This window comes from Haliotis rufescens, unplaced genomic scaffold (genome assembly GCF_023055435.1).
Source record: "Haliotis rufescens isolate VD_foot unplaced genomic scaffold, xgHalRufe1.0.p SCAF_12, whole genome shotgun sequence".
In the NCBI taxonomy this organism is placed as follows: Eukaryota; Metazoa; Mollusca; class Gastropoda; order Lepetellida; family Haliotidae; genus Haliotis; species Haliotis rufescens.
Window position 1 is genome coordinate 13,769,253 of NW_025963802.1, and position 64,006 is coordinate 13,833,258.

General features: G+C 40.2%; 1 protein-coding gene across 1 annotated transcript; it reads left to right on the forward strand.

The window, feature by feature from the left end:
- The first annotated feature begins 9,305 nt into the window (after positions 1–9,305).
- Positions 9,306–49,636, forward strand: LOC124142020 (glucans biosynthesis glucosyltransferase H-like). Its single transcript, XM_046510246.2, has 2 exons — positions 9,306–9,437; positions 46,241–49,636. Exon 2 carries the CDS (start codon positions 46,673–46,675, stop codon positions 48,725–48,727), a length of 2,055 nt encoding a protein of 684 aa, XP_046366202.1. The 5' UTR covers positions 9,306–9,437; positions 46,241–46,672; the 3' UTR covers positions 48,728–49,636.
- Positions 49,637–64,006: the final 14,370 nt, after the last annotated feature.

Sequence of the window (64,006 nt, forward strand, 5' to 3'; positions counted from 1 at the left end):
TAAAGGGACCATGTGGGTAAAAGAATCAAGATTTTATGCATGGTACGATATGAGCAAACCATTAAGCTATATTAGCTACGCGGAGTCGATTGTTGTAACTGATATGTAGGCGTGAAGAAAACAACATATGTATGTCTCCTAGACCGATAACATTTAAGTGTAATATATCATTTATTCAAGAATGATGATGATGACTTTATTTGTAACACAATGGCTCTTGTCCAATGAGAGATCATAATTTGATCGCCGAGGTAAAGTAAGAGCGTGCATTGTGTATATGATTGTGCAGCTGCACGTTTGGATGGCCTATATTGCTAATGGTGTGTGTGCTCGCTCGTCAGCAGTTGGTACGGGGTCTTTTCCTTACATGGATACAATGTGTGAAGCCCATCCCTGGAGCCACCACCGTGATATTGCTGGAATATGGCTAAAAGCGGCATAAAACCATTCTCAATCACCAGCATACCCAAAGAATATCGTCATTCGTCAAAAGTAGGAGAAGCAGTCGTAAAATCATATCTTTCAACTGAAAAGAACACTCTCTCTGTCATTATGAGTAACAGATCTTATTGTTTTGAAGAAATAAACGGACACAATATAGCTAAAATGAACGTTATTTTCCCGTGATATGTTACAATGGCTGTGGACACATAGTGGTGAGGTGGAGAAACTTTGTGGCTAAAGCCTTGGCTAGTCACACAAGGACACAAGATGTGACGCCCGTTGTTCATGTCTTCCCCGTCGTGAAGTGGATGGAATGTTGTGAAAAGATAAACACTCACTCACTCACTCACTCACTCACTATTTGTTTGTCCTTAATTGACATGATATATTTGATAATAGCATGGCTACATTCTTTGAATATGAGTTAAGTACTTTGAATGCATGTTGTGAAGCAACACAACAAGCACTTCTTCAAAGTCAGCGCCAGAGGACATTTTGAACATCTGCCCCAACATATTCCATTGGGTGTAAACGGTAAAATCGTGATGAAAATTATATGAATATCCAGATTTGTCACGTCAGATCTAATATATGTGTATTGTGATGTAGTGTTTCATAAACAGCCGGGCAAAAGGGAGTTTACACCCATGTCGGATGGTGGCTAAAAATGAAAAACAAAACAAGAAATGGTTATTAGATGGTTTCTTAATTGCGTTTTGGACCTTAAGTGTGCAGTGTTTCGGCGTTTCAGCCTAGGACCGTTTTGATATCGTTTGGAATATTTGGTTGAATTTATATTTTCAATTCTACACTTTCTACTGCCCAGCAGTTAATGTTGATAAAGATGATGGACCCCTTTAGTAAACATACCCTTCTGTATATGATCTTTAGTAGTGATATTTGGGAGAATTTAGTAGTGATATTTAGTAGAATTTAGTAGTGATATTTTGTAGAATTTAGTAGTGATATTTAGTAGAATTTAGTAGTGATATTTAGTAGAATTTAGTAGTTATATTTTATAGAATTTAGTAGTGATATTAAGTAGAATTTAGTAGTGATATTTAGTAGAGCTTAGTGGTGATATTTAGTAGAATTTAGCAGTGATATTGACACACAGATAATTGAGACCCTTACCAAAACCACGTGTTCTTTTTACGTCTCACAGCAATATGTCATTAATTTATGTGCCATTGGCAGCAAATCGGCCTAAGTTTGTTTCAGATTTGATCAACTTATGGAACCAGGGGGCAACCTGGTTTTGTCTGGTGTCTACGTTTTCATGTCAAGTACCACCTGGTGTAAGTCAAATCAGGTTCTAGAAATCAAGCCCTGGGATAGCTGTCTAGAAACAATCAGGCACACATTGACATTGGGATATGTTGTATAAGGTATATATGAACCACACCTTATAACAGCCTCAGTTTGATAAATGTGTGTCCCATTAACGCATCTGTCATTTGATTCTGACAGTCATGTAACACTATCACCATTACAAACCCTGACATAATTCAATTAATGGATTAATTTTTTTTTTCTTGAACAGACATGAGTCAGCGTAGACATATGTAAGTATAACCAGTCATTGTTAATAGGAACATGTCCCTTGTGCTGATAATTACCTTTGTACATTATTAATTATAAATCATTCTCTCATATTTATTTAATAAATTATCAGAAATAAGTATTGATTCTCATTAATATATTCTATAACTGTGGTGTATTTTGTGGCTTTTTCAAATTATTCAGTACCCATGGACATTTTATTCATTTTATTCATTTTACAAACGATATACACGTTGTACATGTATATGACACCCGTACCCCGCCCCTTTTTCGCCCTTAGATCAGATTGCATGGAAATGAGGTGTTAGGTATCCATGCACCATGTCATATATACACCTTTAGTCCTTGGGGGTAACACTAGATTCATATGCGACTATCGGAGACTCAACTATATCAACATACCACATTAATAACCATTACCACGCAGGACGGACGTATTGAAAACTGACACAATTGTAGGTAAACAAAGCAAGCAGTTATGATTCAGGTTTGTTGATTGAAGGAACTGCACACGCACTTTGAGTAGCGACATGAGGCAGACTTAATTGCAGTGCATGTAGTTTGGTATGGAACATTCTAGGACTGTTCTGGAGGAGATACAAATTGTAATATCTAAATTGGTCATACAAATATAATATTTTTCAGTATATGCAGGTTTTATACCTAACTAGCCATGTGGGCAAATATAAAAAAAACTATCTGTTAAAGCACAGAAGTATATATGGTAGCGGAAAAAGTACCATAAAGCTAAACAAAAGTAAATTTATTCTGAAATTAAATAATGCATGTTTCAATACATATTCATAAAGACATCTCTACTTCCCCGAGGTTATAATTAATCATCTGGTGTCTTCAATGGACCAGCTCTGCCTCGCCTGTATCAAAATGCAAATGGTAGTCACGCCCGTGTTGACATTGTTAATTGAGTTGTTACACCACCCCTCTTTTAGGGCAGGTCGCCCTGTATCCAGCGACCAGGTATGGGTTTTCGCAATGAATTTGTGCTGATAAAACCTTGATCAGACGAATGACCAAATATTATGTTGTTATATTCAAATAACATAACATTTACACAAGTTTATCTGAAACACATTTGTTTTTTTACCTGAGTATGTGTATATGTCTGAACTTTGACAGATAGCTTATAATGATTTTAGGATGAATGTTTTATGAAATTTGGCAGTTAATCTTTTCACACTCTTCAAAAAAAAGAAGAAACGCACAGGTAGATTTTTAGTAAATTTGTATCTAATAAAGTCAATATATTTAATTTAATATCATAGATACAAATTTTGGAGCTCGAAAGTCACATGTTGCCGTTGTTCAAAGGCATTGAAAACTGTTCATTGTCATGTCACATAAGGCCACAAGGTTGTGCTGAACTCGTGTGACCGCCCCAGGCAGCAATCACTGCTCCTCATCTTCTCGGCACTGACTGGATAAGTGTACGAATTCTGTCCTGCGAAATTCAGCGCCATTCTGCTTGTTACGCGTTGGCCTGTTGTGGGAGTGTCTGCGTCGTATTCTGACGTTGACGTACACGTTGATCGAGTTCATCCCAGAGGTGTTTGATTGGGTTGAGATCTGGAGATCTCGATGGGCAGGGCAAGGCGTTGATGTTGGCATTACGAAGGTAGTCTACCGCGACTCGAGCTGTGTGCGGTGGACCATTGTCGTGTTGAAACAGCTCCCTCTGGCGGTCAATGATTGGAAGAAGGTGAGATTGAAGAATTTGATTGATGTAGAGATTTGCTGTCAAATTTCCCTGAACCACAACCAAGTCAGATCTCCTGGTTTAGGATATGACCCCCTACACATGAGACTACCACCGACGAAATTGTCGAATTCACGTACACAATTTGGGGCAAAACGCTCATTTCGACGACACGTTCTCTTCCATCACAACGGTGAAGAAGAAATTGTGATTCATCACTAAACCACACTCGTCTCCAGTTTCTCAAATTCCAAGGCTGTGCACCAAAGCAAGCGTCTCTGTCAATGGATCTTTTGCAAAACAGGGACGATAACTTGTCTTCTGGGTCGGATTAAAGCCTCTCGAAGATGGATCCTGACAGTCTGGTCCGATATCCTCCTCAAACCAGGGATGCGTCCTGCTGTCTCCGTAGCTATGGCATTGCAATGACGTAGGTGGAACAGTCGAATGTAGCGATCCGGTGCAGGTGTGGTAACTTTTGGTCGGCCGGTTCTCGGACGATCTACAGTGGAATTGAACTGTGTGTATAGGTCACAAAGGCGGGAAATGGTGCTGTGGTGGACGTTGAAGTGGTCTGCAACAGAAGACTGCGATTCCCTACTTTGGATACGTCCTTTGTCGATGTTCCGATCGGCAGGGCTGAGTCTCGGCATTTTTGAAGCTGAAAAATGTTGACAATTGAATGACAAATTATTGGCTTATGCTTGACTTTCTATAATCACTACCACGAGTTACGATTGCCATAACGTGAATTTTGCTTTACTGTTCTCCATCAGTAGATTTTTGAGCAAGTGTGAAAACAAAGCCGTTTAATACATTGCAAATCGACAATGGCTGCGTTTGACGCATCGTTTGTCGAATACCAGGCCACCAACATTTTCGAATAACGTATATCCAATTTATACACCGGATTTTTTGTGTTGTCAGGTTCAATGAGGTGAGGTGAGGTGAAATGGGGTTTAACGTCGCGTCCAAGATTATTGCACTTATATAGCGACGTGCATGCATGCGTGTATGTGTGTGTGTGGCTGCTTGTACTAGTCCGGACTGATGCCGATTTATAGTGCTAGCTCACTGAGATACCATGCCGCAGTTTAACATGAATACCCCACTCAGACACAGTATACTGACTCCGAGCCGACCAGTCCTTGTTTTAGCCCCTTAATGCCGAGCGCCAGACAGGGTAACAACAAGTACAATCTTTTAACGTCTTTTTGTATGACGCGGCCCGGGATCGAACCCTGGACCTTCCGCTCTCCGGGCGGACGCTCTACCACAGGACCACGGAGGCGGTCGTCAGGTTCAATGAACTACATACTACTAGTTAATCTGTCCCGTCTGGTGGTATTGCCGTAACAGCCTTCCGATTGTGGGTATTATTTAACTTGTCTTGAGTAGTATAGTTAAAAAGTATAGTTATTTAAGACGGTATGTACATGTGTTAGATTACGGTTGTATGTAGTGTAACTGATTGCTCTGCGTGTACATATGTTTGGTGTTAGTGTTAGTGAGGGTATATTGACCGCCTCCGTGGTCTGGTGGTAGAGCGTCCGCCCGGAGAGCGGAAGGTCCGGGGTTCGATCCCCAGCCGCGTCATACCAAAAGACGTTAAAAGATGGTACATGTTGTTTTCCTGTCTGGCGCTCGGCATTAAGGGGCTAAAACAAGGAATAGTCGGCTCGGAGTCAGTATACTGTGACTGATTGGGGTATTCATATTAAACTGCGGCATGGTATCTCAGTGAGCTAGCACTATAAATCGGCATCAGTCCGGACTAGTACAAGCAGCCACACACACAAACACACTTGCATGCACGTCGCTATATAAGTGCAATAATCTTGGACACGACGTTAAACCCCATTTCACCTCACCACCTAGTGAGGGTATTAGTCTGACTCAGTATACTTGTTACTTGTTGATTGTTTGCTACTGTGTTGGTATACTAGACAGACTGAGTGAAATTTGGCTTCACAGGGCTTTGAACTGTAGTACAGTTATATCACAGCAGTCCGATGTGAGGAAAGCGAATTGTGAGATGTTCGATGTGAGAGGAAAGGAAATGTGATTAGAACATTCTATATGGCAGTGTAATTTATTGTTAAGCAATGATTGTAACTGTATTACACTGTCTATGTTGAGATTCACTTGAAGTTCATTGCATTGTGTTTGGACAATGATTAGTTGTCAGGAATGTGGTACTACTTAATGTCAGTAGTGGTGAGTAAGTAATTATATTTAGAAGCTCGAATCATCTGTAAACTTCCGGAATATTATGGATAGATGTCAAGCATGGAATATTCTGTGAAGTCCAAAGGACACTGGACTGGACTGTGTAGAAAGTAAGGGAAGCTGGTTACACTATAAAAGTGGAGCGGGCGCGTCCCTGTCTCATCTCACATTTCATCTGATATTACATGAAGACCATCTTTTGTGTGAAGATCACATTTCATCCTGGATTCCTAGCCTTGGCCTTTCTCGGAAGCTTGACCCCTGTTGCTGCGATGTCATTATTAGTCTTGCTATTGCCATCTCCACTACTCTCACAATGTATACTGCCATTGCATATTGCACTACCACTCTACTGTGTACTGCCATTGTAATTGCTGTCGGTAATCTGTATTGATTTGTAAACCTAGTTTAGTATGTAACGCAATTGTTGCGTGTATACCATTTGTTTGCTGTTTTTGGTTTCACACTAAATTCTTTTACGTAGAGATTTCTGGGTTAACCTGTTGTTTCAATGAACACGTAACAAACCAAAGGGAATATTAGGCAGTAATCATTATGTGTAAAAGTAAGGAAGATTTCAATGTCATGGCTAGATATAATTAAATAATTTTTCCAGTTAATACGGGTATACCTGTTTTGAGACATGTGAGACTGATAGCAAATGCAAAACGTCAACGCCTGAGAATAACCAGTCTCGATTATCCGCCGAGACAGATTCCATCGGGAGTAAAAGGCAAAATAGGGGTGAAATTATATGAATGTATAACTGACAATCAGTGATGACACCAGGTGTTCGCGAAGAGGGCAAGCAGGTCCTGAAGGCCTAAAGTGAAGGCACATGAATCAAATCGGCACTTCGGACCAGATTTCACCAGGTCTGTCATCTGTCAATCTCACGACCTGTCCTGTGTTGGGGGGAAATTCCTTCTTTTTTTATGAGAGGTGTGTTCCTGTCCAGTCACTTGCTCAGTGCCTGGATGTGTTGAGTTTGGGGACAATCTGTCTTCGTTTACAGTGACATATATAAGTTCGGCCTAAATCCTTAAGTCTCTTAAAAATAATGCACTCCAATTTCAATTTTTTGTTTGTTTAACTTGCTTTCTACTTTCAAGCAATCTTTTCTCTGGTGTTAATTTATTCTTTAACGAGTTTGTTAAAGAGAAGATATGGTTTCGTCAACTGCTATGAAAGCCCAAACAACTTAATTTATTTCACAATACAATTTTGTTTGCAACCTGAGGTAAAAATTGTCTTCTGGAAACTGGCGTTAAACCCAATTACACATGATATGAGTGAAGTAGTATTGAATGCGACGTCTCACCTCACCTCGCCTCAGGTGAGGTGAAGGAAAGGATTGATGGATTGTAGTTATGAGAGACCAAATTTTCAATGCTCGATTGCTATTTCCACTGATATTTGCAACAGTCCAAACACAAGAAAACTATAAACCGACAACATTCCATGTTATGGTTCACTGTAAAATAAAACTGATAACACCACAATCAGCTCTAACTAAAACGGGGCGGTCGGGTAGCCTATAGCTAGTGGTTAAAGCGATCGATCGTCACGCCGAAGACCCGGGTTCTATTCCCGACATGGGTACAATGTGTCCCCCGCCGTGATATTGCTGGAATATTGCTAAAAGCGGCGTAAAACTATACTCACTCACTCACTCTAACTAAAACACCTTGGTGAGTGAAGGTCGAGTTTTTTACAAAGTTGATCATAACTTGTGGAAACTGGTAACTTCTGGTTATCTGTGGCCGACCACATTCCCACGTCTTGGCGACGTCGGGGGATGACATAACGGGCGACGGAACACAAGTAGAATTTGTATGCGAGCAGCTAACCTTTCCACACTATAGCTACCTCACATATCCGTTTATCAGCCTGTGGATCTTCCTAATTCTCCTGTAAACACTTTGATCCTTTTTATGGCACGCTAGCGCATGTTTAGACAGTGTGTGCCAGCTACCCCACATGAATAGACTTAGACATATACAAGTGAGTGAGTGAGTATGGTTTGACGCCGATTTTATCAATATTTCAGCAATATCACGGCGGGGGACACCAGACAAGGGCTTCACACATTGTACCCATGTCGGGAATCAAACCCGGGTCTTAGGCGTGTCGAGCGAGCGCTTTAACCACTCGGCTACCCGACCGCCCCGGGACATATAGTAAAGTGTACGTGTACCAAAGTGATAGTCAAGGCATGTATCGCCAAAGTCAAACTACTGTTATGACGTTTTAGTATTAATTACTCATATTTTGTATCTTTTTTACATATAGAGCAACACAGTGTTACACTTATATGTATGTTATACCATCCCAAAATGCTAATATGCAAAATGGCGTCAAGATGAAGTCAAAATTTGTTCAAAATTTATTCAAGATTTAGAGAAAACTTAAACGTCATGCAATATAACATTAAATCTAAAAAATAAAACAAAAGAAAACAATAGAAAAGAACACATTCAAAAACAAATATTTTCCGTCACTAGCACAATTCGGAAGAGTTTTTTTCAAAACCAAAACGAACCGAGTATATATGTATTACACACTGCAAAGTTTACCATCTATAGTAAATAGAAATAGAGTTAACCAAACGTTCCCGTCCTAACTGCTCCTATATGGAATTTTAAGTGTTAAGTGATTAGTGTTTTATTCTGCTGTTAGCTATCTCAGGGCATGCGACACCTTAAATGGTTTTACATCATTGTAACCATGTGGGGAATAAAACTCCTTTGCGGAATTTTAAGTGTTAAGTGATTAGTGTTTTATTCTGCTGTTAGCTATCTGAGGGCATGGGGCACCTGGAATGGTTTCACATCATTGTAACCATGTGGGGAATCAAACTCCGGGCCTTCGGCGTGACGAGCGAACGCTTCAACCACTTGACTACCCAACCGCCCGTTATTAACCGCTGACAAGAACGTTAAGACACGTCGGTTACTTCAACCACAACGTATTACCCTTTGATAAAACATGGCCCATTCTCGTGTTATCCGATGAGTAACGATCCCTGCCCTGTTGTAGCAGTTAAGATGTGACAGAAATTCCCCTTTGAATATCAAGCAATTACCATCCCCGGTCGACACTGAATACTAAATAATTCAAGCAATGTTACGGTGTATCTCGCTCTGGGCAATATTCATATGAACTTGCGATGAAAAAGCATATTTTTATTCAGCCTAAAGACAATAAAACGGCGCGGTGTTCCAACTCCGCCCCCTATAGTGTCAATGAATGACAAGCCCTTGGCCTTAGGCAGAAAACGAGATCTTGTAATGTCTTGTAGCCTTACCTTAGAGTATGTCTACATAGTTAAAGACAAGCCTACCTTGTGGGAGCGTGGCGCCTCTTCTGGTGTATACAACTGTGTGGATACCGGCGTTCATAATTGGATAATGAGTGACCAAGAAACCAGACAGAAGCCTTTACCATTGTCTCCTTACTGAAGGGAAATTCAGGAATCCCATTGAAGGTAAATAATATGATTCACATTGGACTTTATTGATTGATGTGATTGTCAGTGGTATGTCTTGATAACCAAGTATGCACCATACTTATAAATAAAGACACGAGAAGAAGATATTGTTTTGCAAATATAAGTTATTATTATTATATAATTTCCATATAGTTCCCATCACCATGTTGCCTTTTGCGCCCAATGGAATCTGCTTCGATCGGTAATTGAGACTAACGATTCCCTGAAGTTGACGCGTTATATTTAATGAAACTGTACATGTTTCTATGGGAAACTGTAAACGTGGAGATTCTCAAGCACGAAATATTCCTGGGAATATGTTTTACATTTTTAATGTTAGGATCTCAACTCCAATGCCTACGGGTTCTTTCTCATGAAGTACATGTTCTGATGAATGATACCATGGTTATTTGTGATGATCAGAGAACGTCCCGAATGTAGCTACAGTAAACTACGTTTGTGACGAACACGCTTATAACGAACTGACGGATATAGCGAACTTACTTTTTTGTCCCGACTATTTGCTGTAGTTATGCTGTATATATGCTTATAACGAACTACGGTTATAACGACTTAGAATTCGTGGTCCCTTTGAGTTCGTTATATCCGTAGTTTACTGTATCTCTTTACGAGACCCTTGTAGACAAAACAATAGCTGACATGTTACTTAATTAAATGTTATTTGATCAAACCTAATCCCAAAAAGGCAGCTGTAAATACATTATCGTCTCATGATGTGACTCATATACCAGAAAAAACAGCAAGATAGGTATGATGCCATCGGTAGTGTCATGCATTTGAAAGACGCTAACCCGATTGCATTGTCACAGACGTAAGTTTGAATAACCTAATACTTACGAACAACTATAAGTAAATACACAGTAACAAATCATATGCATATAATTGTTTGCATGAAACAATCTTATTTGTATCCATATTCAATAATATGTATCAATACGGAGTAGCGTCTGTGGCTGTAACGACGACAGCACTAGAAGCGACAGTATTTGCTCTTGAAAAGACTAAATAACCACAGCAGTAAGTGTAGTTGTAGTAGACGTAGTAGCAACAGCTGCACTAGTAGTAGTAACAGCAGCTGTAGCAGTAGTAGCAGCAGAAGTAGTAACAACAACAGCAGTTGTAGAAGTAGTAGCAGCAGAAGTAGTAACAACAACAGCAGTTGTAGCAGTAGTAGTAACAGCAGCAGCAGCAGTGGTAGTAGAAGTAGTAGTAGCAGCAACAACAACAACAGCAGTAGTAGTAGTAGTAGTAGTAGTAGTAGTAGTAGTAGTAGCAATAGTATTAACAACAACAGCAGTTGTAGAAGTAGTAGCAGCAGAAGTAGTAACAACAACAGCAGTTGTAGCAGTAGTAGTAAAGCAGCAGCAGCAGTGGTAGCAGAAGTAGTAGCAGCAGCAACAACAGCAGCAGTAGTAGAAACAGCAGCAGCAGTGGTAGTAGAAGTAGTAGCAGCAGAAGTAGTAACAACAACAGCAGTTGTAGCAGTAGTAGTAACAGCAGCAGCAGTGGTAGTAGAAGTAGTAGTAGCAGCAGCAACAACAACAGCAGTAGTAGTAGTAACAGCAGCAGCAGCAGTGGTAGTAGAAGTAGTAGTAGCAGCAGAAGTAGTAACAACAACAGCAGTTGTAGCAGTAGTAGTAACAGCAGCAGCAGTGGTAGTATAAGTAGTAGTAGCAGCAGCAACAACAACAGCAGTAGTAGTAGTAACAGCAGCAGCAGCAGTGGTAGTAGAAGTAGTAGTAGCAGCAGAAGTAGTAACAACAACAGCAGTTGTAGCAGTAGTAGTAACAGCAGCAGCAGTGGTAGTAGAAGTAGTTGTAGCAGCAGCAACAACAACAGCAGTAGTAGTAGTAACAGCATGCAGCAGCAGTGGTAGTATAAGTAGTAGTAGCAGCAGCAACAACAACAGCAGTAGTAGTAGTAACAGCAGCAGCAGCAGTGGTAGTATAAGTAGTAGTAGCAGCAGCAACAACAACAGCAGTAGTAGTAGTAACAGCAGCAGCAGCAGTGGTAGTATAAGTAGTAGTAGCAGCAGCAACAACAACAGCAGTAGTAGTAGTAACAGCAGCAGCAGCAGTGGTAGTAGAAGAAAAGTAGCAGTAGCAGCAACAACAACAACAGCAGTAGTAGTAGTAGCAGTAGTAACAACAACAGCAGTAGCAGTAGTAGTAGCAGTATGTATATCAGACGAAGTAGTCTACGTTGTCAGGCAGGTGTGGACACACGAGGTACTGTGAAACAGCATGAATAGAATGTGCACTCAAACATGGAGTTCATGTCAGCATATGATGAACAGACAGATTCCGGATTTTATTGTGGACATTAACATTAATAGGCCCATGCTATCTTTTGCCAAAGGTAATATATCAATGACAGCGGTTCCGGATGAGCCGTTCACAGCATAATGATGTTTAGATAGAGTCTATTTGTAAGGACATTCAAGTATGTCTGAGTATGTCCTAAAAGGTACTCGAACGACCATTCAAAAATACGTTTGACAGTATTTTAAAATTTATTTGAACGACCATTCAATTATATGTTTCACTGTATCCTTAAATGTATTTGAACGACCCTTCAGCCATATGCTTGGTAGCAGGCTACAAACAAACACATATTTTTTATGCAAATTATTTGAGTGATGGTTGATACTGATAGAGCTGAAAAATGCTTACTCCTTCGCTAACACCTGGTGTCATAACTGATTTTCGGGGGCACGGGATTCGCTGTGCAGAGTTGCGTCCCTTGGGCACTCCAGAAACCTATGATTGTGGGTTCGAATCCCGATTCGCCCCGATTATGTTTCTAGATTTGTCAGCACCATACCCGTGCTCGTGGGCTTCACCGTAGAAGTAAGCGTCTGAGACCTGCATCACTTCGGGCTTTTCACCCACATTAAGCTGACACGCCGTGATATAACCGTTAAAAGCGGCGTTAAACCCAACTCACTCACTCACTCACTCACTCATAACTGCTTTTCAGTGATCCATTCATATAATTTGTATCACTATTTTGCCTTTCACGACCAGTGGAATTTGTTTCAGCAGATAATCGAGACTGGTTACTGTCTGGAGTTGACGTATATTTATATGAAGGGACAGTGTGGGCAATAGAATCAAGCTTTTATGCAGAGCAGGAGATTACCAATCATTATGCTATCCCTTCAACGCTGAATCAATTATAGTAATTGATATTTATGCTGAACAGAACAACATGTACATGTCTACTAGACCGATAACATGTGAGGTGAAATGGGGTTTAACGTCGCGTCCAAGATTATTGCACTTATATAGCGACGTGCATGCACGTGTGTGTGTGGCTGCTTGTACTAGACCGGACTGATGCCGATTTATAGTGCTAGCCCACTGAGATACCATGCCGCAGTTTAACATGAATACCCCACTCAGACACAGTATACTGACCCCGAGCCGACCAGTCCTTGTTTAAGCCCCTTAATGCCGAGCGCCAGACAGGGTAACAACAAGTACCATCTTTTAACGTCTTTTGGTATGACGCGGCCGGGGATCAAACTCCGGACTCTCCGGGCGGAAGCTCTACAACTAGACCACGGAGGCGGTAGACCGATAACAATAAAGTGCAGTAACACACTTGACATCTATTCAGACATACAGATGATCACATTTTTGTAATCAATTTAGGCTCTTTTCAAATGAGAGATCATAATTTGATCGCCGAGGACAGTTCGACTGTAGATTGCGTATTTGATAGGAACGTGCTTACTATTCTTGACGTTGACGTTTTGAATTAACGATATCCTTAAGGGTATTTAAACAATCGTTGAAGCAAATGTTTTACAGTATCCTAAAGGATCTGCTTTGGTGTTGTGAATTAAAGGGAGGGAGTTTCCAAGGTATGAATCACCGTCGGATGGTGTCGACATTGCCCCAGGGAGTAACGGTCTCGGCATGTTAACACCCATTTTATAGGCTCCCTGTTTGAGGTACACTCCAACAGGTGAACAATACATGTTTAGAAATGTTCTTTCGGGTCAAGTTCATTTTTGAATAGATATCTTATTATTTTCAAACGTTTGGGGTAATTTATGTAACCGTGTTATGTCGTGATTGCAATCTTAAAACGTTAAAATAGTTCTAGACGCTACTGCTGCTACTATGTGGATGTAAAAAGACACAATTACATTATATTACACTGTACTGTACTTTGTGTTATGATGTCATGGCTACAGATCACGTGACACGTCACGAATGGACAACGCAGCGTTGTCCACTGTGTCAGACAAACGTCCATCTAGCTTAGGTTACTTTTACCAAAAACATTTTGGGCGGTCGGGTAGCTTAGTGGTTAAAGCGTTCGCTCGTCACGCCAAAGACCCGGGTTCGATTCCCGACATGGGTACAATGTGTGAAGCCCAATTCTGGTGTCCCCCGCCGTGATATTGCTGGAATATTGCTAAAAGCGGCGTAAAACCATTCTCACTCACTGCCAAAAAAACCATTTGAAATATTTCAGCGTATGATACTATAAAGTGCAGTATGGCTTATCAATTATTCGGTTATTCATCTACCACAACCCACTTGAATTACGTTAGATTAAATATTTAAGTCTGTAAGATATATACAGGTAATCTATAAATAACATAATTTTGGAACGATTCCGTGTAGGTTTACATTGAATACGTTTCTATTCATTATAGGAATTGCATACAATAATATATACAGTAATATAAACTTCAGTGGTTGGAGGTTTGCTTCAAGTAGTATTCACGGGCACATGTAGAACAACGTGGATTATAATAGCCTTGAACTAGTATATCCATCTTAGATAGTTCAGTGGTTTTTATAGAAAAATAACTTCAATTTTAATAACTAATGATGAAGAGGATAGAAACTGCATAATGTGGATTTGAAGATAAGTATTGCTAATAATTCGTCCTTTGTCTTTATTGCCCAGTTTTGGTTAAGATGACAGTGTCAGTTTGAAAGCACCAACCTCCTCTAATCATTTTCATAATGGAGTGAGTGAGTGAGTGAGTTGGGTTTAACGCCGCTTTTAACAGTATTCCAGTTATATCACGGCGTGTCAGCTTAATGTGGGAGGAAAGCCCGAAGTGATGCAGGTCTCAGACGTTTACCACTTCGGTGAAACCCACGAGCACGGGTATGGTGCTGACAAACCTAGAAACATAATTGCGGCGAACGGGGCCCAAGGGACGCAACTCTGCACAGCGAATCGCGGCGCCTTAGACGACTGGGCCATCGTGCCCCCCAGGTTATATTTGAAGCAATATGTGCTTGCATTGAAGCGATGTAAAGGGCATACAGTGTTGGTGTGGTACTGTCACACACATTCTTATTTCAGAAGATCATTGTGTCATTGTTAGTGTTTTACATTTCCTTGTTAAATTATGACAATGTCCGTAATGATACATTTGGCCAAATTGTCACTTTCGCAATATTCAAGTGTTGTTTTACTTTATTCCAATTTTACTTCTGCAGCCACAGCGTTCTCTCGCCACATTTCTCTTTGTTCAAAGTAGCACATGTAGTCAGATTGGTCAAATGAACTTTCACACTTTGTCGTGAATGTGAGTCGTGAACCCACAAGTAGGCTGTGCCACTTCTACAAGTCAATCCAGTGAAACTGAAAGTACATTATTGCATGTCTAGCATATTAACATTTGAATCCAACTTTGTTACGAGAATGTTATTATAAATTACTTTTAAATAGTGATGGTACCACCTGGTGCACGTGGCACCTGTCACAAACACATGCAAGGGCAAGTCAATGTTTCACCTATACGGTAGAAATAAATATAGGTACTGGTAATTGCTAAGGGAGATCTTCCACATAAGCATGCCTCCTACCATAAGTATTTACGCCTTTTGGAAGCTTTACTATGGCCTTGAAAGTTCGAACCCTGAGCAAAAACAATTTGAGCAAGTGTCGTATGACGCTCTTTGAAATCATGCTCAATTGTCGACGACGGTTGAAAAATGAAGACACCAAAGGCTTGACATGCTGGTATATTGCTCGACATGAAGGGAAAGTTGACTATTGAAAAGTCTTGTCATACAGTCTTGATGAGAGTTTTTTTGCCACTGAATCTTTAAGCATAGATCTAAATATGAAACAGACATGGCGTTTTCGTTGTTCTCTTGTGTTTTTCTAGCTAGAAAATGAAAAATCAAATGTTTTGACTCTGGTCTTTTCTGTGATTGCAAACATTCAAGCAAATCCTTTAAATCTTTGAGAATCCACATGGTTTTGTGGCAGTGGCGATTGTTGTGGGTTTATTTGTAGTGATTATCAGAGGCAGCAAATGACTGAGGCGCTCGTAAAATGACGAGTGTAAACGTGGCGAAGCACCACTGAATGTATCATTTAGAGTTACCTCCCCTAGTTGTAAACAAACACTGTTAGCTTTCATGATCGGAGAGTTTCTCGTGGGACATCCCCATGGACAGTTTTGATGTTTTTTTACCCATCTATCAGCAAACGTTGCTGGAGTCGTTTAATTTCTTTCAACAACGCAAAGTATAGTCTTCTTCTTACTCTGTACTCTGTACAGTCCCAATGGGGCAACACATCTTCCAAATCAATGGTATCATTTGGCCTTCGTCCTTTCTTATTACCATGGTTTCTTGTTACCATGGTTTCTTATTACCATGGCTGCGACCGCGTCTTTGGGAGGCAGGAAACACACTCACTACATTGATGTTAGTTAGAAAGACTGCCAACGTCTATCATTTTGTTGTTACAGCTATGATACAGCTCAAGACAACAATCAAAATCCATTATTCTTCTCTGAACATCCTGGAAGGTCGACTACTCGTTAGGCTATTAGATGAATGGTATAACTGAAATGTTGGTTTACACAACTGGATTACGTTTTAGCCATATTAAGGTTAGATATGAATTCAGGATCTGTTGTAACTATAGGACAAGTTTCACAATTTCTTGATGAAAAAAATACTGAATGTAGACCTATTGGCCAAAAATATGTCCTCCAAATTTACCGAACATGTTTTAATGAAGTTAGTTAATGAATATTTGTTTTGGAAAAGAAACACAGTGAGTTAGCTTGACCGTTCGAGGAGTTTCATGATGGGAGAGTTTATCGTGGGACACCTCCATGGACAGTTTTACTGCATTGACCCAAACAGTTTCACTTTTGTAAACAAACACAGTTTAACAAATGTTATATTTGGGATAACACTTTCTTAGTAAAGTACAGATTCTCGTACCTTTTTTGGGTTGAACCCACACTTGCCAGAGTGAGGCACCTAATCGCCAGCACACAAAGTCAGCGATCTAACCCACTCAGCCACCGAGGCTTCCACAAAAATGAAAGTACGACAACCGGTAGTCTAGATCACGTACTTTGAGTACCCCTCTGACAAGTGTAAATTGGCACGGCTCCCATGGCCGAAAGACATGATTACACAATGCCATTTAGAATTGTAGTTGGAAACACAGTTCGTCTGTTGAACATTTATACTTAAATGGTGCCAAGTTAGTGACAGCCAAAATGACCCCCAGCAGACAAATAAATCTGGTTTGTGTCGATAAAAGTGACAAAACTGACAAACAAAACTAAACTCTAACTATGTTTTGTTCTGGTACATGGACAGATGGACTAATGTCATGGTGACACTTAAATTTCACAAATATCTTAATGTACAATATTTACTTCATGAAAAAAATATATCCTTGAAACAGAAATTATGGCGGTTGAAGTAATTAAGTGGTCTTACCTTGAAGAGGACATACATAAGTTGGCATGTACCATGACAAAGATTTCCAAATCCGCTTGCAGAAAGCCCGATTAGGCACATTCATCTGTGACTTTTAATACACGGAATACATACATGTTACACATACAAAGAACATTCAGCTCATCCGAACACGGAGTGTTTGTTGCAGCTTGTTTGTTGAGACGATTAATTCGATTAATTCCAAAAGCCCAAACACGAGGGTAAGATTACTTCGTGACCCCGACAAGGTGAGGAGGCATTCCGTACAAAAACAGCTGATTGACGGTCTGTCAAAGCTGTCAATCTCTCATCAGTCTATTGTCTCTAGTTTATTACCGGTTTACTTCACACTGTGCCGGGGGATCGTTTCCACATGCTAAAAACATGTCGGCTGTTTGCGTGCCTCATAGATATTTCAACCCAAGTCGTGATTTGAGTGGGGCTAGCGCGTTTAGGACAATGACTAATAAGTTTTTGAAAAGGATGATGTTATATTTCTTATGTCATTGCACAAGCGTAAAGGTTTAGTAACAATTTTAAAAAAATCGAAACATCTTATATCATTCGCATATTTTATTCCTGATATAAATGACGTACACGTTCTAATACCGTTATATCTGCAATATTGTGAATCTATAAGAATTAAAGAAGCAGCTTTGTTAATTTTTTTATGAAGATTTTTTCATCCGCTGTGACGTTTTCCTTAATACTTGATGGATACTAAGTGAGACGTATATATATATTAAATTATGTAACAATGGAGGACATTTGGGGGAGGGTGGGGGATGACTTACCGATGATGCCTAAATAGATGCTAGCAAAAGAGGATAAACAAATATCGAAAATGTGCACCTTTGGTCACATTGTGAGACACCTTTATCAGATAATATACAGCATTTAAAGGTGTGACAAACAGATCCAGCCTGGATGGACACCAATTGCCCCAGGGCATAGAGTAGGGACAAGACATCTACTACATAGATCATGTGACCCAGATGTATCAATTAAATGAGGTCAACTGACCTCAGTGAAACAAGGGTACGATATGCACGACGTCCAAAGCCGAGTCGGGACTCCGATTGGAATCTGATGCGAGACCAATATACATGCTGATACAGATCGTGTCGTTGTGAAAATATGTCACAAATTGCCTATTTGCAAATCTAAATCATCCACTCACAAAACTGTTGTCATTTACGTCTAGAGTGAGGGAGTGTGTTGGGGTTTACGCCGCTTTAAGCAATGTTACCGCCATAATATGCTCATAATATAAAACCGCTTCCGGTCTTCCACATAAGGTTAAGTTCGGTGACTATGGTGTTATGACATTAGTGTCTTTTATGTATGTGTGATTACAATTAGCTCCGGTTATAACGTACTAAAAGAGCAAAATCAGTTCGTTATATCACAAGTTCGTTATTGACCTGGGCTAAACTGCACAAAGCATTCACGCAATACAAGTATTGCAACATAAAACGTCAAAGCTAGATTATAACCAGTCTCGATTGTCCAATAACAGATTCTATGGGGCGTATGAGGCAAAATAGTGGGGATAATTTGATGAATGGTTCACAGAAAATCAGTGAAGATACCAGGTGTTCTCCCAAAAGATAAGTCTAGGTCTGTGTTAAACTATAGGGGTCAAACTTGTCTGAGCGCTAAGACAGATTTGTGGAAGTGGGCCTTGAACAACAGAAATGATCACATCACTCTAGACTTTAGTTATATTTCCGAATATGCGCTATAAACTACTTCTTTATATACAGAATTTACTGTTGGATTAAAATAGTTAAAACGTATCACATAAAAATGTATATGTTTGTATTGCTCTTGTTTACACTGCGCACCTGTCATTCTGTCTGTCTGTCTCCCTGTCATTCTGTCTGTCTTCCTGTCATTCTGTCTGTGTCTGTCTTCATGTCATTCTGTTTGTCTTCCTGTCATTCTGTCTGTCTGTCTTCCTGTCATTCTGTCTGTCTTCCTGTCATTCTGTCTGTCTTCCTGTCATTCTGTCTGTCTGTCTTCCTGTCATTCTGTCTGTCTGTCTTCCTGTCATTCTGTCTGTGTCTGTCTTCCTGTCATTCTGACTGTCTGTCTTCCTGTCATTCTGACTGTCTGTCTTCCTGTCATTCTGTCTGTCTGTCTTCCTGTCATTCTGTCTGTGTCTGTCTTCCTGTCATTCTGTCTGTCTTCCTATTATTCTGACTGTCTTCCTGTCATTCTGTCTGTGTGTCTGTCTTCCTGTCATTCTGTCTGTCTGTCTCCCTGTCATTCTGTCTGTCTTCCTGTCATTCTGTCTGTCTGTCTTCCTGTCATTCTGTCTGTCTTCCTGTCATTCTGTCTGTCTGTCTTCCTGTCATTCTGTCTGTCTTCCTGTCATTCTGACTGTCTGTCTTCCTGTCATTCTGTCTGTCTGTCTTCCTGTCATTCTGTCTGTCTTCCTGTCATTCTGTCTGTCTGTCTTCCTGTCATTCTGTCTGTCTTCCTGTCATTCTGACTGTCTGTCTTCCTGTCATTCTGTCTGTCTGTCTTCCTGTCATTCTGTCTGTGTCTGTCTTCCTGTCATTCTGTCTGTCTTCCTATTATTCTGACTGTCTTCCCGTCATTCTGTCTGTGTGTCTGTCTTCCTGTCATTCTGTCTGTCTGTCTCCCTGTCATTCTGTCTGTCTTCCTGTCATTCTGTCTGTCTGTCTTCCTGTCATTCTGTCTGTCTGTCTTCCTGTCATTCTGTCTGTGTCTGTCTTCCTGTCATTCTGTCTGTCTTCCTGTCATTCTGTCTGTCTGTCTTCCTGTCATTCTGTCTGTCTGTCTTCCTGTCATTCTGTCTGTCTTCCTGTCATTCTGTCTGTCTGTCTTCCTGTCATTCTGTCTGTCTGTCTTCCCATCATTATGTCTGTCTTCCTATCATTCTGACTGTCTTCCTTTCATTCGGTTTGTCTGTCTGTCTTCCTGTCATTCAGTCTGTCTGTCTTCCTATCATTCTGTCTGTCTACCTGTCATTCGGTCTGTCTGTCTGTCTTTCTGTCATTCGGTCTTTCTGTCTTCCAATAATTCTGTCTGTCTGTCTGTCTTCCTGTCATTTTATCTGTCTGTCCTCCCGTCATTCTGTCTGTCATCCTATCATTCTGTCTGTCTGTCTTCCTTTCATTCTGTCTGTGTCTGTCTTCCTGTCTTCCTGTCATTCTGTCTGTCTGTCTTCCTGTCATTCTGTCTGGCTCTCTGTCTTCCTGTCATTCTGTCTGTCTGTCTGTTCACATACTTTCCATGTTTTAACACGTCATATTTATCAGCATTTATTCCTTGATGAACTGTTTCATCATGGTGTGAGTGAATTCTGTCATGTTAACACTGCTGTCATGCATTCCTGTGACATGTTTGCACCACGCATCCCGTGACTGTCACACAACTGTCCGTCACGGGCTGTGAATGCGACACAAAAATAAATGTCTTCTTATATCTCTTTCTTACTTCTGATATACATTATGCTAAGTAACACTAATTTACTTTATCTTCTCCTACATGTACCTACACATACCTCCAACATAATACACATATTTCCCGCCACTACGCCCAATTTGAAAGATAATATATGTCTCCTTGAACAATTCTTACTTCCGTGTACACGAGGAAGTACCCACTGAATAAGAAACACAGACATACAGCTGACATTATAACACGCTTCATGAAACACGACAACCTGAGACGTAGGTTTATAGGGGCATGGCTCTCTTGTTGATGATGAATGATAGGCATTAGCGAATAAAACACTTCGGTTTTTACTTGAAACAAAACAAATCTAAGGATTTGAAGGATGCAAGCAGTACATATTGCTTTAAGAAGTTGATGAAAACACAAATGCTACAGCAGGTGAATGTCTTGTACTTGTTGACTCATAACACTGGATGGAAATCAACGTATTTGAAAAAGAAAAAACAGGGAAACGATTGTAAGATGTGTTTTGAGTCACTAAGGAGGGGTTTTGAGGTATTTGAAATAATAATATATTTTTGTTTCGTATAGGAAACAAAGTTGGTCTTTGTCATAAATAGAGATTTAGGTAGGAAGTTTCATATTGTATTTCTAGTCAGAACTTATTGCATATAGTGGTGTAAAATGTTGGTAACGTGTATGTCCCTATTTTGTACCATGTGTTCCCGTGTTTTTCGGACGGACAATTGACTTGCCTTTGCATGTGTTTGTGACGGTGCCACCGGTTGGGCAGGATATGCTCACCTTTTCGCGAACCCATGCTTATGATATAGTCGGAATAGTACAATCGACTCTGCTTCCGGCAGATATTTAAAATAAAATGTTAGACATATAACAATAAAACGATTGTAGTGTAGTTTTCATGTTAGAGGTAGGTATCAATGGTGTGTGTGCATTCCAATTGTAGCGTTATGTCAGTCGATTAGGTGAGATATATACCAAGTAATATTTCATTATCATTGGGGAACTAAGTTCAATATGCTATTCCAATAGTCAGCGAGTATTATTTTACACATTCCACCAAAACGTGTAGGTATGTATTAAATATCACCACATATCTACATTAAAACTCACACTTAAGAACACGCTTTTGTTCTATCCACTATCCTGTGCTCACTGACACTCATGAACATTCCTCTATGTTTAACAGTTGAAAAACAAAGCGTTTCAAACATCGTCAAAAACATCAATAATTATTCGAGCGGAAAAGCTGTGATTCCCTCAAGAACTATATGCAGAAGTAGAACTCATTTATCAGTTGCAGCATTTAAAATGACATTTATTTCGAAACTACTTATCACCAACTGTCACCGACCCTGGGGCGAAATTCGCAAAAAAGATAAATGAGCAGAAGTCTAGACACATACCATTGTCATACCAGGTGGTACTTGTACATTGCACTTCTGAGTGAGTGAATATGGAATTAAGCCGTTAGCATTGTTTCAGCAATACACATTCGCTATCCATGTGACGAATAGAATCCGGGTGTGCCACATACCATTGTCATACCACAAGGTGCTTGTTCATTGTACTGCTGTAAACGCCCTGTCACTGTGCCACATACCATTGTCATACCACAAGGTGCTTGTCCATTGTACTGGTGTAAACGTCTGGACACTTGGCCACATACCATTGTATAACCACAAGGTGCTTGTCCATTGTACTGCTGTACACGTCTGGACACTGGTCCACATACCATTGTCATACCACAAGGTGCTTGTCCATTGTACTGCTGTACACGTCTGGACACTGGGCCACATACCATTGTCATACCACAAGGTGCTTGTCCATTGTACTGCTGTACACGTCTAGAAACTTGGCCACATACCATTGTCATACCACAAGGTGCTTGTCCATTGTACTGCTGTACACGTCTGGACACTGGGCCACATACCATTGTCATACCACAAGGTGCTTGTCCATTGTACTGCTGTACACGTCTACACACTGGGCCACATACCATTGTCATACCACAAGGTGCTTGTCCATTGTACTGCTGTACACGTCTAGACACTGGGCCACATACCATTGTCATACCACAAGGTGCTTGTCCATTGTACTGCTGTAAACGTCTAGAAACTGGGCCACATACCATTGTCAGACCACTAGGTGCTTGTCCATTGTACTGCTGTAAACGTCTGGGCACTTGGTCACATACCATTGTCATACCACAACGTGCTTGTCCATTGTACTGCTGTACACGTCTACACACTGGGCCACATACCATTGTCATACCAATAGGTTTTTGTCCATTATACTGCTATAAACGTCTGGCCACTTGGCCACATACCATTGTCATACCACTAGGTTTTTGTCCATTGTACTGCTGTATACGTCTAGACACTGGGCCACATACTATTGTCATACCATGCGGTACTTGTGCATTCCACTGCTTAAAAATCTAGACACTGGGCCGCACACCACCACAAACATGATAGAAATTTGGTGATGTCAAATAGAGGGAGTAATCAGGCAAACATGAGAGAAAGTTCCTCATCAGCTGTTTACATATTTAGATTCACCTCAAATGATTTATGATCCGATGTAGGTATAAAAGGTAAAGTATATAACTATTCAGCTACATATATTCAAATTGATAAAGATAACATTACTTATGTATCATGCATTTTTTTCGCGAAGACCTGGCATCATGACTATTTGATAGTGCAACATAAATAGATGCTTCTGACGTAGTCGGAATCGTTCAATGGACTCTGCTTTTAGCAGATATTTTGTATGATTATGGAATGTGTTGCGTCTCTTTTATATTATTATAATCAAGTAATGGAAAACATCTTTAAAGATATCCTCACTGTTTCGAGGTTTGTCAGCACCATACCCGTGCTCTTGGGTTTCACCAAAGTGGTAAACGTCTAAGACCTGCATCACTTCGTGCTTTCCACTTACATCAAGCCGACACGTCGTGATATAACTGGAATACTGTTCAAAGCGTTCAACCAATTTCACACCCTCACTAATATGGGAGGAAGAGATAAGAAGAATTGTGCTACTAATCACGCTGAGGCGACGGTTGACGTAGTCAGTACATCCGTGACGTTGGAAGTGATTCTGTACGTCCCACAAAGGTGCTTCGTTCCGCACGGCCAGCCTATCCCCAATGCATTGAGGCATAAATGAGATTCATAAGGATATAACATTGACACATTAATGTTTGTGGTATATACCACTAAATCATGGGTTCGGTTTTTCCAACCAACCCACTCAAAACACACATTTACGCCAACAACGTAACCGCCTATTTGGCATTCAACGTTTAGACAGACTACTTTGAAAAAATGTGATTAACTTTAATAGGTAGTGAAAATGTATGCACGGAATAGCATTATTATGTATATGGAACATATAGAATTGAAAGTCAATGTGGTGAGATACTTACAGAAATCCAAATACACCAGTCCTGTATATATATCTTTCAGAGTTAATAATATTCAATGGTTTCAATATAGTATTAATATGATAATGATTTAGTATTTTCAGAAAGTTGCTGTCAGTGTGTGAGATACGTAAAATGAATCTCATGGTAACAAGATTAGCTCCATTTCCTTTTCAGTGAGTTGATACAATAACGTGTTTACAACATTTGCGAAACCCAGAAGCACAGGATATAATCTTGGAGTCTTTTGTCAGCGGATTCTGGCAAGACTAAGGGAGGCAACTCTATACAAACTATGGCGGCCTCGGCAACTGGGCCAGTCGTATCCCTTTTTCTCCTATATTAATTCTCTGTTATAGCCTGAAGGCAATCGCTGTCATACTGCACATTCAACGTAAACTAAACCCCACCCACCCCTTGCAGTATGGGTGAGTGCTGTGTAGTGTAACATCGGCATGGTGCTTATCATTAATAGCTGCAATAAAATTACACACAGTCATAGATTGGGTGTGTTGTCTCCACATGAAGTTTCATAATTGCTTTTATAACCATGCGCATAGGCAACTACAACACTTCGGTTGATGTAATAGGCTTGACACTTCTCGAAAAAATCACATTTATTGACGTGTTTTACAATGTAACCATATATTCCCTGGGCGTGTACCTCGTACCTTATTCTCACAAGGAGAAAGGATTGGCTTGGAGAGTACCAGAATCTGATTCATCACTGAATGGTTTCAAATGGATTTCTATGGATTGTGTTCTTCTCTGTTGGGATGTCTTTGTCCTGTTTCAGTATCCCATGAACATAACCCGGATATCACCGTCATTTGTAACCGTGGTGTTTGGCAAACACTGATTCGATTGGTCAGCCAGAGATTTCAAATTACTACACAGCACAGTGGGATCAACTATTAGAAACCGCATCACCGCCAAACAATTATTATTAAGAATTATTTCTCAGGTTAGATAGGCAGTTATATATAATGATATGAACAAATGTAAGAAACAAAATGTTGTTTTGTTTGATCAAATATTGACAGGAACTTTTCTCATGATGTGACTACTAAAAAGTTAAATTTAATTACATTCATTTTAATCTTTATATAAATATGTTGTTGCTTGAATATCTTTTCACTATCACAGGGGGCGAATGAACATTCTCCGGATATTTACGATATTTTCTGAATGTAATAGATCTAGAGGGCATAACTATGCGTTTGTTCTGTGTCGTCTGCTATGTGGATAGATGCCTAACTGTGGCATTCGTACCTGTTCTGACCAAAGCATGCATTAAGTATAAAGCCCTCGGGGTCGTGGAACATATACCAACACAGAGGGTACATCAACCCAATGTGTTATGTACTTGCCCGTTGCTGCAGTAATTTATCGGTTGTGTGTAACTTGTTGATACAGTGAATATGTGAAGTGTATTTGGAAGTTTTGTTTGTTTGTTTTTTTAACGCCGCAATCAGCAATATTCCAGCTATATGACGGCTGTCTGTAAATAATCTAGTCTGGACAATACAATCCAGTGACTGACATCATGAGCATCGATCCACGCAAATGGGATTCGATGACATGAATCAACCAAGTCAGCGAGCCTGACCATCCGATCCCGTTAGTCGCCCTTTACGACAAGCATAGTCGCCTTATAATATGGATAATGCGTGTATGCGTACGTTTTGTGTTTTATTATTATGTTTCTTTTACTACGAAAATTAATGTATGTTGATACATGTTGTGTGCAAGGGGTAGTTAATATGTGTGCGCATATACGTGTTTGTGTGCTAGTGGTAGTAATTATATGTGCGCATATACATGTTGTGTGCTAGTAGTAGTAATTATGTGTGCGCATATACATGTTGTGTGCAAGTGGTAGTTAATATGTGTGCGCATATACATGTTGTGTGCTAGTGGTAGTTAATATGTGTGCGCATATACATGTTGTGTGCAAGTGGTAGTTAAGATGTATGCGCATATACATGTTGTGTGCAAGTGGTAGTTAAGATGTGTTGCGCATTTACATGTTGTGTGTAAGTGGTAGTTAATATGTGTTGCGCATATACATGTTTGTGTGCGAGTGGCAGTTAATATGTGTGCGCATATACATGTTGTGTGCTAGTGGTAGTTAATATGTGTTGCGCATATACATGTTTGTGTGCGAGTGGCAGTTAATATGTGTGCGCATATACATGTTGTGTGCTAGTGGTAGTTAATATGTGTGCGCATATACATGTTTGTGTGCTAGTGGTAGTTAAGATGTGTTGCGCATTTACATGTTGTGTGCTAGTGGCAGTTATTATGTGTGCGCATATACATGTTTGTGTGCAAGTGGTAGTTAAGATGTGTTGCGCATTTACATGTTGTGTGCTAGTGGCAGTTATTATGTGTGCGCATATACATGTTTGTGTGCGAGTGGTAGTTAAGATGTGTTGCGCATTTACATGTTGTGTGCTAGTGGTAGTTAATATGTGTGCGCATATACATGTTTGTGTGCGAGTGGTAGTTAAGATGTGTTGCGCATTTACATGTTGTGTGCTAGTGGTAGTTAATATGTGTGCGCATACACATGTTGTGTGCTAGTGGTAGTTAATATGTGTGCGCATATACATGTTGTGTACTAGTGGTAGTTATTATGTGTGCGCATATACATGTTTTGTGCTAGTGGTAGTTAATATGTGTGCGCATATACATGTTGTGTACTAGTGGTAGTTGTTATGTGTGCGCATATACGTGTTTGTGTGCTAGTGGTAGTTAATATCTGTGCGCATATACGTGTTTGTGTGCTAGTGGTAGTTAATATCTGTGCGCATATACGTGTTTGTGTGCTAGTGGTAGTTAATATCTGTGCGCATATACATGTTGTGTGCAAGTGGTAGTTAAAATATGTGGGCATATACATGTGTGCTAGTGGTAGTTATTATGTGTGCGCATATACGTGTTTGTGTGCTAGTGGTAGTTAATATGTGTTGCGGATATATAGCAATGATTGGATGTTCCTGGGAGTTCATCTGTAATAAGGCGGACGTCGGCAGGTACCAGACAGAATTTTATTCTGAAACAGTAGCCTTGAAAATCATCATCTCATTATCAGAATTTTTTTCTAATGTTGAATGTGTCAGAATCCGATACATCCGTCTTTCGATTTAAAAGGTTGCGAATACACATCAAGATGTTATAGTTATGTTCACAGCAACACGGACTAACTTGTCAAAACATTAATTACCTAATCACTCGTTGGGGACAATTCTGCGACTTGTCAGTAAAATAAAAGACTGGAGTTAAACTGTCAGCCTCATCAAGACAAGGAAGTGTGTAAAGTACCTGACACAGCCAGTATGTGGGGGAACACCTTTTGTCGACAGTGTTGAATGAGTGGTAACAATAGTAGTCAGTGTTGAATAAGTGAGAACAATGTTAGTATTCCTTATGATTCCTTCTTCACTATTAGCTAAAATAGCAGTATATTTTGAAAGTATGTCCCTCACCTCAAAATAAATGGAAAAGAAACAGAAAAAAATCTAAAGTAAATTTACCGACCGACCAATAAAATAAATATTTGCATTGTAACATTTCGAATTGATTGACTGTCAGTAAATTGGACTATAATATATTCGCGGAAATTCAATTATGTATCAGGTAAAATATAATTAATTATAAGAACCCTCATGTCTCTTACTTTGAGAACTGAGAATGGGATGAGTATAGGCTGCTAGAACTGAGAATGGGATGAGTATAGGCTGCTAGAACTGAGAATGGGATGAGTATAGGCCGCTAGAGCTGAGAAGGGGATGAGTATAGGCTGCTGGAGCTGGGAAGGGGATGAGTATAGGCTGCTAGAGCTGGGAATGGGATGAGTATAGGGGGATAAACCCGAGAATGGGATGAGTATAGGGTGATAAACCCGAGAATTGGATGAGTATAGGATACTCATCCTATGGATAAGGGGTGGAATGGAATGAGGTGATTAGTTTATTAAATATTTATACTCAAGGGTCTGTGACTTATTTGTACCCCGTTTCCCCCATCAGTGACAATCGTAGGTCACCGCGGAATCCCCACGTGGCGGAACGAAGCGGCAAGTGAGTGACAACAAGAGCTAGGGTAACTTGTACACGCCCAACTTTCAACCACACCTCACTTTACAAGAGTACATCCGAATCAATTATCATACTGAGGTGCTTCACCCGCGTCGTCAGCTGTGGAGTGAATGGGGAGTGGTGAATCGTGTGAATCCGGGACGCGTTATATTGTGTGCTGGTAGCGGAAGCTTGAATGAAATATGACGTGTTGCTACGTGGATATCTGGAACGGAATGTCGGTCCTTCACAGAGGTTTCAGATCCTCCGGATACTTCATTTACAATTCAGTCTCAGCGACAGTACACTCGATACGGATGTCTGGAAGTAAACGGAATTCCTTAGACCAACACTATTAAAATTCAGATCGATACTAGGCAAGTTCTTAGAGGTAGTTTCTTCATATAGTGGCAAATTGTTCACATATAAACATTCATCTTTAATATATTCACATGTTTTGGAGATACAGTGAGTGATTGAGTTGGGTTTAACGCCGCTTTTAACAGTAATATCACGGCATGTCAGCTTCATGTGGGAGGGGGGCGGTCGGGTAGCCTAGAGGTTAAAGCGTTCGCTCGTCACGCCGAAGACCCGGGTTCGATTCCCGACATGGGTACAATGTGTGAAGCCCATTTCTGGTGTCCCCCGCCGTGATATTGCTGGAATATTGATAAAAGCGGCGAAAAACCATACTCACTAACTCACTTATGTGGGAGGAAGGTCCCAAGTGATGCAGGTCTCTTACCACTTCGGTGAAACCCACAAGCACGGGTATGGTGCTGACTAACCTAGAAACATAATCCGGCCGAACCGTGATCTCACAATCATAGGGACGCAACTCTGTACAACGAATCGCGGCGCCTTGGACGACTGGGCCACCCGTGCCCCCTGGAGATACAGAAATATCAGAATCTTTCATTATAAGTAATGTGACTGTGTCATCCAAGCTGCACATTTAAACAGAAAACATCTAAACTTTAATATACAGGGTTGAAACAGTTACCAGTTTCAATTTCAATCCTTCCCGTTTTATATAGAACAGCCTTAGTTGTATTTTTGGGTTAAATAACTTTATTTTTAGAATAGGTATTTTATTTTCCAAGCAGCATCTTTGAATAATTTCTGGCATCCAGCACTCAACCAGTCTCAACTACCTTTCTTGACCTCTGGTCGCATATTGAAACAAGCTGAAGCTGTCTATTTTCATATATTGCATAGATAATTTATTAATTGATTAACAGATGCGGGCCGTTAGATTATACTGATTTCTGATCTATGGCACATATTACCGGAGTTCGACTTAACGAGTGAGTGAGTGAGTTGGGTTTAACGCCGCTTTTAACAGTATTCCAGTTATATCACGGCGTGTCAGCTTAATGTGGGAGGAAAGCCCGAAGTGATGCAGGTCTCAGACGTTTATCACTTCCGTGAAAACCACGAGCACGCGTATGGTGCTGACAAACCTAGAAACATAATCGGGCCAAACCGGGATTCGAACACACAATCATTGCTATAGGTATCTGGCGAGCCCAATGGACGCAACTCTGCACAGCGAATCGCGGCGCCTTAGACGACTGGGCCACCCGTGCCCCCTCGACTTAATGAGGTTTCACACATGACACACTCTGGATCAATGAATCAATATAATTTTGAAATACTCGTGTCCGCAGCAAGTTTTTCGCCGACAATTAATGAAACACTTAGTTCTTGTATACACTGAGTGTTTATAAGTCACGAGGAGATGACACCAGATTCACTGCTCTAATATCGTCCCCCCTCATTTTGTTGCTCCTTTTAAATTTGTTTGCTGGTTTGTTTGTTTGTTTGTTTGTTTGTTTGTTGTTTAACGCAACACACAGCAATATTCCAGCTATATGAGGGTGGTCTGTAAATTATCGAGTCTGGACCAGACAATCCAGTGATTGATATCATGAGCATCGATCCACGCAATTGCCTCTACCAAGTCTGCGTGCCTGACCACCCACACCGTCAGTCGCCTCTTACGACTAGCACAGTCCCCTCTTACAAACATGGTTGCTGAAGACATATTCTAACCCGGATCTTCACGGGTGCTCCTTAACAAGATATAGCAATAAAATGCTTGCCTCACCTCAAAACGTAATATACATGTACATTTACGTAGCCCAGGGCGTGGTCGACAATACAGACAAGCCCGATTGTTTCCCCGACTGCAGCGCATATACAAAACAGATCGTTTTACACTGACAATATCTGTTGTAGGGCACACGCCAAAAGAGCGCTATCCAGCTGTAAATCTGACATTTGTATCCATACCACAATGTAATGGACGTGTACATTCTGAAAAATCATAAAATGGACATACGAATGTTTGTGTAAATATGCTATGAGGTGAACGAGTGCAAGGGTACACATTAATGCGTAAGTTTAGACTTACTGTGTCAGTGCAAATAGTTCCCTTTGCGATTAAGGCTTCTTTGAGTGCGGCAATGTTAAACTTTCAATGGGAAGGTACATGTGTTGATAACGATAATGCTGGGCATGGTTGAAAGGAAACTAGCTCATATTGCAGCTAATGTAATACTGGAAGGTAATATTACAACGACGTTTTGTATTGACGTGTACCTGTTTATATCGAAGTTGTTTAATCAAAAGTGAGTGAGCTTGGTTTATTATACAGTAACTATATTAATTACCAAACAAATCAAAACCCTTTTCACATTCATTGGATTGTTCGATTTCGACTATATCACGAGTCTATGTTTAATGAATCACTATCAAATAGTGATGATACCAGGCGATCGCGAAAAGATGAGCGTATCCTGTCCCACCGGTGGTACTCGATACAAACAGATGCAAAGGCAAGTCAATAGTTCACCTGTAAAGAACGTGAACATTTGATACATGTCAAAATAGGGCATTGCATCGGATATAAAGTTTGTCACTGATTCGTGAAATTTGGAAATGTCCTCCTCCTGTCTTCCATAAAACCTCTTGAAAGCTTCAGTGAGACCTTGAAGGCTGTAATCTTGATCAAAAAACTTCTGAGCCAAAGTTGTATGTCGCTCTTTGAGATTTTGATAGAAAGAGCATGCTCGATTGTATCTCAAAAGTTGTGAAATGTAAACAAGGCTGGAGCTGCTGGAATATTGCTCGACATAAAGTGAAAGTTGACTATAGGAAAGTTGACGCCATCCCTTTTTCATACAGTCTTGTGCAGAGTGTTCTGACACTCTGAATCTTTATGCATAGATCCAAATATGAAACAGATGAGGCGGTCTCACTGGTCTCCTTTATTTCTAGTTCAGGTGGGTAAATCAGTGGAAGGTAATTTACTATTTGATGGTTATTGAACGATATCACGTCGCCGATATATCTGAAACTTAAGTTAATCTTCTTGGCAAAATGACCTTGGTTTGCCAATTCGAGCAGAGAGTAAAAATGTGTGTAAAAAACAGATCCGCAAGAAGGGGAGCACAATTTGTGCCCATGGGGATGCCTACTTCTTGCCTTATGTCTTACCCCCAATTTTACATTGATGAGGAAGTTCAGCTTTTCAATATTGTTTATCTCATTAAACTTCAGATGTCATTTGTTTTCATTTTTCACAAATTGTCCTGAACCTCTGAAGGTACAGTAAATAACGGTTATAACGAACTCAAAGGGACCACGAATTTAAGTTCGTTATAACCGTAGTTCGTAATAAGCATCAAATATACAACATATAAGCAAACGACCGGACTAAAAATAAGTTTGTTGTATTCATCAGTTCGTTATAACCGTGTTCGTCATAAACGTAGCTTACTGTAGATACATAACTGTAACAGTGGTCACCACGTTTTGTAACAAACGTCCCATGGATCCGTAAGTTTCCCGTAAGTTTGCCATGTGGGATAGTGGTGTACAAAGCTAACATCAAATGGTTTGACAGAATTGAACTTGCTTCTTTTCTGAAATTGCAAAAAGTCAAGCAAATCCTTTGAGTTCTTGAGAATCCACATGATATTAATTCCACTTTGCTCAAATACCTTTTGTAAATAAAACAGGGATGTAACTCCAAGGTACTGTTGAAATTAGGTCGTCATATCCGTAGTTCGTTACTCGCATATAGTCTTCATAAGCACTCGTGGACATGTTACCTTAATTACACAAAACAAAAAGAATAAAACAAGAAGAATAAAACAAAAAGAATAAAACAAACAAATATACCTTCAAGATACTATTGAAATTCACACGAAGCAATTAGTAGTCCCGCCAATCAGTGTCTGATGGTTTCATTTGAACAATTTATATCACCACAACAATGGTTCATTCAATGTTATATACCACTTCAGTGTTATCTAAGGCGAAAAACAAACGGTCGTGTACAAAATTCATCAGCAGATTTGAAGAAACTTCTAGGACGTTATGCCTTATTGTAGGTTAGTTCGTCTTAACAACAGCATCATGCACTATTTGCATCCCAACCGGTATATTATGTTGACTTGACAAATCATGTGTATTTAATGCCAACATACATTCGTGATGAGCAATATCTGTAGCCCAGTGGCACGTTTACTGCAACGAAACCTTACAGCCGGTTCTACCATGAAGAGCTTTACAAATATCATCATACGCACTTTCTTCAGTGTATTTTATTAGTTGGTCATATTTTAGTTTATCCATACAACTGCGTTTAAACAACACATATACATAAATTGTTGCTGTGCGTTCTCAGTGTAATATGCTTGGCTTATAAGTAGCTACTAATTGGTCAATTTTAGGCACAAATATACATAGGGAACTAAAAGCTGTTAAGCTAAGCTATACATATAATTTCTTTCGTGTAAGTCAACAACCATTTAAGTAAATCAACATATAAGCATGCATTGAATGCCCCATACTGTAATGGTATGTTGTATAATATTTGTTTATCCGTAACGAGGTATGAAGCGCTAAGGTGAATTCAAGATTTATAGTTAGTTAATGTATTGAATTGGTTGTCATGTGTGATTTAACATGGATGAGACATGTTAGGTCTGGATAGGTCATGTTTGTGACTTGACACTGGACTTGACGTACCTTACGGACGTGTGACGTACACTCCTGACACGTCATGATTGTGACCTTACACTAGACATGACTATACATGTGAGATGACATACCTTGGCCAAGACATGCACGTGACGTAAACTCCTGATACGTCATGGTTGACACTAGACATGACTATGCATGTGACATGACATACGTTGGCAACGACATGCATGTGACGTACACTCCTGACACGTCATGGTTGTGATCTTATACTAGACATGACGATACAATCGACATGACATGTCTTGGTCACGACATACATGTGACGTACACTCCTGACACGTCATAGTTTTGACCTTACACTAGATATGACTTAACATGTGACATGACATGCCTTGGTCACGACATGCATGTGACGTACACTCCTGACACGTCATAGTTTTGACCTTACACTAGACATGACTTTACATGTGACATGACATGCCTTGGTCACGACATGCATTTTACGTACACTCCTGACACGTCATGGTTGACACCAGACATGACTATGCATGTGACATGACATGCCTTGGCCACGACATGCGTGTGACGTACACTTCTGACACGTCATAGTTGTGACCTTACACTAGACATGACGATGCACGTGACATGACATACCTTGGCCACGACATGCAAGTGACGTACACTCCTGACACGCCATAGCTGTGACCTTACAGTAGACACGACTATACATGTGACATGACATACCTTGTCCACGACATGCATGTGACGTACACTCCTAACACGTCATGATTGTGACCTTACACTGAACATGACTATACATGTAACATGACATACCTTGGCCACGAGATGCATGTGACGTACACTCCTGACACGCCATGGTTGTGACCTTACACTAGACATGACTATACATGTGACATGACATACCTTGGTCACGACATGCAAGTGAGTATACTCCGGACGAATCCAGGATTCAAACCCACGATCATAGGTTTCTGGCGCACGGCGAATTTCAGCGCCTTAGGCGACTGGGCTTCCCACTACTCTAGAACCCACATGGATGTGACGAGACAGACTCTGGAAAGGTGGAACATGCACGTGACATGACATCGTGTCAATGTGACATGACAATCTCGCGATACGATTTACAGACGACATAGTTTTGCTGCAGCTATAAATTGTATTCCTATTGGACATATACTCGCAAGGATGAATACTATACCGTGACAATATGTGTCACGGCTTTACTGGGTCAGCCTAGTGGTTAAAGCGTTCGCCCGTAGAACCAAAGGACTTGGATCAATGTGGGAGGAAAGCCCGAAGCGATGCAGGTCACAGACGAAAACCGCTTCGGTGAAATCCACAAGCACGGGTATGGGGCTGACAAACCTAGAAACATAATCTGTGCGAACCGGGACTCGAACCCACGACCATAGGTTTCTGGCGTGCCCATGTAAACTAAGTGATAATGAATAAATATCATGGTACTTTAGACATGTAAAATGTGTGATAATGAATCCATATCAGGGTACCTTGGACATTTAAACAATGTGAGTATGCATAAATCACTGCTAAAAGTTTATGGGTATACGTGAAACCTCAGAATGGAACATATTTAAATGACTGTCAAAATGCTGTTGTATATTTAACTGCCTTAAGGCACCCAAACGTGTTTCCTGGTGTGGGTGTTTCAGATAAATTCATAGTGTGTCCTTAAGTTTGTTTAATGTTTACCACTGAAAAAATCAAGTCAACAAAACTGATCACCCGTTCCATTCTATGACCTCTTATGATAGGCTTAGGTTACCTACGACCTACCCGTGAAGATCCGGGTTACAATAGGTCTTCAGCAACCCATGCTTCCCTAAAAGGCGACTAGGCTCGTCGTAAGAGGCGACTAATGGGATCGAGTGGTTAGGCTCGCTGACTTGGATAATGCATGTCATCGTATGGCATAGATCGATGCTCATGATGTCAATCACTGGATTGTCTGGTTCAGATTCGATTATTTACAGACCGCCGTCGTATAGCTGGAATATATACGGCGTTAAACAAACAAACAAACAAACATTGACATGTTCAGCAAAATCTTTGGAACGAATTTCAGTCCAAAGGACAATATCTATCACTGATAAGGTCTTTAAATTAGTTTGAGGAATCCATTTAACATGTGTTTTAAAAATGTCACTTACATGAGCACACATGTCAACTGTGGATGACGGACGCCTGTTGCGTACCTCACCTGACTTTTTTGTCACTTACGTCAGGGAAGGGTTCAGTATTTTTAAAGCACATTTAAACACAATCTCTTCCATGAAATGATCACTTAGCAAATGAAGACCATTTTCTTTAATATAACTTCTGTAAACTTGGAACTGATTTGTACATTGAAAGGAAATGAACAATAACTATGCACTCAGTTTTTTGTGTAAAAACTATTCTACATGTAAGAAATCATTATGAACGCCATGAGAAGGGCCCCGCAGTTTCGAAGCTCACGTATGAGTACATTACATGCTTGAGGAAACACAAGCAGGCGTTGAAGTGTCCGGCCCAAGGGAAATATTTCTTTAGTACACATGCAAGGATGTCTGAAAAGGCTGAAAGTTTTTTTAAACTTTAAAAGTGGATTTTCACATCTTCTTGATAAGTGCGATGGTTTTCAGTGCGCTGGGAGAGCAACAAAGGGGAATTGTTTAGGTGATAGGATTTCAGACAGTTACATAATTAGGATTGCGGCTGAAGGAGAACAATATCAGACAAATTTGTCTCAAAGTTTTTGTTTTGAGTTGTTTTAGGATTTTTTTACCTTTCAGTCACAGAAAACCTTGCTTATCTGACCTAATAGTTTTATGTTTAAAGAAACGAGCATTTCGGACGGTGACGTCTTCATTATTATACTTAAAGGTACATTGAACTGTGTGTATACTTTTGTACTGCGGACGACATCGCTTGGTTTATTTAATGCGGTGGCACAGTATCCGAGAATCAGAAGATAGGTATTGGCATAAACAATTTGTTTCAAACAGATATGACAGAAATACGAGGTTTCAGGTTTAGTGAGATCCATATTATATGGAATACAAGTTCAGTATTTCTCGTACAGTATACGAAGGACGAAAGCAAAGGCATAATCAATAGTTAGCTAGGTAAAATCGACAAAGTTCCCTTAACCATTAGATCCATTACCCATAATTATAAGAAATATTTTACTATTCATATTTATAAATCACTATCAAATATTGATGATACCAGGTGTTCATAAAAAGGCGAGCGTATCCTTCCCCACTATTGGCACCCGTCCAAAACACATGCAACGCCAAGTCAATCATCATCCCATTCTAAAATACTTTAACCATTACTTTGTCTGTTGGGCAGATGTTCAGTTATTGTCATCAGGAACAATCATAGATTGATCAAGGGGCAGTGGGGTAGCCTAGTGGTTAAAGCGTTCGCTCGTAGAGCCAAAGGCCCGAGTTCGATTATACGCATGGGTACAATGTGTGAATCCCGGGCCCATTTCTGGTGTCCCCCCCCCCCCCCCCCCCCCCCCCCGTGATAAAAGCGGCGATACTCATTCACTCACTCATAGATTGATTGAAAGTCGTTGCCGAACCAGTGACCATTTTTATTGTTTCATAATGGACTCTTCCAGATGGATTTCCGGGGAGGAATATTGATCCCCAGCATCCGAAGCTGGCTGTAGGTGGCGACTAAATTGTTCGGATGGTCAGGCTCGCTGACTTGGCTGACTGCATGTCATCGTATCCCAGTAACATGGATCGATGCTCTTCATGTCAATCACTGTATTGTCTGGTCCAAACTCGATTATTTACAGAGCGATGTCATATAGCTGGAATATTGCTGAGTGCAGCGTTAAACAGCTATTAGTCATAATGAAACCCAACGGTGTCACGTAGATTGCCATACAGAAACAAAACAAATATATGACCAACAGTTGAAAAGTGTTATCAGATCATGTACATACAGATTGTTTTTGACAATGCTCAGTTCCTGATCCAGTAGTGAGCGAGTGAGTTAAGTTTAACGCCGCTTTTAACAATATTCCAGTTATATCACGGCGTGTCAGCTTTATGTGGGAGGAAAGCCTGAAGTGATGCAGGTCACAGACGAAAACCACTTCGGTGAAACCCACAAGCACGGGTATGGTGCTGACAAACCAAGAAACATAATCAGGGCGAACCGGGACTCGAACCCACAATCATAGGTTTCTGGCGTGACCACGGGACGCAACTCAGCACAGCGAATCGCAGCGCTTCAGACGATTGGGCGACTGGGCCACCTGATAAATATCATGGTACATTAAACATTTAAACGGTGTGATAATTAATCCATATCATGGTACTTTAGACATTTAAACTATGTGAGGATGAATGAATAGCATGATACTTTAGACATTTAAACTGTGTGATGATGAATAAATAGCATGGTACTTTAGACATTTAAACTATGTGATAATGAATCCATACCATGGTACTTTAGACATTTAAACTATGTGATGATGAATAAATAGCATGATACTTTAGACATTTAAACTGTGTGATAATGAATCCATACCATGGTACTTTAGACATTTAAACTATGTGATGATGAATAAATAGCATGGTACTTTAGACATTTAAACTGTGTGATAATGAATCCATACCATGGTACTTTAGACATTTAAACTATGTGATGATGAATAAATAGCATGGTACTTTAGACATTTAAACTGTGTGATAATGAATCCATACCATGGTACTTTAGACATTTAAACTATGTGATGATGAATAAATAGCATGGTACTTTAGACATTTAAACGGTGTGAAAACGAATACATATAACTGTACTTGCCTTTGCATGTGTTTCTGAGGGGTGCCACCGATGGGGCAGGATGGATTGTCTGGTCCAGACTCGATTATTTACAGACCGCCGTCATATAGCTGGAATATTGCTGAGTGCGGCGTAAAACAACAAACAAACCAACCAACCATACATCACTATCACACTCACACACTTCAAATAGTTTCGATTTATTTTTTATCACTTTAAACAAGTTAAGAAGTGATAGATGTTAACATACCTTAAACACAACATTTAACACATTTGACACTCGCGTACACTCTGCTTGAGTTAATGTATCAGTTCGACGCTAAATTTGATAGAGGTGGATAAACCTCTGTGTCATATTGTACATGTACATACTCTCGCTCTACACCAATGCCATTGTTGTACATGTATAACAATATGAAAAACACCAGCCAGCTAAAGTCCAATGACTTCTCAAACGTAGCAAATCTGAAGTATTTTAAGAGTTAATCCTCTTGAACCTATACACATGCTGGCAATTTAAGGAGTTTTAATTCAATTGAAGTACTTAGTATATACATGTTAACTATTTCAAAAGTTTTAATTCAATTGATTTTGTGTAATTCGTAACAAGTTTTAGGTCTTAACTCAATTTGAAGTTGTAGACAGCCCACACCTACTAAAAACCAACACATTAAAAGAATGAGAGCCATTTAACTTCCTGGCATCTTTAATGTTTATTTTGTGCCACCGCAGTTCCGAGTTCCCGAGCCCATGGCCGTCATTAAATAAACACCCCCACATCTGCACACAATCGCTTCAAGGCTAATGAAAACATACAACGAATGTGAGTTAGATTAAGCGCTCTTTTGCACACATATGTACGTTTGAAGTCTCTCTACAGTGAAGGGCTTAGCCACTTGCTTTTGTGTTTTGCTGACATCATAGTACGTCATGAGGTTGTTTTTTTACGTCATCGAGTTAACTCTCAGGAACTCCTTAAAATACAATGTTCAACGATTAAATGTGGTGTGCTTGTATATTATTGTTAGATTGTTTGTTATTAAAAAAATGAATTGTTGCCCATTAGATCTAACCATTTTCTTTGTTAGAGTTGATTCGACATATGTTATGTATTTTTTGTATCTTAATGATTTACAAGTTCAGCCCGTGTTATGTCAGAATGACGTCAAGCATGATCACTTCAGAACATGGAACAGATTAAACCGGACCTTTGCTTGTAACGCGGTTATTAACAGGCAAATTGTCTGCATACCTTTTCGCATACAACAACATTCTTATGTCTGAAACCGGGGATCTATGTTATTGATAAAAGTCAAACTAAGATATTTCAAAGTATCTTTTAATTCAGCCCACTGTTATTGTATTTTTCTCGGTATGTAATGAGTATGTTTGTATATTGAACAAATTATGATCGACACAATTTATCCATTAACTTTAGAGGGGACATATGTATGTTCGTTTATTTGAAAGGAAAATGTAGGTAAAATGCCTACATTCACATTGAAATGAACACGAAAACACATTACACCTCTTACGTTAAGTTACAATATTCTGATGATTCCAATTAATCTGGAATATACTTCGATTTGGGCAAAAAGCAACTAGGTAGTCAGTAATATTGTGTTAAATTTACTGAAATACGGAAATTTACGGGATTTAATCAAATTATGGTTATGACAGAACGAATTAGATTCTTCTTCTCTCACACTTCCCTTTTTGTACCAGAGAATTTTAACGTTAAATAATTTCGAATAAATATTTCAGAAATATAGGGCAATATTATAGTTATAGATATTAGGTATTTTTTTATCAGTTTATTTATTATTTAAAGATAAATTATATATAAATAGAAATGACAAATTTCAAATCAAATTAAATTACTTGCAGTTATGTTAGCAGTTTACTACGTGGTTGGTATGTGGCATTGTTAGATGCAATCGAGATGTTTTAATACGGTTAACTGGAAAACTTGTTTCATATGTTTCCGTTAGAATATGCATGCACTATTACAGATCAGATCAAACTGTTCGAATAGTGGCGGGTTCTACCGGTAAAGCAAGACATGCTTACCCCTTTTTCACGAACACCTGGTGTCTGATTTTCAGTGATCCATTCATATAATTGTTATCACTATTTTGCCTTCCGTGTGGGATGGAGTCAGTGTCGGGAGATATTCGAGACTGGGCATTCTCTGGCATTGACGTTTTGAATGTCATGTGCCAGCTGCCACTTTTATAAGAATTGTGTTGACTAGTAAAATGTGTTTCTAGCAGAGATTACTTATGAATATGTAAAGAGTTTTGTCGTTTTAGTTTCACGAAAGAATAGTTTTATGTATGGAACATCAGTTGATAAAGTGGAATACATAGGAAACGGTATGTGGTTTTAATTAAGACGACCGTGATTTAGTGACATAATCCCCTGTGTGTGCACGGGATATTCGGGATGGGGGGCCCGGAACCTCAAGGGTGGGATGCTTGCGCGTTCGGATGCAGGTGGTTGGGGATCCAGGACGCTAGTGCACACTGTGGTATGCAAATTCCACCTCTCTCATTAAACAGCCGTGCACTACTTAAAATAACGGCACTTACAACAAATGTCAAGTTTAGAATTGAAATGGAAATACCACTCGGAGTTAGTTTGCAGGTCCGTGTGATACAATGGCGACAGTCCCATCTGTAAACACAACTTCAGGTTAAACCAGCCTGGGTTATGGTAGGAATGGGGTAAGCATTTGCAGGTTCGACATTTATGTCAATTGGGGACCTGGACAGTTTAGAGTAGATTAGGATGAACAAAACCGCCAGCTACAGGTGTAAATTGTGTTTATACGCGTAAACGGTTGCAGGTAACTGATGAAGAAGTCACGGAGCGTTGTGCTTTGATGTCAGACGGTAGGCAAAGGGGTTTGCGTATGCATGCTACGTGTTTGTTTCATATACAGTGAAGCCTTGTAAAGAATAGTCGAAAAAACGGTTAAAGGTGATTGTTGGTTAGGTACACAATGTACAATGGGACTTGACTTGCCTATGCATGTGTTTGCGACGGGTGCCACTGGTGGAGCGGGACAGGTCACCTTTTCGCGAACACCTTGTATCATCACTATTTGAAAGTGATTCATAAACACGTGTTCATGATATAGTCCGAATCGCACAATCGACTCTGCTTTTGGCAGTTAATTCTTATGATTATGGGAACGTCTTTGTCACTTCTGTTTAAGAGGTTTAGGGTTTTATTTGATTTATGAGAATAACTAATCAGTTAATCCGTTCTGAATAGTTATAACGTTTAAATTCTCGGTTTGTAGTTTGCGACGCAGAACTTTCTGTATGACTAATATATTTTTGGTACTGCGTTCATGCAAAATCCTATTTTTGAGAATGTGTCGTTTATGCGCTAACATCAAATTAGATCAAAAATGATACTGACCTATTTAATCCCACTAAAACTGACACGGTTTTAAAAAGTAAAACCGATTAAATATAACCGTCATTAAACTTAAATAAAAGAGTTCAATATTCTTAAGAAATCTCTGATGAAAGCGGATTCCATTGTACGATTCAGACTATATAATGAGCATGTGTTTATGACTCACTAATTAAGGAAACTGTTAAAATGACTAAAACCAAGCAATTTCCCTTTTCATGATCTTGTCAATTTTAAACTGAAAAGACCCCGATGTAAAAAACATGCATAAAAATGGACTATTTTTAAGTTATGTAATTTGATAAGGATAAGATGCAGCATAATTCTATTATTTTTTATAAACACTTTTTAATAATATAATTATGTATGAACTGGCATGATTTTTTGCAAAGTATTTGTAAATTACATTACAGACAAAAAATATCAGGTATAAAGCAAATCGTATGTCACATGTATTTTTTATCCCCTTCTTTGATAAAAATATTTCATTTCGACGTCACATATGAATATCTATTTTACTTGTAATTGTAATTAAAGAGAAACCAATGAGAAATTTGTATATAACAATATGTTTTCATTATACTATCAGTGAGTGCTATCTTAGTATTGTCATATAACCATATCTCTATCACATATTGTATGTATGGAAATGAAAGCGGCAAAACCCTTTCCATGTTCATAAATCTCTCCTTTAAACAGAGTCGATTTTACGATTCAGATTTTTTTATCCAGATCAGTATTAGTATTTATCCAGATTAGTATGAAACTAATATCTGCAAAAAGACCGCAACTAACTTGATTAATAACCGCAAATAGTTTCATTCATAACCGCAAATATTATGATTCAAAGGATTCAGTTTAGAGAAGATGACACGAGTCTACGTTATATTTTATACATACCGCAAACCGTTTATTTATCTATAACACAGCACGCCTTGTTGCTCGCATTGTTGTTACTGTGAGACAAGCCGAATGACGTCACAGAAAGACAGGCGGGGAACAAGGAAACCTTCTGTGAGTAATGCTGTTGCATCAAGCTACATCGCAGAATCCCTGAACGCCGACATCGCTTTGACGCTCTCCTCACTAGTATGTATAGATGATGCTGCAAAATTATTTACAAAAATGCTGACTCAGTCGTGGAATGATGAAGATAATTGGGTGGAACATTTTATGGCGTTAGTCATATGTATAAATTAGTATATAGTCCCAAGAATGAAATTTCTCTGTATGTTGGCTTATGAATTGAAATTTCCAAGATATTTTCTGTTAAGGACTTTTGTAATATAACACCTTGAAAGGGATTCTGGTAACATTAAACCTCAGTTATATGGCTGGTTGGTTGGTGTGTTTGTTGTTTAACGCCGCACTCAGCAATATTCCAGCTATACGACGTAAATAATCGAGTCTGGACCAGACAATCCAGTGATTAATATCATGAGCATCGACCCACGCAGTTTGGATCGATGACATGTATCAACCAAGTCAGCGAGCCTGACCACCCGATCCCGTTAGTCGCCTCTTACGACAAGCATAGTCGCCTTTTACGGCAAGCATGGGTTGCTGAAGACCTATTCTAACCCGGATCTTCACGGGTCCAGTTATATGGAATAGTTGAACACGTTGTATGTATACCTGGTCAAGAAGCTTTTAAAAGAAAGGTCCATTGAGAGTCTATCTATATATGTTGTTTCCAAGCACAAATTAATTCCCACCCTTCCTCGTGTATCTCAAATATTTCATTTGGAAGCTTTACCAAGCGGGCAGTCCGGTATAGAGAGGTGTTCTGAATAGTGATATGTACAGAATAACGATGACTGGAGACCATTGTACGATTCCGACTAGATCATGAGCATGTATTTATGAATCACTATCTAATAGTGATGATACCAGGTGTATCCGCCCTATAGGTGGCACCCGTCACAAACACATGCAAAGACAAGTCAAGTGTAAGGCATGCATGCTGCCCTATATAAGAGGTCAAAGTCTTATCTTTTATTCACTTTATTGCATTATTAAAGATTTCATCATTCATAGCTGAAGTTGTAGCTTTATTTATTAAATTTTAGATTTTTATTTAACGAAGCAGAACTGAATTAAATTTATGTTAATGCACAATATACATCAAACAAATTCCTAATTTTGAGTTATTATTTTTATTGTGATCTCTATTAAAAGACACAATATAAATTCTAGTTTGTATCATCAAAGGGTTGTTTGTGATCCATGTGACTCAACCAAGACGTGGGTAGTTCATCATATGAACATTGTAGTGACACCTTAGTTAATAACACATACATCATTTACAGTGGGTTAACTAATACATGTAGGGAAATTAAGGTTAAATCAAATGTCCTTCTTCTACACCCCTAAGCTCTTTTAGAGAAATTAGGAAGTGAATTTAACCAAAAAATACGCGCTTCTGTGTCCAGAAGAAGTCTATTTTATTGATTTAAGGATGCGTACATGTGCAATGATGTCGTGACGCTGTTTATGAGATCTACCAAAACGTACCCTGTCTTAATGATTCCTTTTTATTGCTTTTTATTAACGTCACGCGTGTAACAATAAGTGTCACGTATGTATTATTTCCCTTTATTTATAACAAAAGCCTATCAATTCAATTCAAATTGACCTGCTTGCACTTCAGATTTCATTTCTCTCGTATTACGTACTGTAGCTGTGCACATAAACAACGTCTGAACTAGAACTCCACCTTGCATACCCTATACAGAGTTTTAACAATAGACTGCACCTTCCTGTTCACAGTCATGGAAAATAGAAGTCCCTTGTACCTTAATGCAGTGGATCAGCAAAACATAATCAGCATATCTTGAATAGAGCGCAGATAACTTTCACATAAATGGTTGACATTCTTGAATAAATGGGAGTTGTCTTGTCTGGGTATGGCCATGGCCATAGTCCAAATAGAGACTGCCCAAACTTAATCACCCTCTGTCCACGCCCGTATGAAATCTCGCCCCATTATTATGCATATGCATTGTAACGTACGCCGCAACTATTTGTAGGCCAACCTAAGGAGTTTCCCGGCCGGGCAGTCACGCTTCGTATGAATCTATTTTGAGAACGCGGTTGAGTACATGCAGTCGAAAGATGGAAAATAAAATATTGCTGAGAGCCATCCATTGATATTCATTTCGTATGATAAAATCTTGGGATGTATTCTGGAACCAGTTTCACAGATGATTACCTTCAAGCGGTTCAAGTATTACATACATAACATGGGCGGGTCGGTGAGGAAATATAGTGACTCGGGTTGCATCCGGTATCTGATTGAAAATGTCCACGATCGACGGTCACGTTGTTCCGGTGAGTTGAATAGTATTCGCGATTGTAAATACGTCCTAAGCCGGGCTCTCCTTTCGGACAGTCTCGTTGCTATTTACGTCCCACGTCCGAAAACATACCACGGCCGCATCGTGACGCATCGTGTCGCATCTCTGTGCTGGATTTATGGCCTTCTGTCACTTACACAACCCCAGCGGACGTCAAAACAGATTAACGAAAGGCGGAGGATAGATAAAACATGTATGCACACCTGCCTTAATGGCAAGATCATAAATTTATGTACACTTACATTTATGACTCCTTAAAACTCCAAGTATTTGACACTGCAATTAAAACGATATCCACTTATACAAATAAAAAAAAATGGTTACGTTTATAGTGACAACCTGATAAATCGAACTCCTTTAACTCGATATATAGCTCAAGACGGTTTGATTGTATAAACAGTAAACTACGTTTATAACGAACACGCTTATAACGAACTGACGGATATAACGAACTTACTTTTTGTCCCAACTATTTGCTATAGTTATGCTGTATATATGCATATAACGAACTACGGCTACAACGAACTAAAATGAGCGGTCCCTTTGAGTTCGTTATAACCGTAGTTTACTGTACCTTGTTGAATCCTTATCGGAAGAATGGTCTAATAGCGACGCCCAATTTACCTCCAATTACGTAATGGTAATGGTCATATCGTTCACTGTAGTAAACGTGATGAAATTTAAGCATGTGTTTTTATTAAAAGAATCACGTGGTGACTCTACAGCTAATGTACTTTTAAAACCTTTAATTCTGAAAAGTTTCAACGCGCAGGTAGCTATATTTAGGGACTAAGTACAATAGTTACAATTTACGAGTTGCGATTATGACATTATTAAAGCAGGTTTTCTGCATATGTACAGACGCGTGGAAATTCTCCGACACACTTGCCTTTGATAACGCTACCGTTAAGAGCCAAGGGCCCCTTTACCCCATAGAAACACAACTCCGTGTTCCCATAACCAAAAGGAGCAATAACCTAAATTCAAATTTTGGGTGGGGATAAAGGGAATATTTGATTATCTAATGCACATGATAATGAATGTATGTTTGAGTTAAGTGTATTTATGTAAGGTATGATCATGCAAATATAGGCGTATGTCATTATCAATTATTTTTAGAGCTTGAAAATGGTTTTATTTTTAAGACAACCTAAGAGAACTGCTAACGGTGCTTGTGAGTGTTGATTCTGTTGAACGGAATGTTGTACAGTTACGCTTTATCTATAACAACATTGTTCTTAAATTAATCACCAGGATGCTGTTGTTTCCTTCACGTTAAGATGCGTAATATTCACGCTTGAGAGACGTTCAGTTGCGAATTAAATTCCGTTTCATGTCCACCAATCCTAAATTTCATAAAATTTAACACAACGAAGAAACCCGTGTGCCCGTTTCACACCTGCTATTGTGTTGCGTGGAATGCATATGGTAGAGCGTGTATGCTCCAAATAAAAGTTGTATTTTCTGTTTACAGGCGACGGGATTTCGACACAGACTGACGGACTGTGATTACCGAGCGAGAATGTGTGACCACGATGTGATTAACAACGAGCCACGCACAGAAGGGAGGAGCTTTGATTGACGCTTACAACAATGCGTGCCTACGTAAACAGCGACAGTTGACACCCATTGGCTGGGCCGTCTCGGTCCTCTCGGTGGGCGGTGCCCTGACTCAATGAATCTAACTAATAATTTGGAAAACTTACAACCCTACAAATAACATTATACCAGTTAGCGGTCAATCCCTTTGCCGGACCTATATAAGGAACTGGCTAATTTTATGTCTCATTCGAACTCAAAATATAAATGAGTGAGCACACCAATATTTGTCACATAATCGAAGACTGTTCTGAATCTATGATGGACTTGTGATACTTCGGATATTTGTGTTCTTTAAAGGTAAATAATGAATAGGACTAAACGTGTATTCGTCTATTTTACCTTCTGGGTGGTATTGGCCCTTGGGGCTGTGTTGTTGAATATATTCAACATAGACTGGTCAAAAACAAACATATTTCAAGGAATACTCCTGACAGTGGTGCTAGGCGTACTACAGGGTTCCGTGTTGGAGTTTCCAGTTATGACAGTTGCTACGCTCCTTGTCGGAGGGGATAGACGAGAGAATGATCGAGTTTCGGGAGACCAGTTCACCATCGTCCTCAACTACAACCTCCTCGCCGTCAGCAAAGACGACATCGACGAGTGTCTGCAAACCATGTACGACGCCTACATGGGAAACCTGTCTGAGAACGCTTGTGCCGTGTTAGTGAGCGCTACCAATTCAGAGGAACTTAAGACTTATGAGCTGGAGGTGAGAGATAACTTCAGAGCAATGGTGTACGACGAGCTCTTCAGGGAAGGGTTAAATTATGCTAGTGGGGATCGAGACCTTGTAGACTCACTTCGGCTACAACATATCTGGTCTAAATTCGACGATATGGATCGTAATATTTTCGTTCGGACTTATTTAGATGAAATATGTGATCGCTTTGCTCGTGATTTCATGGTTGTACACAGAGTGAGCAGAGTGTTAAGGAAATGTGGACAGTACCAAGACTTAATGCTTTTATCTCATGGTGATGACGAGGCCTACACATATACAGATAAAGACTTCTATGGAAGGCAAGCCAGGCCATTTGGGCAGCCTTTGTTCCATGACTCTGAAGATGTGGAGAATATTTTCGGCCGCCAGTTTGACTATACGTTGGTTCTTGACGGCGACACTGGTGTTGTAAGGGGATCAGTGTTTCAGTTGCTAGAGATAGCTGCGGCCAACCCTGATAGAGGCATCATACAACCAGCCATTAAACTCCACTGTACAAGTACAGACACTATTTTCATGCATTTGGAAAGAATGAGACAGGCTATTTATGAACCCATGACAAACGCCATAACTGCTCTCCTGGGACAGTCGTCCTATTTCGGTAAAGCTTTGATCAGGAACTCCGTTTATATTGAGAACGTCATAGGAACCAGAGACAATCTCATAGAGCGGGTTCCCGTTGATGTACTCAGCCACGACACATTTGAAGCTGCTCTTCTCAAGCCACTGTACGCCGGGTCCGTTTACCTCCTGGAGGCGCCCTCCTACAACTACGTGGCCTGGAATATTCGGGAAAGACGGTGGAACAGAGGTGAGGTTCTGTTGTCCATGTACTTTTGGAAGAACGCCATCGGTATACCAATGCGATGGCTCCAGAAGAAGCTTCAAGGAGAGAAGTTCAATGCCACCAAACTGAGAACCGAGTCAAAGCTGGACTTTGTCACGTCGTACATTGCTCACTCCGCCCTGCGTCAGATGTTCATGAAGCCGCTCCTGCTGGCATACATCATCATCCACTACCAGACACATCTCCGTTATAGGTACGCCTCCATCATCATCGTCATGTTCCTCGTCCTCGTCTTCCCAAAGTTTGCCACCTGCACCCGAGAAAACTACAAGTTTGTGTTCCTCGAGACTGTCGCCTCCATCCTCCAGTTCACACCTGAGGCAATGGTGGGATGCGTACGAATCGTACGGGCCATTCAGGCCAATATTAGTGCATCGGTGAAATGGGTTCCCCAGAGAGCCGTGGAAGAGGAATTCAAAAACTCAAATCCTTTTATTTCGAGCTGTAAACATTTATGGGGCTACAACCTGTTCGCAGTGACATGTGCTGTGCTTGTGGGCTTTTTTGCAAGCGAAGCATTACTGATTCTCGTGATGCTCGTGACTTTGTTTTTTTTACCATTTTATACAGGGTTCACCTCACTTACACCAGACTTTAAATCATCCAAGAGTGTGATGGAAAAATATAAGGCAAATGTGGAGACAGCAATAAGCACCATTGCACAGCCCGACAAAAGGGTGGGCCCACAAAAATACGTATTTACAAACATTGCCACTACTCTCTCAACCCATCCGGACGCTAACACGCGCTACAAACCCTTCGCATTCCGTGGCCACTATAACGTTGTGTAAATACTTAGAAATCCCTAACCAAACACTGGCCAGTTGCAAATAGCATTAACATGGATTCTATAGAATCCCATCCATCGTTTCTACGTGTTCATTTTGCTCATTCTATCGGAACAATTCGGATTTCCGAGGCAACCAAGATCGATGGAGGATGTTCCGATTGCTCATTGTTCTTCACAGTCAGTATCATGCTCATTTCATGTTTTGAACTTTGTAAGGTTGAACGCTTGTGAAACTGATGTAGTCATATGCAATAGCTTTGTCTCGAATATGTGTGTTATTACCATGTGGACTATTGGATGCTGCAACGCGCGCTCAAGTGACATGCTTCCTGTTCATTTACGCAATGTTCTGCGTTGTTGGTGCTTTATCATTAAGTTACATATTATAATATACATTAGTTATGAAAAACTGGTCATTGACTGATAGCGTTAAAAGGAACATCTTTGTCATTGACAGTAAGGATATGTTCTTCATCCCCAGAAACAACATGAATCAAACACGATATGATTTGCCCCAAAATTGATAGTGCTCTTGTTCAAATGGTGGGGTAAAACCAAGAAAATGCGAATTACAAGCTATTTTAAAAATTCACAATAAAAATGACTTTTTGAACCCCTTGAACCTTCTCATCTAAAATTCTAAGCTGTCGTGTAGTATTTAAAGTATGTTTTCTTAATTTCTAAATTTGAGTTTAATATTTGCCCCCATGGTAAAATCAGTGCAACGCAATGCGTTCTTATTGTTTGATCTCACGAGCTTCGAATCAAACTCCCGAACACGAATGACAGAGTTACACTTTTAGATGGCACTGAACCCAGTTTCATGTATGATCCCAATGTAAAAATGTGATTTATTTATTTTTGAATGTTTTATACGTAAGATATTTTTATATTAAATTAACTAAATATTTACGTGTGTTGTGTCTTTTTTATTTGATTTGTTTTGTGTCAAATAGCGTGGGCGTGGGCGGGAATAAAGAATTTCACTTACTGACGTGATGAATTTGGCCTTGACCTAGATAAATATACTGAAAGATCTGTTAAATGCAATGGGTATAATTTTTTTTTTTTTAAATTGCAAACTTGACATTCTTAATGTGACCTTGACCTTATTCCAAATTCAGGTCAGTCTAAACTGAACTTCCTTAATCAACATCTCCGTGTGCAGTTGTTACTCGTAATAAGTCGGTCACGGTGACCTTATACTGATGATGTTTGTCTCAGCATGCAGACCTTCACCTTCACACATGATTAAACATGTTAGAAGGGGCGGTCGGGTAGCCTAGTGGTTAAAGCGTTGGCTCGTCACGCCGAAGACCCGGGTTCGATTCCCGACATGGGTACAATGTGTGAAGCCCATTTCTGGTGTCCCCCGCCGTGATATTGCTGGAATATTGCTAAAATCGGCGTAAAACCATACTCACTCACTTAAACATGTTAGAAGGTCGATACCTTCCCCTTCGGATGGCAATTGCAGGGGTTCATTCACCTACAGATATCTTATTGTTAGAGTTTGTCCGGATTAAGAAATGTCCGGATTATTAAATCATGGGTACAGGGTAATTAGGAACTTTTTTTGTTTAACGCCGCACTCAACAATATAATTGCGATATGACGGCGGTCTGAAAATAATCGAGTCTGGACCAAACAATCCAGTGATTGACAACATGAGCATCTATCTACAATTGGGATACGATGACTTGCATCAACCAAGTCATCGAGTCTGACCACCCGATCCCGTTTGTCGCCTCTGACGACAAGCATGGGTTGGAACTTGCTGAGGACCTAATCTAACCCGGATCTTCAGTGGTGGGTAATTAGGAGACAGTGACTATGGCGAGTATGGTTTTACGCTGCTTTTAGCAATGTTCCAGCAATATCACGGCGTTATCCCTTTTAACGCTGACCTATTCTACCGGGTACCCCTGAACAACGGATGTATATTTACCTAGAGTAGTTTTTAATCACACAAACTTTAAAAGCACGAAGAGTAAACCGAAATAAGCAATATCCAATGTCTTCCACATTGTACCCATGTGGGGGGTCGAACCCAGGTCTTCGGTGTGACGAGCGAACACTTTAACCACTAGGCTACCCAATCACCCCTATTGAGTGATAAACGCGCTGTGTACTAACGTACTTAGAGCTAGGTTACCTGTACAATTATCCGAGCTCAATTGATTTTGGAACCGAACGTTGAACCTTTCGAGTTGAGTTGATTGGTTCAACTGTGTCATATGGCCCTGTGACGCAGGGGTAGCATTATGCAGATGGCTGTTACAATGAATGCTCGTTCCACCCGTGACGAACAGGTCTGGTTGTTGATGAAATATAGTGATAGCTAAATAGACAGATTTTTTATTCATGCACCGATTGTCTTTAAATGTAATATCCAGTTATGTATGACTGTTTAATAATCTCATACCAACTTTGACAGGTGTAGGTCCAATAGTTTTTCAGATATTGTAGTAAACGTCGGTTCCTTAAATTACCTTCCAGACTATAGCTATAAACTGAAGACACTGTACCTTTATCATGACAAAAATAAACTCTTTGGGGTAAGCGAAGATATTGCATGAAGGGGAATGGATTTTGTCCATTGTTTGAATGCGTTTAAAATGCCTACCGACATTGAATAAGAAATAAGTCCTTTTTAAAATATTTTATTCCGGGGGCGATCGTCAAATGGACCGATTCAACCAGAATTGGGATTAGATACATCTGATGTACCAATCGGAATCGAGTAATTTCCAAATTCATGGTAGAATGTTAAGTCAGTCATTCACATTCATTCCAACAACATCGCCCGTGAGATGGGCTATACGTGCTAATCTAACTTATTTAATAGGCATTTAGGAGTTGGAGTACAAAGTAAGGATACGAATTTATGGATAAACAACTTCTTTATTACAATTAAGAGCGACGTTTCGGTACCTGTATATATACTTGTCAACCATACTCTGTATATCACTTGCTTGATAACGGTCTGAGAACCTACACCGAAACGTCGCTCTTAATTGTAATTTAGAAGTTATTCATCCATAAAACCTTATCCTTGAAACGTGCTAATCTAGTTTCACTGTACATTTTAGTCATTTTTAAACTCAAGCACTTTCTCCAACCCTTCAAAGTAAATCTAAGAGACATACCACGGATTTCAATAGATAGCTTAAATCAATATATCAAATACCTCTTGTTTTTTGTTACGCCCGCCAACAGCCCACAACGCTTAGTTGTGTTAACGGCCAAGGGAGGTAACTCTAACTACACTTCATTGGAAACATGTCAACGTGCATTTCTCTGATTATTAATTTGGATTTACATTCATAATACCGTATTCAGTGACTAAAGGTCGTGACACGTTTAAAATACTCAAACAGTGAAAAAGCCATTTTGAATTATTATCCTGTTTTTCTTTGACTAGTAACTGCTTTGTCAATATAGATACCTACCAACGACTTGACACTGTAGGGGCGGTGGAGTAGCCTAGTGGTTATAATTTAAGCGTTCGCTTGTCACACCAAGGGCCCGGGATCGATTCCCCACATGGTTACAATTGGTAAAGCCAATTTCTGGTGTCCTCTGCCGTGATATTGCTAAAGGCGGCGTAATCCATACTCACTCGATCACTCACTCACTCTATATTGTGTTTATATTGTGTTTACATTGTGTTTACATTGTGTTTACATTGTGTTTACATTTATCTCTCCAGGGTACGTTCTTGACACTGAGTTAGTGTAACATTGGTTGGAGGAGTTAGCGGGCCATAAGGGAAGGGGAAGTATAAGGGCCGTTCTTGACCCACTGAAAATGTCAAAACTGTAACGTCACGGAGCACTTTGAGATTTTGGTTTGAAAACTATCAAATATGTTGAAATGATGTTGTTTTTTTTGTTCCTTCCACTTGCTGGTTTTGGACTTTGGGACCGTTCCACAAAGCGATCTTAGCACTACGATGATCGCAAGCCAATGTTAAAGTAGGGGACTTACGATCACCTTAGCGCTAAGATTGCTTTGAGGAACGGGGCCTATGTCTACAAAAAATACTTTAGTGTGAGTGAAAAATGACGATTTTGTTGACCCAAGGGGCTTTGGTACGATGTGTTGGTACTGTCCTACGTCACCTAAGAAATACTATAACTGGTAATCGTTTTGTTTATTTCTTAAATTATACAGATCCCGGGGTCTAAAATGAGCCGTTACCCTATCTTGGCCTTTACGGAATTATACAGTGCATGAAAAGCGTTTTCCTTGCTATGGGCGTCGGTAGCTGGTATATATGCCACAAATGATCGGACCAACTCCCTGGCCTTATGAGTAGAGCGTCTGTCCGGAGAGTGGAAGATCGGTGGTTCAATCCAGACGCCTCATTCCTAAAGACTTGCATTGTTGTTACCCTGCTAGTATTGTATATCACTGGACTAGCACTATAACACAAGCATTATGCACACAGACACAGAGACACAGACACAAACACAGAGACACAGAAACACACGCACAAAGAAGCACACAGAAACACATATCCAGACACACAGAGACACTCAATCACAGAGACAGACATATACAGACACAGGAGGTACACAGACACACAAACACAGACAGAGAGACATTCACATACACACGCAGAGACCCGCAAACACAGACACGCAGATACACAGACAAACACACAACCGGCACAGACACGCACATACACACAGACAGAGAGACATTCACATACACACGCAGAGACCCGCAAACACAGACACGCACATACACAGACAAACACACACACGGCACAGACACGCACATACACATACACACGCTTGAGACCCGCAAACACAGACACGCAGATACACAGACAAACACACAACCGGCACAGACACGCACATACACACAAACACAGAGTCACACACACAGACACGCACATACACACACAGACACGCACATACACACAAACACAGAGACACACACACAGACACGCACATACACACAAACACAGAGACACACACACAGACACGCACATACACACACAGACACGCACATACACACACAGACACGCACATACACACAAATACAGAGACACACATACATACACGCACATACACACACAGACACGCACATACACACAAATACAGAGACACACATACAGACACGCACATACACACACAGACACGCACATACACACAAATACAGAGACACACATACAGACACGCACATACACACAAATACAGAGACACACACACAGACACGCACATACACACAAATACAGAGACACACACACAGACACGCACATACACACACAGACACGCACATACACACAAATACAGAGACACACATAAAGACACGCACATACACACACAGACACGCACATACACACACAGACACGCACATACACACAAATACAGAGACACACATACAGACACGCACATACACACACAGACACGCACATACACACAAATACAGAGACACACATACAGACACACACATACACACAAATACTAAGACACACACACACAGACACGCAGATACACACACAGACACGCACATACACACACAGACACACACATACACACAAATACAGAGACACACAGACAGACACGCACATACACACACAGACACGCACATACACACAAATACAGAGACACACATACAGACACGCACATACACACACAGACACGCACATACACACACAGACACGCACATACACACAAATACAGAGACACACACACAGACACGCACATACACACACAGACACGCACATACACACACAGACACGCACATACACACACAGACACGCACATACACACAAATACAGAGACACACATACAGACACGCACATACACACAAATACAGAGACACACACACAGACACGCACATACACACACAGACACGCACATACACATACAGACACGCACATACACACAAATACAGAGACACACATACACACACGCACATACACACACAGACACGCACATACACACAAATACAGAGAGACACATACAGACACGCACATACACACACAGACACGCACATACACACAGATACAGAGACACACACATAGACACGCACATACACACACAGACACGCAAATACACACAAATACAGAGACACACACACAGACACGCACATACACACAAATACAGAGACACACATACAGACACGCACATACACACACAGACACGCACATACACACAAATACAGAGACACACATACAGACACGCACATACACACAAACACAGAGACACACATACAGACACGCACATACACACACAGACACGCACATACACACAAATACAGAGACACACATACAGACACGCACATACACAGAAACACAAAGACACACATACAGACACGCACATACACACACAGACACGCACATACACACAAATACAGAGACACACACACAGACACGCACATACACACAAACACAGAGACACACATACAGACACGCACATATACATACAGACCCGCACATACACACAAACACAGAGACACACATACAGACATGCACATACACACACACAGACACGCACAAACACACACAGACACGCAGATACACACACAGACACGCACATACACACACAGATACGCACATACACACAAATACAGAGACACACATACAGACACGCACATACACACACAGACACGCACATACACACAAATACAGAGACACACATACAGACACGCACATACACACACAGACACGCACATACACACAAATACAGAGACACACACACAGACACGCACATACACACACAGACACGCACATACACACACAGACACGCACATACACACAAATACAGAGACACACATACAGACACGCACATACACACACAGACACTCACATACACACCAATACAGAGACACACATACAGACACACACATACACACACAGACACGCACATACACACAAATACAGAGACACACACACAGACACGCACATACACACACAGACACGCACATACACACAAATACAGAGACACACATACAGACACGCACATACACACAAATACAGAGACACACATACAGACACGCACATACACACACAGACACGCACATACACACACATACAGAGAGACACACACAGACACGCACATACACACACAGACACGCACATACACACACAGACACGCACATACACACAAATACAGAGATAGACATACAGACACGCACATACACACACAGACACGCACATACACACAGATACAGAGACACACATACAGACACGCACATACACACACAGACACGCACATACACACAAATACAGAGACACACATACACACACGCACATACACACACAGACACGCACATACACACAAATACAGAGACACACACACAGACACGCACATACACACACAGACACACACATACACACACAGACACTCACATACACACAAATACAGAGACACGCACATACAGACACGCACATACACACACAGACACGCACATACACACAAATACAGAGACACACATACAGACACGCACATACACACACAGACACGCACATACACACAAATACAGAGACACACATACAGACACGCACATACACACACAGACACGCACATACACACACAGACACGCACATACACACAAATACAGAGACACGCACATACAGACACGCACATACACACACAGACACGCACATACACACAAATACAGAGACACACACACAGACACGCACATACACACACAGACACGCACATACTCACAAATACAGAGACACACATACAGACACGCACATACACACACAGACACGCACATACACACAAATACAGAGACACACATGCAAACGCAGAGACACACATACAGATATGCAGACACACAGATACATACAAACGCAGAGATACATATATGCAGACACACACACACACACATACATACACACACAGACCCGCAAACACAGGCATACAGACACGCACATACACACAAACACAGATACACACACACTGACATACGGACGGACACACAGACCCGCAAACACAGGCACACACAGACACACACACACACACACACACACGCGCGCGCGCGCACATCAAACAAACACAGAGACACAGAAACACATACGGACGGACACACATACACAAACACGCACACAGATACAGAGAGAGAGACATATACACACACACAGACACGCACATACACACACAGACACGCACATACACACAAACACATACGGACGGACACACAGACCCGCAAACACAGGCACACACAGATACAGAGAGAGACACACACAGAGACACACAGAGACACACAGAAACACACACACACACACACACACACACACACACACACACACACACACACACACACACACACACACACACACACACACACACAGACACGCACATACACACAAACACAGAGACACAGAAACACACACTGACATACGGACGGACACACATACACAACCACGCACACACATACATATACCTTTTTATATCCACTCATTACGATATGCCCAGTAATCATTAATTTTATAAAACCCTTTGTACACATTCGCAAATGCTTGAGAAGTGACAAATTTGCAAATATATATCCTTAGAGTGAATAAACAGGTAAACTCACAATCAAACGGGTGTAATTTTATTACAGCAATTACAGTATCATATATTATTACGATATTATAAAAAGAAACGTGAATCCAAAGGTATATGAGAGACTCTATTACCTGTCCCTTTTAACGCTGAACTATTCTACCGGGTACCCATGAACAACGGATGTATATCTACCTCCCATTATCTGCTTGATAAAATTTAAAAGCACGAAGAGTAAACCGAAATAAGCGATATCCATTGTCTCGAATCCACACACCTAAGGGGCGGTCGGGTAGCCAAGTTGTTAAAGCGTTCGCTCGTCACGCCGAGGACCCGGGTTCGATTCCCGATATGGGTACAATGTGTGAAGCCCATTTCTGGTGTCCCCCGCCGTGATATTGCTGGAATATTGCTAAAAGCGGCGTAAAGCCAAAACTCACTCACTCACTCCACACACCTAAATGTAATTCAGTAGGATTTTACGCCACTTTCAGCAGTTGCAGCCATGTTGCAGCCATGTTGCAAGAAACACAATAATGGTCGCACTACCACTTGGCCACAGAAGCGATCCATTGAAACAGTTAGTGCCATGGAGTTAACAGGTGTGAAAACTCCTTGTAAAGGTCATACCATGAGATAGCAGCGCGCTTCATGGTGACATGCGAAGTCACATTAAGTAAATACTCCTGAACGTCTACGGTAACAAGTCTCGAATGAAGATCAGGGTAGAGAATAAGTCTTCAGAAACCCATGCTTGTCAAACGGGATAGGGTGGTCGGATTCGCTGACTTGGTTGATGCATGTCGTCGTATCCCAATTTCGTAGATAGGTGCTCATGATGTCAAACACTAGATTGTCTGGTCTAGACTCGACTTTTTACAGACCGCCCTCAAATAGGTGGAATATTGCTGAGTGCGGCGCTTAACAACAAACAAACAAAACAAAAACCTGACCAGACCTTTGACGGTGTTACTTTGAAAAGCTTACTGGTAAGCAACTGTGACTTTCTCTGAAATTTGAATAAAATATACATGTCAGTATTAAAATAGATCAAAGTTCCGTTCATATGTGTGAAAATAATACAACAATTGTTCAAGGAAGATGACAAAGTCAAATTTATTCATTTTATTTATAAACAAAGATACCGCGAATAGCTGAATAGTTCATCCCTGCCCCGGGGAAAGGCGTTCTGTTATCATGATTGTTATGTGGTTCGGGCCTCACTGAATGTCAGCGTACAGACAGCCGTCTATGTCAAACACAACGCATGGGCAAGAATCATACAATAAGAGTTGCGCGATTAATCATTGATGTTTTGATTAATGAAACATTTTGACAGGCTAACAAGTTGAAAGTTTTAAAATAGGAAAGTCCTACACGGATATTTTTGTTTATAATTGAGATGACTTATTTCGATCTCGACCAAATCTTCACTACACATCTTTTGTTTCTAAATTACGCCGATAAAAAAACATATCCGCTATGTGTTTATAAACCTATCGTTTAACACACACACACACACCAAAAACAAAAAAACCAACAACAACAAAAACCGAAAAAAAAACCCGGGTCAATTATAGCAAAAATATTTCAGGCCACAACAATTATTCGATTTATTGTTCCTCTTTGGTGAGTTTGTATTTTAAATTATATTATTTTTCAATATATCAGGTTACTCACTTTTGTTTTCAGTGGGCTATCACTGTAAAGCCGGCATTACTCCGAACGAGTAAAGCAGCCACGCACGCACGTGTGTATGTACGCACGCGCCTGTATGTACACCGCTGTCTACGTGCATAATCTTGAACGCGACGTCAACCCCATTACACCTCGAATTACCCATTTCGTTGAGAGTATTTTTATGACGCTTATGAACAACGGCAGTATTTCTACTGCGCGCTGCGACCCGGGTTAAAATATGTTGCCCATTCCTTCAGTCATTGGTCGGGACTCAATTTTTTACAGGCCGCCGTGATATAGCCCGAGCATTTCTGAGCCAGGCATAATTCAACGAACAAACACAAATCAACAAACAACACTGCTGTCTTCGCTTGGTAGCTTTGAGTGGTGGGCCACAGTCTAGGGGAGGTAACTCTTAGATTGAAGATGTATTGATAGTTGTCAGGATGCCCTCGCAGGATCTGCTGGAGAGAAAATTGTTCTGAAGGGGTTTTATGACTGTTTGATTGTTTTCATTGGTATAACTGTTGTAGTTCTTAAATGAAGCACCATTTTCGTTTTCGTTGTGGTTGGTTCTCAGTATCTGATTGCATAGAGTAAGCCAACACACCATTGACAGTTTAACCATAAAATCTACCCGTCAAAATCCGGGTTGGAAGTGGTCTTCAGCAACCCAGGCTTGTACCCAGTGAAGATCCGGGTTAGAATTGGTCTTCAGCTGCAAATCCTGTCGAATGATGCTATTAACGTGATTATTTCACTCTGGAAGTCTCACCTAAAAACTCATCTGTTCTATTCCTGATCGCGTTTCAAGTTTAACTTTTTCACTGTGATTTTGAGCTTCGAGCATGCATTGTGCATGGAGTAATAAGCAATAGAAGTTCATCATCATGATCATGATCATCATCATGATCATCCTCCTCCTCAACATCATCATCATTATTATTATTATTATTATTATTATTATTATTATTATTATTATTATTATTATTATGTGGTCAGGATCACTGACATGGTTGATGCATGTCACCGTATCCCGATTGCGTCGATCAGTGCTCATGATGTCAAACAATGAATAGTCTGGTCCAGACTCGATAATTTACGGACCGCCGTATATAGCTGGAATACTGCTGCGTGCGGCGTTAAACAACAAATAAATATACTACATACTATATGTTTTTCCTAATTTTATCTTAAAACAAACAAAAAACAAAGCATAAAATCTGATAAGGGCGACGGAAATGATGCAAATTACAATACGAAACGTCCACCAATGCCGACGCAGTGCTGGGGAGGAGCCCAGCCAATCTTCTCATCACTTCATCCAAAATGACTTAGAAATATCTCGAATCTGTTGCCTTGACTCGTGATTTACTCAGGAAATGTTTATTCTCTTCGCGAACACCTGGTGTCATCACTGACCTTCAGTGATCCATTCTACGGTGGCCCATAAGGGACATGGATTCTGTTTTTCAATATTTTGATGTTTCACTTACTTTTATCGTAACCTTTTGCAAATTAACACAATTTGTCATGCAAATATGTGATAAATCATGTATAAAAACAACCTAAAACATGGAAAATGTACTTCCAAGTAGCTATTGTGTCGCTGAAATGTGAAGCGAATATGTCAAAAACCAAAACGAAAATGTCAAAAACAAAAGCGAAAATGTCAAAAACTAAAATGAAAATACAGAAAACTATTTCCACCGCGGTAGAAATAGTTTTCACCGCGCTGGTAATATTATCACCGCGGTGGAAATAGTTTTCTGTATTTTCATTTTAGTGTTTGACATTTTCGCTTTTGTTTTTGACATTTTCATTTTAGTTTTTGACATTTTAGTTTTTGTTTTTTGACATTTTCATTTTAGTTTTTGACATTTTCGTTTCACTTTTCAGCGATTCAATATCTTCTTTACACATGATTTATCACATATTTGTAAGACAAATCGTGTTAATTTGCAAAAGGTAACGATAAAAGTAAGTGAAATATCAAAATATGGAAAAACAGACTCCATGTCCCTTATGGGCCACCGTACCATTCACATACTTTTCACCGCTATTTGCCGTTTACGCACGATAGAATCTGTTACCCTGGTTACCCTTGGGCGTTGACGTTTTATATACCAGTATATGTGTTACAGTGCATATATTTCATTACACTTTTTATATTTTTAACAAATTAAACTTAAACTAGGAAATTCTAAAATTCGAAAGTCGCTAGACCAGTATTTCTCGTTTTTATCACCACTGGTCGACCATGACGGCTGCTCCTTGGCAAGCTCATTCACGCGAACAGTAAATTACGTAATCATAGATAAAGTCGGCGCGTACGTCCGCCCCGGCCCTTGTTCTCTTGATAAATGTTTTGTTACCAGCTGGCGCAGGTTTTGACCACCATCTTAAACTGTAATTAAAATAAACTCTTCTTAGGTAATACTGATACCATTCTATTACCACCTGCTTTTGTGTAGTCAACTTTGACAGCCCAGGGCAGATAACAGAGACCGAAATTACAACTTCGAAGTAATTGTTAATGTGATAAGAGTAGAGCTGTGGGGGTATATAACTCCTTGGGTGTTGGTCCTCAGCACACACCTGCTTGAATGAACCCTAAGGACCTCACAGCTCTCTTCTCTCTTGTTTCAAGGTAAGAAACATTTAAATATTCCTATTTTATGACTAAACTTCTTATTTCATTGTTATTATTGTCTAGAAAATGTTATAGTTAAGTTGAATCAGTACTGCCATATTGTAACTCTCAATCTACTGTGTACAAGTTCTAAATGACTGCTCATTATATATATTATTTACTGTTTAATACACAGTAACTTCCCAGTGTTATTTGAAGTGTAATGCGTCGTGGGCTCCTCCAGTTTATGTGTCATTAATATGCGGCACCAATAGTTCTCTCCTATATTTCGACATCCATGATTATTTTCTCCTTCTATGTCTAACATCATCTGTTCAAAATACCAGATGCATATACAGTTTATATTTCCGTGCAGTAGCGTAGCGTACACGTAGCTTAGTCACAAAACGGTTCCTAGAGTTAACACAACTGTTTCAAGCAAGGTTTATTCTATACGTATGTCGGTTAGTCCATATTTTCCGACAGTCCACCGATCAAAGGTTATATGAGCAGCTTTACCTTCCGTGTGTGCTTACAGAATAGGCTATGACAACGCATTCCATATTTCTTAGGTTTTATCTTCATTAAGTTAGTATTTGAATATATTGTAAAGAGTCCCTTTCCTCATATAGTTGCATACGCTACAACACAACTTATACTACAATTTTATAACCGTAGTCATTTAAATAGTGCTATAGTCATCGTTTATACTTCATAACACCGTACATTCAAACGCGCATCGTTTAAGTACACAATTGCCGTATTCACTCCATTAGCTGTTATCGTCTAGCTCCGTATATATTTAGGAAATGCGCGTAGTAAATAGCAACATAGCCGCCGTGATTCATTACCGTAGTCACCAAAGTAATCACCACTAAAACTAATAATTACACTAACTAAAACCGAGCTATGTCTTCTACCGCGTACATTCGTATCTTTATTTGGATCAAGTATTTACCTTCCGTATTAGCCGAAATTATTATGTTGTGATAATTATTACTGAAACCACAAATATTAATGTTTACCGTCTTTTCATAAGTAAATGTCATGTTCCTCATCTAAGCAGTTGGTGCAGTCTACCGTACATGCTCTATTAAAATGTTACGACTTCTCAATTTAGCTTTTAAGAAATGTTATTTGGCATTACCGTTATTATTCTAGTAAATACTGCATCTGTTGTATAATGTTACCGCACATACTCCAATATTAAATACATTGCCTTTATTGTTATGCCTTTATTAGATGGACAATGTGTTAGCATATTATTATCATTGTACGTCACTATTATATATTAATTGATGTAACTTGAATGATATGACACACTTGCTTGAATAAACCCTAAGGACCTCACAGCTCTCTTCTCTCTTGTTTCAAGGCTAGCTCCCAATAGCTAATTCCCCAAACCGAGGCCTGACAGTTATTGGGATCACCCCAAAAAGGCTGTCTTAATTGGTGGAGACGTTCGATCCTCGGTGCCTGGAGCCAGCCTTGTGAACTACAAGTTGAGACTGTGACGTTACCTGTACCTGACTCCACACTACCACCATCACCTCCACGGCTTGACACCACACTATGCCTGCTGACACCATCGTCCCCTACAGAAGCAACAACACAGTCAGTCTCATCTTACCCAGCAACAACCCCCAGTAATGGCACAGATACATCTCCCCAAATACACAGGTCAGCAGGATGCTGAAAGTTGGTGGGAAGATTTCGACAATTTCAACTTCATCCATGGTCACACAGACACCCAATCCTGTAGAATTCTGCCCTTCTATCTAGACGGAGCTGCTAAAGTATGGTTCAGGGACCTGCCTGCGCACACACAGCTGGACATCCACTTGCTGAAAGTGGCCTTTCAGCAACGATTTCGAAGTTCATCAGCCTTCAATTTTAGTCTTCTTGATATGACACAGGAGAAACAGGAGGACGTTGGAGACTTCATTACCAGGGTCCAAGCATCCGCGTTACACTCCTGCTTACCACAATCTGTGATAGTAGCCATTGCAATCAATGGGCTACTCCCACAGATTAAGCAGTGGGTGTATATGAAGGAGCCATTGACCCTGGATGAGGTTCGTCACCATGCCCAACTGGCTGTACAATCGCAGGCCCCAAGCAAGGAAGAGGTCAGCTTGGTCCAACAAGTTGAGCAATTAAAGAACTTGGTGACCATGCTGATCACTACAAACAAGGTCTGTGCTGTACAATCAGCAACTCCCTCATCCCACCATCAGCAGCACGAGCCCCAGGTCCAGCAACAGCCACCCTCCCCATCACCAAGATACCACCAGCAACCACAACAGAAACCATACCAACCACAAGAGGATCCATACCAGTCACCACAGCAGTACCAACCACAGCAGGATCAATACCAGTCACCACAGGAACAATACCAACCACCACAGGATCCATACCAGTCATCACAGGAACCATACCAGCCACCACAAGAACC

Coding starts and splice junctions, on each gene's coding strand:
- LOC124142020 (XM_046510246.2), top strand. CDS start 46,673: ATGAATAGGACTAAACGTGTATTCGTCTATTTTACCTTCTGGGTGGTA.